Genomic DNA, 72,089 nt, shown 5'->3' with positions numbered 1-72,089 from the left:
TGGTCAGTTCTAAGAGTAAATGTCACACCCCACAATAAAACCCTAAAATGTCTAGTAGCCCATGCAGCCGCCAATGCCTCATGCTCAATAACCGGATAGTTTCTCTCTGTCTCGGTTAAGGAGCGAGACGCAAAGGCAACAGTTCTTTCTTGTGCAGCATGTTTTTGAGTTAAAACAGCTCCAATGCCTACAGCACTGGTACCCACAGTCAAAAAGGTAGGTAGATGTGTGACAAAACTAGTTAAAATGTTGGCATTGACTATGTTTTCCTTGATTAAATTAAACACCTTTTTTTGTTCAGTGCCCCACAAAAATGTCTTGCCTTTCCTCAAAAGCTTTCTTAATGGTTAAATGTGTGCAAAGTTTTTCACAAATTGTGCATAGTATTCCACCATCCCCATGAACGATCTCAATTTTTCTCTGTTATCTGGTTCTGTTACACTTAGTATGGTGCTGACTAAGTCATGTTTAGGTTGAATACCCTCTTTGCTGACATGATAACCGAGATAATACACCTCTTGAACTGCAAAAACACATTTGTCTTTATGTAAAGTCAAACCAGCAGTAGACAAACGAGAAAGAATTTTATCCAAAATGGAATTATGATCACCAACACCGAGACCATAAATCAAAATATTGTCTTGGAAAAATACCACACAATCAATGCCCTTCAAGATCTCCGTAATTATCAGTTGGAAGGGACTAGCGGCAGATCATAATCTAAACGGAAGTCTATTGAACTGGAATGTGCCTTCAGATGTTATGAAGGATGTATAATCTTTGGAGTTGGGGTGAAGTTTGATTTGGTGGTACGTGCTGCGTAGGTCTAATTTTGAGAAGATTTTACCACTAGCCTGGCTTAACATAATCTCTTTGATGTTGGGGATTGGAAAGTTGTCCATTATAACAGCTTTGTTTAAACTCCTCATGTCCACACAGAAGCGGAAGGAACCATCTTGTTTTTGAGTGATAACTACCGGAAATAACCACTCGGCAGCTTCCACAGTTTCAATAATGCCATCATCGAGCATTTGTTTGATGATGTCCTTGACCTAACTCTAGCAGGCATAGGTATTTTCCTTGCTACATGTTTTACAGTTACAACATATTTTTTTAGATTTATTGCATGTTGAAAGCCGACAGCTTCTCCTAATACAGCATTAAACACCTTTTCATGAGTAGATAAAATGCTTTGGAGGTCACGATTATCATTGTCAATACACATTACTGGTAGGTCAGCTCTAGGATCAACTATATTATTCAGATCGTATTGATGAAGCCACCCTAAAATGGTAGGACCAGCAGGGGATACATAAATCTTGCCATCAGAAAATCTCTTCCGAAAGGTAATGCGGGCCTCAAAATATCCTAAAACCCCAATGTTAGCACCCTGGTAACCCTTTAAAATAACATCAGTAGGTATTAAATTAGCACTTTTGCAGGAAGTATCACACAAAACTTTTGGGATTATAGTATACAACGAAACAGTGTCTTCCATAAGTGACACTGTTTGTCCATTGATATCAAAATCCGCCCTTGAACGTGTCAAACACTTGTCTATACCAATGTCGGGGGTTTGGTCTGATCTGGTAATCATAATTGACGCCTCGTCATCCTACTCATCCTCTATCATTGCAATATGTTTTACTGGGTGTTGTCTTACACATACGAGCATAGTGACCCTTTTTCCCACACTTCAAACATTCTTTGCCTAATGCAAAACTATTTTTAGAGTCATCCAAGTGGACGGTACTACCACATCTATGACATAAACATGTGTTACTTCTTTGCCAATGTGAGGTAGGAGGTCTAGCCATAGTGTTTTCCCACTGGTTGCCATGCTTTTGAATTGTTTTCCACAAATGGGATTCACAACCTCACTACTAGTAGCTTGTAACACAGCTACATCTGTATTCTTATCTTGTTGTATCATTTTTAACTCTCTCATGCACTTGTCACTTTCTTCGCTACTTTAGCAATGGTGATAGCCTCTTTCAGGGATGGATTGCTGGCAGCCCACAGTCTTTGTTTGGTTTTTTACTATAACATTGCACAATTAATTGGTCCCTGATCATATCATCCTGCAATGATACCAAAGTGACATTTAATAGATAATTCTCTCAGTCTAGACACAAATTCATCAATAGTTTCATTAGGTTTTTGTGGTTGGGTATAGAATGTATGTCTTCGCATGACTACATTTTCTTGTTAAGCAAATCTAGTACGCAATCTAATCAAAGCTTCTTTATAAACATCATCTACTTCCTGGGGTGAGACAGGAAGGTACTTGAAAATTCTTTGTGCCTCCTTTCCTAAAGCACCTAACAATAAAGCTTTCTTACGAACCGCAGAAAACTTTGAGCCATCCAAAGCTACAAGGTAATTTTCAAAAGAATCACAACAATCATCCCAATCCATGGAAGGTTCACCTGGAGACATTAAAAATGGAGGTGGTGCAGGAATAGAATTGTTAACATTCATTATGGATATGAGTGAATGAGGCAATTCCGATAATTAAGTGAAAAGAGAGGTGTTTGTATCACCAGTGACGCTCTTGCACAGGTAGACAAACGGATTGATGAGAAGAGTATCACCTGTGGAGACAAAGTGGGATGAATAATATGACAAAGGATGTATTAATGTGTGTGTGTCACAGTTGTAGCAACGACGCACATATTTAAGCAATATGACACACGATGAACTAATGTTTGTGTGTCACAGTTGTAGCAATGATGCACACATTTAAACACTATGACACACGATGAATTAATGTGTGTGTGTCACAGTTGTAGCAACGATGCATACATTTAAATGGAAAAGCGTGTTCTTCACATTCAGTCTCAGTGTGTCACAGTAAATTAGAGCTTCTCGCTTGAGTACTCTCACAGCAGGCTTTATTTAAGGGGGGATTGCAGGCTCACGCTAAACTTCCCTTATTGCGCACAGCAGGATATGTTTACTCTTGAAAGTGACAGCTTTGCCTTAAGTCTCACGGTATTGCAGAGCCTAGCGCTTCGCTTTACGTGCATTCACAGCAGGTTTCAATTGAAAATCTTTAATGGTCAATTACAGCATCACGTTAGGCTTTAATTATATGTATCTGGTTTAAATTCCTGCCTCGTGCTCCAATAATTCCACACACAGAGAGCAGGATTTATATATTTTAATAGTTTGCTTCAATGTTGATTTCTGTTGAACGCTGGGTGTGACACGCACGTAAATTCCTTCTCAACAGATGATTTATAAAAGTAACGGGCGTAAGTGGAGCCTACAACTGTTGCTGCGTATATTCTTTAACACTATCAATGCTAAAGCAATTACCTCTTGGTGCTGCCCTTTTTTGAATCCCATTGTTCATGACGAGCTCAGCTCGTCATGAGCACACAAGCAGTGCACTGCATGACGAGCTGAGCTCGTCATGAGCATGGAAGGGGTTAACTTGCACGTTAATATTAGCCACTGGAGGTTAAATTTTGATCACCGCTGAAAGGACAAGTCTCTAATGGATATGCGCTGTTGCCCTTTTAAATTAACTGATTTTGTTGCTCGCTAACTAAAAAACAACTAGGAAAGCACAGGTCTTGACAAACACACACTAGGGTAGGGTTGAAAACATACTGTTCACTGTGAACCGGAGTAAAAAAAAAAAAATTGACAATAAACTAAAACACACTTCTGGTTCATACTGCGATCAAATTCACTCACATGCCCACTCACAGACCTGCTCAGACACTCAGACACCTACTCAACACCCTTTCTTGTTGCATGTTTGACATGTACACGGTTGAGCTGCTCTTTTATGATTGATACCGTGCAGGGAACACGGCTGTCAGTGTCTCATTGTCTTTGTCAATGTGTTTTACCATGACGTACAGCTCCGCAGCAGCTGTGCAGCATTGCTGTGTTTGCACATGGCATGAAGCTGCACAGCGGCTGTGCAGCATTGCTGTTTGAACATGGCATAAACTGCAAAGCTGCTGTGCAGCATTGCTGTGTTTGAACATTGCATAAAGCTGCACAGCTGTTGTGCAACATTGCGGTGTTTGAAGATGGTATTAAGCTGCCCAGCCGTTGTGTAGCATTGCTGTGTTTGAACATTTTATTTATTTTAGAGGTTTTATATAGCGCTGGCTGGACCCAGGGGTATCAGAGCGTTTTACAATTTTTTAGACGAAAAGGTCAATAGGACAGGGAAAATACATAGCATCAAAGTATATAAACAACATATAAGTCTCCGCCTGACAGATTTCAAAATGATAAATATGGGAAATAAGCACACCAAACTGTGGAAGAAGTGATAATCAAACGTATCATAAGGCACCAATTGAAAAAGAAAAAGGAGCCGGGAAAATTGCATTGTCAGGATAGGGAGGTTAGTGGTCAGTTAGGTTGGTAAAGGAAGAGAGAGGGGGGGCAGAAGGAGGGGGTTGGAGGGGATGAGGGCTGAGGGTGGACAGGGGAAGGGGGGTGCAAGGAAAAGTAAAGGTGGTAAACAAGGAGGGGGAAGTGACAAGGAGAAAGGGCGAGTAGGGCTGATAAAGAGAGGGCAGATGTGTCTAGGGTCGGACAGATGTGGCCAGTGGAAGAGAACAGATAGGGATTAGGGTCCCCAGTATTTATTGAGGAGATGCAGTTTGAGTTCTTTTTTGAAGCTAGAGTAGGAAGGGTTGCAGCGAAGGTCAGTTGGAAGGGCATTCCAAATGCAAGGAGCGTTGCCAGAAAAGGATCGTGACTGGGTGGTTTTCTTTTTTTGAAGGGGGGAGATAAGAAGGAGGGTGTTAGTGCTTCTCAAGGCACGGGAGCAGCCGGCTTTAGTGAGTTTGTTAGCGAGGTAGGTCGGTGTGTTCTGATGGAGAATTTTGTGTGTAATGCAGGCTGTTTTGTAAGTGGACCTACCTTCAATGGGGAGCCATTTAAGGGTTTTAAGGGCAGGGGAGATGTGGTCGAATCGCTTGCAGTTTGAGGTAAGCCTAGCTGCAAGGTAAAGCACCGATTTAAGAGGTGCTAGGTGGGTCTTGGGAATTCCGGTGAGAATGAAATTGCCATAGTCGATGCGAGAAAGAACAAGGGATTGGACTGTTAGTTTGAAATCATCGATAGGGATGAAGGGCTTGATTTTCTTAAGGTGGCGGAGAGTGAAGAGGGCTCCTTTGGCAGAATTATTGATGTGAACCTTGAGGGTTAGGAGGTTGTCATAGGAGATCCCTAGTGATTTGACTGAGGAGGACAAAGATAAGGGGCAGTTGAGGGCATTAAGGTCAGAGATCCAATTCTGAATGGGGAGCTGTTTATTTTTAGGGGAAAAAAGAATAATTTCAGTTTTTTTAGGGTTGAGTTTGAGGTGGTTAATGTGGATCCAGTCTTGAATCTTGATGAGAGTGTTGTTGAGATGAAGGATGTCAGCATAAGTTTTAATCTTATAATAGAGTTGGGTGTCGTCAGCGTAGAGATGGTAGTTGATCCCGGCTTGTTTAAGAATGAGTGTGAGGGGTTCCATGAAAAGGTTAAAGAGAGAGGGAGAGAAGATGGACCCTTGCGGAACTCCTAAGGAGATGGAGGTAGGGTTAGATAGGCAATTTTGGATTTTGATTTGTTGAGAACGGTGTTGTAGGTATTAGACGAACCATTTATGTGTCTTACCATTCAGGCCGAATCGATGTTTAAGTACATTGAGTAGAGCAGAGTGGTTAACAGTATCAAACGCTGCAGAGAGATGAAGGAGGATCAGAAGGCTAGATTCGCCATTGTCAAGTGAGTGGTGGATGTCGTCAACAATGTTTAGCATGGCGGTTTCAGTGCTGCAACCTTTCCTAAAGCCAAATTGGAATGGGTCTAGTAAGTTGAAGTGTTCAATGTGTCTATCAAGTTGGAGAAGGACACATTTTTCCAGGTCTTTAGAAAAAAGGGGAAGGTTGGAGATGGGACGAAGGTTATTGAGGTCGTTTGGGTCTGCCAAAGGATTTTTGATAATGGGGGTGATTTGGCCTAGTTGCAATGAAGTGGGGACACAGCCGGTGGCAAGGGAGCTCTTGATAATACAGGTCCAGGAAGGGGTGATGATGTGTTTAAGGTTTTGGACAAGTTTGGAGGGGAGAGGGTCGTTGGTGTGGGAGGAAGGCTTGAGTTTGGTGATGATGGTAAAGACATCTCTTTCAGTGACTGGCTGGAAGTTAAGCCATGCGGCATTGTTTTTAGGATGAGAATTAGGATGATTGGAGTCCAGGAAATATGAGGGCAAGGGGGGGGGGTGAGGGAGATCAGAGTTATGATGGGTAGTAGTGGGTGTAGGGGGAGTTATGATGGGGGATGGGATATTAATAGAAATGTTCGGATTGGCGGTAGGGATCGCAGTAGAGAGGAAGGATTGCTCAATTTGTTTAATTTTGTCTGAAAACAAGAGAGCTATTTCTTCACATCTAGTCGACGAGGCCAGTGGGACAGGGGGAGCGGAAGCGGTTTGATTGCGCACAATGTTGAATAGTTCTCTTGGCCTATTCTGAGCTTGATCTAGTTGTGTCCTGAAGAAGGAAGTTTTTTGTCTAAAGATGTGTTTTTTGTAGGACGATCTAGCAAGTCTGAGGCGGGCCAGGTTAGAAGGAGAGGGGTGCTGTCTCCATAATCTTTCCGTCAGTCTGAGACTGTGTCTTTCATTATTTAGCTTCATGTTAAACCATGATTTGGAGGGGATATTTCTTTGTTTTTTGAGTTTGAGAGGGGCTGGAAGGTCAAGGGTAACCATGACTACTTTGTTATATTGTTCGGTTAGTTCATTCGTGTTAAGGGAGGGAGGGATAGCGAGAAGTTGGGCATGAAGTTTGGATTCAAGTAAGTCGGGAGGGATATGACTGAGATTTCTTATCAGTTTCATGGGTTTAATAGTTTTGGTAGGAGGGGGGAGACAGAGCTAGTTATGGAGAACAGGATAAGGTGATGGTCGGACCAGTCAATGGGAATGATGCTAGATAGGAGGGCTAGATCCTTGCTGGTAATGATAGCGTCAAGGGTGGCTCTTTTGGAATGGGTTGGTGACTGACAGATTTGTTTGAGGTCATTAATTTCGAGAAGGTCAGAGAGGAGGGAGATTGAGGGATCTTTGGTATCATTCCAATGGAGGTTAAAATCTCCCAGAAAGATGTTTTTAGATTTGGTAATTGAGGATTGGGTAAGAAGGTTAGATAGCTCGTCAATGAATGGGTAGTGATTTCCGGGCGGATTATATATATTGTGAAGGCGGATAAAGCTGTACAGATGCTGTGCAGCATTGCTGAAACTAACCAAGGAAAAGCTCAGATGCGCAGACCCAGCCGTTCAGAGATGCGTGAAAGCAGCAGTGCAGCCGTAACACATGATTAAATAAAACTATGATAAAGCAAAACTTTATTTGATTCATCCAAAACTCCACATTTTAAATCTTATTTGCTTCGTCCAAAACTCCACATTTCTGTCCTTTCTTTTTCACTACCCAGATTTCAGACATTTCTTTTATTTCATTTTTTTACTTGCTCTCTCTGTCTTTTTTCTTAAATCCTTACTTATCTTCTTTCTTCCTTCCTGAGTCCCTCCTCTCTCCTGCACTGCTAAGATGCCACGTTTTGTAGAACAGACAAGCCGTGCCTCACCAGGAGCAGGGCGAGGTGAGCAGTACCTAGTCAGCTGTATCCAGCAAGGTTTGAGCTAATTTTGCAACTCTGCACAACACTTACATACCTTTCATCTACCCTCAGACCCTGCTCACCCTGCACACTTACCTACCATGTACTCTGCACAGTCACCCTGACATTCGCTGGCAGTCCGATACTGCTCACCCACCACCCACACAGAGCTGACTGCACTCACACCACATTCTCATGCCTTTCACCCTCCACTCACAACTCTCACCCTGAACTCAAACCTCCCTTCCTGCACTTATACTATTGACGTACAGTCCACCTCATTCGCACACATCTCTTACCTTGTACACCCAGCACACTCACACAATTGTCATTTTGCACTGAACACACATGAATCACCATACATATAGGCACTTTCACTGAGTACTCAGACACTTATCAACCTTCATTCATGCACCCTTCAACCTGCAAAGAGAGCACTCACACCATTTTCCCTGCACTCATACACTTAACATATTATTAATACCATAGACACAACCTAATGCATTTACCAATGCTTGTTCTTTAACTCACTTAATTTGTGTTCGAATGAAAATATGAAACAAGGCGAGAGCGTAAGACAAGAAACCCAGAGTCAGTGGTAAATGATTCCTCCCACTGTTAGAATAAATGTGCATCTTCCTACACATCAATATTCCTCATGTGGTCTATTTCTTGTTAACATATTTTCCCAGAGCTGGAAGCATAAATGAAGCCAGAGTCCCAGTAGATCCAGTCTCCCTGGACAGTGTGATTCTGAAAAAATATAAATACTTCCACTGCAGCCAAGGCAGGTCAGCGCCTGCTTCTTTCCTTCTCTTTCCCCTCTCTTCCAGTTCATTCACAGTGGTAGGTACTGCAGAGAGGGAGTGGACGTGTGAGCAAGTGTGTCTCCTGTAATGTTCTGATTGGAATGTATGTCTTAACAATGTTTATGAATGGGTTCTTGGGAGTACTGTTTTGCAGGAGAAAATCTAAGCACATTTTGTGGCATCCTTTTTTGTGGCACAATAGCAAGTCTAATGCAATATTAAATAGAAGAGCATGAAAGGAAGCATTTTGGTCCCAATTCATAAAGTTCAACTTAGATGTTTAGTCTAAACTTAGACCAAATCACTAAGTTTATGACTTTGGGAATCACGAAGAGTATTTACAAGTACTATCTTCATGTCCGCACTCGAGCCGGATCTTCACCCTCAGTGCGGACTTAAAGATAGTACTCATAAAGGCCCTTTGGGAATTCCCAAAGTCTTAGTTTATTCCAAAGGTCTAAATGTACCTATGTGAATGAGGCCCTTTGTTTTTATGCCACATGCATTGCTTTCCAGTATGGATTCTTCCATAACAGATGGGAAGTCTCCTATTAAATGTATATGGATGCATGCTTTCCAAAACAATCAGGGCTTTTGAGGAAGCCCTACTGCCACCCAATTTTAACGTGGCAGTCTTCATTGTTGTCAAGCTGCAGTACTGAAGGACTTAGATCCTATCCTTATGCCTTTAGAAACATAACCCATCCCAGGCAGACTTGGTCTTGTTAAGCCTGAACCACAAGACTAACATTATAGCCAATCATAATCTTGGACCTTCTAACTTTATACTAACATTATAGCCAATCATAATCTTGGACCTTCTAACTTTAACCAATCGGAGCTTATGGGCGGGACTTAGCTCATGTCACTCACACACAGCTCTTCTTTGTTTCAGAGCGGTGATATAGCAGCACATCCCTTGCTGCAGTATTATTTCTTGATGTTCAAAGTAACTGAGCAGTCCATTTGATGAAGCCATACACATCGAGAGACACTTGTGGTACTTTCATTCATAGCTTCAATCTAGCTTAGCGGTGTTAACGCCTAGTGATAGTGCGCCAAGCAGAATGCGGCAAGGGGCACCTGACTCTCCAGTTTTTTACAGATATTCATAGGTTTTGGATTGACTGTAGGCCCCTTAAAGAGTGCCCCCCGCAAAATAGGGCTAAAGGGTTCTGTGATATGCACCAGATCTAACTATGCCATAATTTTGTGGTAGGGCAGTTGTTTTTTCTGCTACAATGTGCTTTCGGAAAGTAATAATATTTTACATACTTGCTTGCTTACCAGTTTCAAAGTTAAATAGGACAGCGATTACTGCATGTCAAGCTTAATTCTATAACCGATTTGTGGGTCGAGGTCCTGACCCCTCTTTACTATCAGATTCTATCAATTAATTTTGTTCCCAGGTCCTGGCAAGGAAGTATCCTGCAGCCAATTCACGAAAGTGGCTCTCTATATAACCATGTAAACTATTGGTTAATTACTGTAACTTATGTTGATGCAAAGGTGTTTGCCTCTCGTTTATTGGTAGACTTGCAAGACTGAGCAAAAGCACATGAATGCATTCCAATTAATATATCAGGACTTTGTAAGAGCCAAACTACATTTACTAACTTATTGACCCTCACTTTGCAAAATGTATACATCTGCTTTATATACCTAAAAGCTGCCTTTGACTCTGTCCCACGAGCTATACTATTGAGAAAACTTGCAGGATGGGGAATCCCTCAGAAAAGTGTTGGATGCTATTATTCTTTTGTACACAAATATTCGGTACAGGTTAAGTTAGGTGATGGCTTCAGCCTGACTCCGAGAATTAAAAGCTGCAATGGCCTCAAACAAGGCTGTGTTCTGGCCCATGTAGTTTAAATCTTTTAAGTCTGACTTGCTACATACAGCATCTACAAACAATCAATGCACACTCTCCTAAACTTGCCCATAGGCATCTAAAATATCATCAGTATGCTAAAAACACGATAAAACTTGTCGAATTGAACATCAAGAAAACTAAGATAATGCTAATAGGTCCATCAATTTCCAACCCTCAAACCTGGCGAGCGAGAGGATGGTCAATTGAGATCGCAAGACATAAACATATTTGGGAATCCCATTTGATAATAAAGTCTTGTTTACAACGCCATCCTTAATATTTGCTTTTAGGTCACTATCAGGCATATGCATCAAAGTAAATACCGGTCACAAATGAGCAGATTCGCAGAATCTGCCCCTTTGCGACCGGTATTTTTGCATTTGGGATGCATCATCCCAAATGCAAAAATCGCAATTTAAGGAATCTCTAAATTGAGATTCCTTAAATTGCGATTGCATTTAAGGAATCCCAAATTGAGATTCCTTAAATGCAATGCATGAAAGTAAAAAAAATAGCGAATTCGCTAATAGGAGTAGCAAATTACCATGAAGTTGAACTTCATGGTAATTTGCTAAAACTTTGAAAAAAGCACTTTTGTGCATTTTTCAAAGTTTCATGTTGCGCACACACATGCCCTTAGGGCATGTGTGTGTGCAACATATGTGCAGAGATCAATTTCAGGGGTCCAACAGGGTGTCATTTTCACACCCTTGGACCCTTGAAATTGCATGAGCAATTTACGAGTACCTGCTGGTACTCGCAAATTGCTCATGCAATCTCCAATTCATTCCTATGGTCCTGTCGGTCCATAGGAATGAATGGTACAGCATTCCTTAATTGCGACTAGCAATTTGCGAGTAGCAATTAAGGAATGTTTAGGAATCGCTATTTTAATAACGATTCCTACATGTATAGGCTTTTGCTATTCCTAAATAGCAATTCCTTAAAAATCGCTATTTAGGAATAGCAAAAGGCTACGTTGATGCATCTGCCAGTATGAGATTTGCTATTGTGACAATCTTATGAACATCTTCTTAAAGTCATGGGAGCCAAGCAGCTTCAGTTTGTTATTCGATTTATTGATAATCAAGGCCTGTAGGTCCATTTTTAGAATCCCAAAAGACAGCCGAGCTCAAATACTTTTGGAATTCGGACTCCAAAGCCAGGTTTTAGTGAGTCAGAAATCGTTTTTAAAATGTGTGCATGTTATGATATTAGGAGCCTTGGGGCACATGCATCATTCTTACATTTTGCATTTCTTAATTTGCGAAAATTACCGATTCGCAAATTAAGAATTGCAAAATGCTATGCATCAATTTTTTCGGTATTTATTTGTGATTCGGTAAAAATCGCAATTTTTACCGAATTGCAAATAAATACCGAATTCCTAACTGCTTTTTCGCAAATCCCATTGATTCCTATGGGCCGAAAGGCCCATAGGAATCAATGGGAAGGCATTTACGAATTCGCAATTTGTTGATGCATTCCAAGGGTGCAGGGGGGGGTCCAAAGGACCCCCCCCTGCACCCCTGAAATGTATTTGAAAGTGCATGTTTCAAACACACATGTCCTAAGGACATGTGTGTCTGTAATATGACAGTGTAAAAAATGCATTTTTTTGCATTTTGAAAGATTTTCGCAAATTAACACGAGGGTCAACCTCGTGTTAATTTGCACTTCCAATTTCAAAATTCGCATTTTTTTTTAAATTGATGCATTGCATTTAAGGAATCGCATAAATGCGATTCCTTAAATGCATTTGCATTTTTAAGAAATGCAAAAAAATGCGAATATTGAAATAGAGTTTGATGCATTCCAAAAACGTATTTAGGAAGTGCAAACGGCCGAATTTACCGATTCGCACCGTTTGCACTTCCTAAATAGGTTCATGCATGTGGGCCCTTAATTGCATTGAGCAGCTGTTTCGCAAAGTTTAACCATAGTGAAAGAATGTTTACATTTCTAAAACAATTTTCATATCTTTCTGTTTAATAGGGATGACTTAAATTTGCGGAAGAATGCACTTGGCACTTTTCCAAAACATATATGTCGTTGTGTGAATAGGTTGTTCGTTTTGACAATTACAGACATATATTTTATACAAGCGCCTGGCACTTTGAAGTAACCTGCATGGTTTTCTGCGGCTTAGGGTAAACGCAGCTCTATTTTTAACCTTGATGAATTTTCATGCATATAGGTTTTGATCGAATAGCAGTATGCTTTTATAATGTTATACGCCCCAAGTAAGAATATTCAATTGTTGGATATGTAGTGTAATGTAGCATTTTGTGATGATTTTTTAATTAATCAGACAATAGACTTGCAGCCTGATTCATCATTCTCCCGTTTTGCGAGCCCCTAATAGCGATTCATAACGAATCGCTATTAAGGACTTGCAAAACGGGATTCATGTAGGAATTGCAATAAATATTGCGATTCCTACATGTTCCTTATTTGCGAGTAGCAAATTGCTAATCGCAAATAAGGAATAACTCCCCATTCATTCCTATGGGCCAAAAGGCCCATAGGAATGAATGGGGAGTATTCCTCATTTGCGATTAGCAATTAGCTAATCGCAAATAAGATAGCGATTTAAAGGGTGCCAGGGGTGTCCAAAGGACACCCTGTAGCACCCCTTAAATGCAAATTGAAACAGGTGTTGCGCACACACATGTCCAAAGGACATGTGTGTGTGCAACATGCAACTTGCTTTTAAAAGCATTTTTCTAAGTTTTCGCTATTTACCACGAGGTTTGACCTCACGGTAAATAGCGGGCCGAAATTGCGAATTCGCAATTTTTAAATGGATGATCAATTGCATTTAAGGAATCTCAAATAGAGATCCCTTAAATGTAATTCCTCGCAAAATAGCGAAATCGCTATTACCGATTTTTGCATTTGGGATGATGAATCCCAAATGCAAAAATAGCGCTCGCAAAGGGCCAGATTCTCAGAATCTGGCCCTTTGCGAGCCGATTTCGGCTTGATGAATCAGGCTGTAGGTTACTTACAAAACTCTGTAACCGGCGAGCATACAAATCATCAAATTATTGGAATGCTCAAGTTCAAGATTTCACCCTCTCAGTTCCGAGTAGTTCATCTAGTCCAGATTTTTGATCAGCATTCTGACAGATGGAGTCTTCTTTACTCCATTATAAATACATGGAGGCTTGTAATCCCTGTAAAAGAGCCTGTTTCGAATTTCCTTGCTGAATAGAAATCCCTTTATATCTAAGTTAGAGAACATGGTTCCTGTGAACCTTCGTGTCGCCTGAAAGTTTTCAGAACCCCAGGTAACAATTAAATCCCATTTTAAACACAATGGAACAACAATATGTTGATGGTATGCTCTTGAATAATCATGCTGGAATGAATGATTGAATGTTTGAAGTGTAGAGCCATGATTTCTTTGTCTTCACCCAGGCCTCGAATTGTGTTTGGCCGTAACTCTCCGACAGTGGGGAGATGTATCCTGGGAACCTCTATATGATATCAGAGTCCTAATATTTAAAATCTACAATATATATCATAATACCATAAGCAATCTTTATTTTCAATAATCATGCAGACCACAAAAATTAAACCATTCAACTGTCTAATACCAGGAAATGTTTTTAATTTTCAGCCTGTTTGTTCCTCTCCATGGCGGTACCTGCTTGCCCTGACGAAGGTGTCTTACACCGAAACGAGCGTCTACGCTTTCTCTAAGAACGGCAGTATTTGAGTCCCTCGGACAACATTTACCATCTAATCTGCCTTCTTATTTCTAAGCCCCCGTCCATGCAACCATTATCTCACCCTTCTGTTGCAGGCATTGTCAGCTACGCTCGGATTAATTGTTTGAGTATATGCTAGACTGAATGACCCCCTAAAAGTAGGAATGTTTGTGTGAGTTGCTAGGATTGCCCTGGAGTGTATGGAACCTTGAATAGTGTGGATATGTCCTTGTCGATATATTATATGAAAAAAACACTTTGACATCATCTGCCGAATCCCTTGTATGTATTTATTGAATGTTTTTTTAGAAATGTCCTATTTTATAAAGACAAATAAATATATATTTTCTATAATATTGATTGACTGATTGATGTATATTTGATGGCTCTGATGCATTGTTGAGACTGCTCCCCCTATAGTCTGCGAGCATCCCATTAGAGGACCTCAGGTATCCATTTTGGCAGGGTGTCGTTCCTTCTATTTACACTGTTCTAAACCCCGTCCCTTCCTGCCTACATCATTCATCGTACTGGGGAACCCCCTTCTTTTGTGTGGGGTCTGGTTCTTGACTGAATGAGAAATCGCCTGGGTATTCCAGGTTCAATGGGCTCAGGAGATTTCAGTGGGTTTCACTTACAGCCCTGGATGTGTCTCTTACCCATGCACTCTTAGGGTGTTTGGGTTGCTGCCAGGAATGTCCTTCTGGTCGCTGCCACAATGTACACTTGGGCCTCTATGTGATGCTGGGATTTGGTTCCGGGGCCTCCTGCTGGCGCTGCTTGTGCCCTGTGACATTGCGCTGGGCTCAGCTGTTCTCCCTAAGGCCTTGCCGTCTGGGTTCCTTGCTTTCTTTGAGGTGCTGTTGGATCCTGTCATCCTCGGGTTTTTCCCGGTGCTGGTTGTTTCCTTTTGGGCTTCTCTCTGCTGGCGTCTGTTCCTGCGTGCTGGCCCTTTGTGCTTTGCTGGTTGCGTGTGGCATGGGTTTGCTTGCTGGTGGAAGAGGTGTGACGCAGCGGCCAGGGTGCTTGACTCTGGACCATAGGGCTCACAGTTCAATGCCCGGCGGCAGGTTAGCCCAGCCCCATGTGACTCTGGGCAATAGCTTGCTTGATCTTCCTGACGGCCCCCAGCACTAGGACACCTCTAAGGAGGTTACTGTGCGCATTACAAAGGCTTGCATTTACTGCAATATTAAATCTCGGTCCTGGGCCCTTGGTGTCTCCGCCTGGTTCTCTGCCTCCGCTGCCCCCTGTTTCTGGGGTCCTAGCGGCCCTTCGGGGTCTTCGAGGCCTGTAGCGTGGGCTCCCGTGCCTTCTCTGTCCTGTCATGGGCCGTGGTTTCCCCTGTGTCGCTGCCCTTTTTCTTTTTTGGGGGGATTGGGCCTGGGGTGGGTCCTTCAGGGCTTCCTCATTGGGTGGTGTGTTCCCCAGCCTTCTTGCTTTCGCTTGCTTGGCACTTGTTGTTTGTTGGTGTCTGGGCTGGGGGTCGGTCCCTGTGGGACTGCTAATGGTCTGTCCCCTTGGGGCATGCCGTCTGACGGTTTCTTGCTTGCTGTGCTCTCCTGCTGTGCTGGCCTGAGGCCTTGGCTTCTGTTCCTCCTGTTGCCCGCCCTGTGGTTTGGCAGGGTTAGTCCTGGTTAATCCCTGGTGTGGTGTCTGCTTGTTGGGCGTTGGCTCGCTTTTGAGCGATCTCTCCCGGGGCTTGTTGGCTTCTTCTTGTGGCCTCTTTGCTCTGTCCTCTGGGCCTCTGGACATCCTGCCCTGCGGGCTTCTGTTCTCCCTGGTTAGCCCTTGTTGATGCCTGGTTTGGGGTCCACCTGGTTTGCCTGTTGCTGTGGCCTGTTCTGGTCGTCCCGGACTGCTTGTAGGGCGTTTGTGCCTTTTTTTCCGGGTCCTGGTGCTTTGTGGTACTTGGGCTTCCTTCAGCTGCCTGCTGCCCTTCCGCCCATTGGTTCCTGCCCTTTCTGAGGGTTCGGACCTGGTGCGTGCCTGTCTGGGTGCCTGCCTGAGGTTTTGCTGTTGGGTGCTTCTTGATTCCTTCCGGGTGCTTCTGCTTGCCCCGTACTCAGGAGGTCTGGTTTCTTTTTGCCCTTGCACGGTTTTGCTGGATCCCCCCCATTGTTTTCGTGGGGGAGGGGGTGTTGTGCCCTCTGTTAGATATGGGGGTCTCTAGTTGGCCCAGGTAGGTACTTGTGACAAATAGGTACCCTTGCCTCTAGGCAGGGTAAAGGGGTACACTCCTAAAATAACCCCTGCTCACCCCCTTGGTAGCTAGGCATGAGCAGACAGGCTTATCTCAGAGGCAGTGTGTAAAGCATTTGTGAACACATACAGTAATTAAGTGACAACACTACAGATAGACACCACACAAGTTTTATATAAAAAATTAGTAAATTTTATATAGACTTAACACAAGACCACAAACAACAAAAATCCACAATACTGTACTTAAAATTGTAGAATTAGCTTAGTTCTCTTTAGATCTTAAAATGCGACACTTTGAGTCAGTGTACCTCAAGATGCGACACCCAGGGCAACAAAAGTGTTGTAGGAAAGGTGATGCGGTAGTCCCTTACACGCAAGGATGATGATGCGGCGGCGTCTGCTGCGACGTTGATCCTCTTCTCTGGCGATGCAAGATGCTTTACATGATGCGATCCGTGACATGCCCTGCGACATGCTTCCCAGTGATGCGGCGGCATCTGCTGCTATGTCGATCCCCTCTCCTGGCGATGCGAGTTGCTTCCACAACAATGCGAGCCGCGACGGGCACTGCAACACTCTTCCCAGTGATGCAGCAGCGTTTGTGGCAATGTCGATCCTCTTCTCCAGCGATGAGCTGCGACAGGCCCTGTGACCCGCTACTCGGAGATGCGGCGGCGGCGTCTAATGCGACATCGATCCTCTTCTCTTGCGACATGCTTCCCGGTGATGTGGCGGAATCTGCGGCGACGTCGAACCTCTTCTCCGGCAATGCGAGGCGCTTTTTGTTGTGAAGTGGCAGCGGCAGTTCGGCGACAGGCTTCCTGTTCATGAGTCGCGCTTCCAGCTTCTTGCGACACGCAAGTCTTCAAAAAGTCCAGCACAACTGCAGGCACTTCAAGAAAACTCTTGGGGAGATGGTGGGAGAAGTCCCTGAGACTTCGGCAGGAGGCAAGCTCTCTTCCAAGCCCTTGAAGATCCTTCACAAGTTGATGAAAAGTACACAAAGTTCCTCTCTCCTTTCTTTGGCAGTCAGGCAACCACTGTAGGCCAATCCCCCAAGCAGCACTTCAGCTTAGGGATAGTCTCTCCTCAGTTTCTTCAGGTTCCTCTCCTCAGCAAAGGTGTCCTCTTGTTGTCCAAAAGTAATCTAATTTCCTGGGATCAGGGTCCCAATTATACCCCCAAATCCTTTGCCCTCTGAGGGCAGAGGAGCCTTTGCCTAGTCCAAACCAGTTCTGGTCAGTCCGGGAGCACTCTGTTCACATGACTCCTTCTTTCCTTTCACAGTGCAGGGCAGAGACATCAGACGTCGCACAGAAGGTGGAGCCAGCATTGAGGAGGGAAGGCACAGCCCTGGAGCACTCTGTTAACTTGACTTCTTTTCTCCTTTCACAGTGCAGGGCAGAGACATCAGATGCACCAAAGGAGGTGGAGCCAGCATTGTGGAGGGAAGTCCCTGGTGCATCTCTTCCCTCCCATCTAGTTGCAGATCTCTCTATTCACCACTGGGCTGACTCACCCTGTCACCTGGAATCCCCCAGCACTGTCACTCAAAGTCCAGACAAGGAATACACATCCTAACAGAGGCAGGCTTGGATAGTTAAACAAGAAAATACCTTCTTTCTAAAAGTGGTATTTTCAAACACAGAATGTTAAAATCAACTTCACTAAAAGATGTATTTTAATATTTTGAGTTCACTAAACTCGAATTTCCACCGTGTTCCCTGAGTCAGTTAGGATTATAAGATGTAATAATCTAACTGCCCATTCTGGCCTATGGGGAATAGGTAGCCTTGCAATAGTGAAAAACGAAAATGGCTGTAATTCACTATTAGGACATGCTACACACATCAGGGCTTGTCCTACCTTATACTTACAATGCACCATGCCCTTAGGCCTACCATAGGGGTGTCTGATATGAAGAAAAGAGATTCATTGTTTTCATAAGCAGCTGTTGCTGGTATAGAATATTACTGAATCCAAAAACATGTCAAACAATAATTATGGTGTGCTACTCAAACACTTACATATGAGTAACTGAATGCACTATGATATTTGTATGAAAATGCACCACAAAAAATCCAAAGCAATTTATAAAGCCTGCCCATTAGTATAGTGTTTTACATACTTAAATCGAAGATGCTACAAGTCAGCATTTTGAAACAGATGACAAAAAGAGGGGAAGAAAAAGAAAGATAAAAGGAAAGAATTACACAAGTAATATAAAATAAGATATATCAAAACATGCAGTGATTGTTTTTCTTGGTGCACTACAGACACAATACCCACATTGTTTGATAGGTGCACTTTAATCACTACGTGTTGGTTGACCATATACTTTCTTTCACATTACTTGTGTAACTCTTTCTTTTCATCTTTCTTTTTCGTCCCCTCTTTCCGTTTCTCTTTTTTTCAGCAGGCATTCTCCCAGGCATAACTTGTTGAGACCTGATAATGATCCCCCTATCCTGTTAGGGATTGAAACTTTGTTGACTTGAGTAACTTGACTTGATTTGTTCACTTGTTCTTTTTAATTTGAGCAAAGATGCTATGTTACTGTGGCTTACCCATTGTTTGTCCTCTAGCCACATGCTGTTCAAATGACTTCTTCCGTTGTTATATATTGTCCCACTTCTATGTTCTTTTTTTTTCAAATCAATAAATTAATGTATACCATTGTGAATTTTAGACATAAAGATCATTGTATGTCTTTGCAGTATTACTTTAAATGCCTTCTTGTAAGGGGTCACTGTTCCAGTAGAAATTACTTGAACCCTAAGTCCTTTCGGACTTCCAGAGTTCTCTTGTGCTTTTTCTAAATGGTCCACTAGTAGCATTTGATTTACAGGCCCTGGGCCCATCTGGTGCTCTTTACTAGCAACTTACTATTAAATCAATTATGCCAATCAGGCATGAACCAATAACCAATACAATTTACATGGGGAGCACTTACATTTCAGCACTGGTCAGCAGTAGAAAAGTGCCCAGAGTCCTAAAACCAGCAAACACAAAATCAAAAAAATACAGGAGGAATGCAAAAGTTTTGGGGATAACTCTGCAAAAAAGGCCATGTGCATCTCACTGGTCCATCTCTGGGATCAGTTTGAAGTGGCTCCCAATAGTCTATCTGCCCCCTCCCACCCAGAGTGGTCAAGCCACATGTTTGTCATGGTAATTAAGCAGGAAGGGCATTTACTGCTGTGAATTTCTTGTCATAAACACCCAAAAGAAAGACACAAAAGAAGGAAAGAATTCCTGTAAAAAATTGGGTTGGTGTTTGAGTGAAGTGAAAGCCTAACCAAGCAGCAAGCACAATCTTTCTCAGTGTGAAGCTACAGGCAAACCCCAAATTAATCTGTGCTCAACCATCTGGTAGCTTGGCACAGAGCAGTCGGGTCTAACCTTGAGGCAATGTGTAAAGTCTTGGCACGCCACTTCAACCAGTAACATAGTGAAAACACACAAAAGGATCCCAAACCAGCTTAGAACATAAAGTAAATATTTATAAATACAAGTCAAAAATGACAAAAATCCAATCAGTAGAACCAGAGTAATGAATGTAAAAATATTTAAGTGTAAAGTAGCACCAAAAAGCAGAACGCGCCAGCTGTGGTTATCTTGCCGTTTGAGACCAGGAGAAAGTCACAACTCCAGGCCGACCACGATGGATCTCTGGTCAGATACAGGGACCAAGTTAATCCAGGTGAAATGCTACCTTCTTAGTCCAGAGTCAAGAGTACTGTTTGCGATGGAGGGGGCTGCAAGAAGCAAGTAAGCGTCACAGATGTTCGACGATGTAGCGTGAAGAGCAGGTCGGGCCTCGTGAATGGTTGTCACTTTAGCGTGAAGATACTGTAGATGTCGCGAACGGTTAGTGTGGTGCTACACAGTGACGCTCCACATGAGTGGTCGAGACTTTAGCACAAAGGGAGGGGCTGATGGAGCTTCATGTTGCCAGGCTGTGAGATTGACAAGGTTATGGTGCCAACTGGCCCATTTGCAGTCGTGAGGAGTCCAGAAACTTCAATTAACCCTCTCTTATGCCATACACACCAGGGCACGGGCCTGAGGGGCACCACTTGGGGGACAGAGGCATGCCCCAGCTGGACCCAGGCGCTGGCGCAGGTGCTGGGTAGCCTTTTATGTCCCTGAGGCTCATGTCAGGAGGCTGGAAGACCAGCCGTTGCAGTCTTTCTTGGAGTACTGGGTTCAAGAGGTGCCGCTCCAGTTTTTCTCACCCAGGCAGAAGGCAGAAGTCATTCAGAGGAGCAGTCCAGCAGAGTGTCAGTCTTTTCAGCAGCACAGCAGGTCTTCCTGAGTATCCACAGGTCCAGAAGTGTACTGAAGAGGCGGTGTCTGGGGTCCAATACTTATACACAGTTCTGCCTCTGAAGTGAGGGAAGCTATTAGAAGCTTTCCTTTGAATTGCACAGGTGCCCTGACTTCCCTGCCCTGGCGCCAGATTAAATACAGGGGGTATGCAGCCCATTATGTGGAGGCAGAACACAGCTTATTCAAGTGAAAGTAGGCCTGTGCCCAGTTCCTCCTTCTTATGTTACCAGTAATGGCCAATCCAGGTACACCTAAGCTGTCTATTATGTGTGTGGATGACTATAAGGAATACAAAAAGCTCAACTATTAACTATACGCAGTCACATGACCCAGAGACAAGCTGCAGGCAGCAAATGGCTAAGGCAGGAAAATGCCAATTTGCTAAAAGTACCTTTTTCAAAATTTAAATTTAAAATTCAGCTTGATCGTGAGTTCAGATGTATCATTACAACCAGTAGTAACATTGACTATACAGTCCCTGGGCGCAGGTACTGTCACTTTACTAAGGTCTTACAAGTAAATGTAAAATGCCATTTGGGTATAAGCCAATTCTACCATGTAGCACTGGTTAGCGGTGGTAAAGTGTGGAGAGTCATAAGGCCTGCAATAAAGAAGTCAAGAACACAGTCAGTCTGAAGTTAAATGTTATGGGGAAGACCACAGCAAGGATGCCAGGTCTATCATGTGTTCTCTTCAGCTGAAAGTTGGGTGAACTACCCAACCCCTTGGGAGTTCTCTTCTCTAAGGTGGAAGAAACTGAAGAGACCATCAGCAATGGTATGTTTGTTCCAGGATGGTGTCCAACTGTAAAGTCCATTCCCTGTAGGGAGATGGAGTATTTCAACAGTTTGGGATTCTAACACGTCATCGGCTTTAGCCATCTGATGGGTCTGTGTTCCGTTTAACGTGGAAGTGAGCATCAAACAGGTATGGTCTCAATTTCTTCAATGCCCAGATCGCTATGAAGGCCTCCCATACTATTGCGCCCTACCTCTGTTCTAGGGGAAGTAAATTCCTGCTGATGGATGCAACAGGTTGAACCAGGCCATCTTTGTTCAGCTGAGAGAGCACAGACCCTATGTCATGCTCTGAGGTGTCTCTTTGGACAATTTAGGTATGCAACGTTTACAACAAAATTTTTACAACGCACTACCATTACAACGCAGGTATTACCACGCATACCATTACAACACATTGCGCTGGGGGGCGCTCTAGGGTAAGTAATAAGTTTAATTTTCTATCCAACACCTTCCCTAGTGTCCACGGGGACTGGAGTTGGAATAGAAAATTATACTTACCACTATCCAGCACCTCTAAGCGCTATGCGTTGTAACGGTATTCGTTGTAAATACCGCGTTGTAAAGGTATGCGTGGTAAAAGTATGCGTTGTAACGTCATACATCCGACAATTTATTATTTGGTGAAGTCTGGGGCCTTGAGCATGGGTGATGTGTACATGGCCTCCTTCACGGTGTCAAAAACACTCTGGCAGGCTTCTATTGAGATCACCTTTTCGATGCTGATCCACAACAACAACTGCGCCTGTAATTGAAAGCAAAGAAAGACTTTTTAATGTTTTCAGGAAATGGAAGAGGCTTGAGAAGGAGAGGAAGGACAGGAAAGGCTTCAAAAGTTGACAGCAAAAGAGAGGATGGACTGGCAGAAAACAGAAAGGGAGGAATTCAGAAACCGAACAGAGGAAAAAGGTGACCAGACTCCATCAAAATAGGTGGAGGGGCACAAGGAGAAATCCTTTAGCATGTATTTTTAACCCTGGCCTAAAGACCAACCCCAACCAGTGGAACAAATCATCTGACTCCAGGCAACCCTGTACGGCACAAGCAAGGCCCAAGAGGACACCAACACAGGGCTCTAAGAAAACAATTTCAGTAGTGCTGAGGTACCCAGAGGACCTTGCCGCCTTCGCTCAGTTACCCAACAAGCTTCTGGCGGAACATGGCTTTTTAAAGTGTGTTGAGGGGCTGCATTTAGGAAAGGGAGTAAGGGAGAAAGGCAAGGGACTCAGCAGGACATTTTGGGAAAAGTTCCCTAAGTTACATGTAAACTGCACAACTCTGCAGTGAGAAAGGTTGTGAAAAGCGGGGTTAAATACGTTCTGTCACACTTAAAGTAAATTTCTAGAGCAAGACTAACAAATAATTATTGTGTTACCCTAGACTTAATCCTTTCTTATTTAGGTTGTCATAGTCTTTACTTTATATGATTCCAGGAGAAACCCTTTTGTTTTATGAATGTAAAGTTGCATAGCATGTCCTAAAAGTAGAAACAGTTATTCAAAGTTCAAGACAGATGATGAAGCCCACAAGTGAGAAAAGTCTAAGAGAAAGACAGAAGAGATTGAAAGATTAAACAGAAGAAAGAGGGTAAGATCAAAAAAGATCAAAGAAAATAGCAAAGAAAGTACAGGCAAAAATGCAGATCAAAGAGGACTATAGAAGTGATCAAATTTAGGAGTGGAAGCATACCTCTGCTTTCTTCTCTCTGAGAGTACCGGGGGTGGGGGGGAGTCGGAGACCACAGCAACAGAAAGAAGAAAAGTAACCTTTAAAGAATATAACATAATCTTCACAGGCTCTAAAAGACTAAACTCTCATAGAACCATACAGCTATATCAAATTCTATTGAAACTAATCTCTCAACTCCACCTCTAGATCATGAATTAAAATAAAAGAAAAAATACTTACTGTCCATACAATATGTTGTGAAGTCATTATTCCACCAGACATTAAGTGACACTGTCAATATCATGGGTGCACTTTTAGTGTGTCCTGGGATCAGGGAAAAGAGTGAGACAAACTGGCCCAACAACTGGCATCAGTCTCTTTGTTGTTCTAGGGTCAGAATAGGGGAGAGGCTGGCACCCTCCAATGACCCATCTTGCTCCTTGGAAGAAAGGAGGTCAGAAAGAGAGGTTCACTTTCTTCCTCCACCCCATTGTCTGTGACCAGAAGCATGGTTACTTCGGACCTCTTGAAGTAGGTCTTGAGGCGATTGAATTGTAAAACCCTTAAAGGGTACTTGGAAGTCTTGAAGTCCACCATATAGGTTACCTTACTCTTGCATGTTTTCCCCTCAGAGGGCCCGACCAGTAGTATTCCAGGGCCCTAGGGTCCACAGGCTTTATAAGTCACACTTTTTGGCCAGGTTGAACCTCCAGTGGAGTGGCCTGCTGGTCATACCAATGTTTCATGACCACCTGGCTGGCTTCTAGGTTTTATTGGTTCTCTTCTAGAAGTGTTTCATTTAGAGTACCGAGTGCCAGCATGTAGCTGACCACATCCTTGGGGCCATCCTGGGAGCTTGCCCTCCTTCACCAGACTGAAAGGTCCTCTCACAGGCGGCCCACACATAAGCTAAATCGAGTTGATGTCTCTGTATGCAAACATAAGGTATGCAGGAGGACATCCTACTTCCGACTCAAGTGTTCTAATAGGCCCAGGATAAAGCACTTTAGGTTCTTGTTAAACCTTTCAACAAACCCATTAGTTTTAAGATAGTAAGGAGCTGATATCTTATAGGTTACCCCACACTCCTTCCACATGGACTTCATGTAAGCCAATATGAAGTTTGTACCATGGGCAGTCACCACCTCCTTGGGGACCCCACATGTGGAAACATCCGCATTGGAGCCATAGCAACCGCGGATGCAGACACTGACTTCAGAGGGATGGTCTCTAGGTAGACCAGGATAAACCTAAGTGCTATCTTGGTCCTGAGGACAAACAATGTTGGTGCTCACCCATTCAAATTGAGTGCCAATGACAAGGAATGGCTGCAGGGGAGCCTTGCGCCTCCCTCCTGAGTTTCCACTAGCATGGCAAGTAGGGCATGGTGTGCAGAATGCATCTGAGGCCATTCCTCATCCAGGACAAGTGCAAGTGGTTGACAAGTGTTGGACTTGGCCCTTTTTGCAGGGTCATCCCTGAAATTTTTGCCTTCCTCTTCTATTTTCTCTGACCTGTTGTTGGCTGTTTTATGACTCTGGGCACTTTACCACTGCTGATCAATGCTAAAGTGCATATGCTCTCCCTATTGTAAATGGATGTATGGATTAGTGATTCCATGATTGGCTGGTTTGGTTTACTTGCCAGACCCTAGTACAGTGCACTGAGTGTGCCCAGGGCTTGTAAACCAAATGCTGCTAGTGGGTTTGCAGCACTGGTTGTGCCACCCACAGAAGGTAGGACATGCCCTGGTGTGTGTGGCATGTCCTAATAGTGAATTACAGACATTTTCGTTTTTCACTATTGCAAGGCTACCTGTTCTCCATAGGCCAGAATGGGCAGTTAGATTATTACATTTTATAATCCTAACTGACTCAAGAAACATGGTCATAATGATAAAATACATCTTTTAGTGAAGTTGGTTTTAACATTCTGTGTTTGAAAATAACACTTTTAGAAAAGTAGGTATTTTCTTGCCTAACTATCCAGGCTTGCTTTTGCTAGGTTGTGTATTCCTTGTCTGGAGTTTGAGTGACAGGGCTGGGGGATTCCAGGAGACAGGGTGAGTCCACCCAGTGGTGAATAGAGAGATCTGCATCTAGATGGGAGGGAGGAGTTGCACCTGGGACATGAATAGGACTGTGCCTTTCCTCCACAATGCTGGCTCCACCTCCTGTGGGGAGTCTGATATGTCTGCCCTGCACTGTGATAGGAAAGAATGAGTCATGTAAAGAGAGTGCTCCAGAACTAGTTTGGACTAGGCAAAGGCCCCTCCGCCACAGAGGACAAAGGATTTTGGGGTATAAATATTGGGACCCTGATCCCAAGAAATTAGATCACTTTTGTTTGGACTACAACAAGAAACCTTTGCTGAGAAGAGGAAACTGAAGAAACTGAGGAGAGACTATTCCCAAGCTAAGGTGTTGCTTGGGGGATTGGCCTGCAGTGGTTGCCTGACTGACTAAGAAAGGAGAAAGAATGTTGTGTACTTTGCTTTCAACTTGTGAAGGATCTCCAAGGGCTTGGAAGAGAGCTTGCCTCCTGCTGAAGTCTCAGGGACAACAGACTTCAAACCCCAGCTCCCCAGAGTTCTTTGGAAGTGACTGCTGCTGTTTTGGGGCCTCCTGAGGAACTGCGTGTCGGAAGGAGCTGGAAGCGCGACTCAAGAGGAAGAAGCGTGTTGCCATCGCAGCCTCTGCCTTCGCAACTCCAAACGAGGGGGTCGCGCTGTAGCTGAAGCATTGCATCGCATTGAGAGAAGCTTCTCACAACAAAGAGGAACCGTGTCGCCATCGCAACTGCTGCCGTCGCAACTCCGAAGGAGGGTGTCTCTGCTGTAGTTGACGCATTACATCGAGAGAAGTGTCTCGTAACGAGAAAGAAGCGTGTCGCCATCGCTGCTGCTGATGTCGCAAATTGGATGTCGCCGCTGTAGTTGCCGCATTGCACAGAAACCGCCTCGCAAACTTCGGAGAAGAGTGCCACAGCCAAGGCTGTTGCCATCATATCGCTGAATAGGGGTGTCGCCGCTGCAGTTGACGCATCGAACCGAGACTTCTCGCATCATCAGAGAAGTGTGCCACACTTTTGTTGTGGAAGCGTCACGCATCGCAAGGTACATTGATTTAAAGTTTTGCATCTTAAGCACTGAACTGAACTAAGCAAAAACTACAATTTTTAAGTATAGTTTTGTGGTTTTTTGTAGTTTGTGGTCTTGTGTTAAGTCTATATAAAGAATACTTATTTCTGATATAAACCTTGTGTGGTGTCCATTTGTAGTGTTGTCACTGGGTTACTGTATGTGATCACAAATGCGGTAGTCAGACAAAATATCGAAATTAAAATATCGATATACAATAATATCGATGTTTTAATATCGATGGTATAGTATATCGATGTGCCATAATATCGACAGACAGAATATCGAGATTAAGGTATGTATGTTAGTAATATCGAAATTTAGTTGTTTAGTATTATGTATTTTATTTTGTTGTTTATATGTTTGCTAAATATGTTTAGAAATGTATGTTTGAAAATTAGTAATTTTGTTAACATTTTGCGTTTTAGTATTAGAGCGGGTTGTGGGTGGGAATAGGGTGGGAAGTAATTTAATAATAATTAATTAATTAATATATGTTTGTAAATATTTTTAATTAATAATTAATTGGTAATTAATTGATATTAATTAGTTAATTAATTAATATATGTTTGTAAATATTTTTCATTAATAATTAATTGGTAATTGTTTAATATTAATTAGTTAATTAATTAATATAATGTTGTACATATTTGTAATTAATAATTAATTGGTAATTAATTAATATTAATTAGTTAATTAATTAATATAATTTTGTACATATTTTTAATTAATAATTAATTGGTAATTAATTAATATTAATTAGTTAATTACATTAATTAGAGTAATTTTTTAATATATATAATTTTTTGTTATTGTTAATTAATTATTTGGGAAAAATTAATATTAATTAGTAAATTAAATTAATTATAGCTAATGTGCTAATATATTTACTTTATTGTTATTGTTAATTAATAATTAATTGGTAATTAAATAATGTTAATTAATTTTGGGTAAATGAATATTTTTAGGGTTCAGGGTCAGTTTTCAGTTCTTGGGTAAAGGGATATTTTTAGGGTTCAGGGTCAGTTTTCAGTTTTTGGGTAAAGGGGTATTTTTAGGGTTCAGGGTCAGTTTTCAGTTTTTGGGTAAAGGGGTATTTTTAGGGTTCAGGGTCAATTTTCAGTTTTTGGGTAAAGGGGTATTTTTAGGGTTCAGGGTCAGTTTTCAGTTTTTGGGTAAACGGGTATTTTTAGGGTTCAGGGTCAGTTTTCAGTTTTTGGGTAAAGGGGTATTTTAGGGTTCAGGGTCAGTTTTCAGTTCTTGGGTAAAGGGGTATTTTTAGGGTTCAGGGTCAGTTTTCAGTTTTTGGGTAAAGGGGTATTTTTAGGGTTCAGGGTCATATTTGGGTTTTTGGGGTACAGGGGTATTTTTAGTTTTCAGGGTCAGTTTTGGGTTTTTGGGGTACAGGCGTACAGGGTAAAAATAAAATAAATTTAAATTTAATTTAAATCAATGAAATGAAATTAAAAAAAATAAAATTACATTAAATTATTAAGTTTTTAATTTATTTTAAATGTATATGTATTAGTTTTAATTTTTTAATTATGTTTTAATGTTTTTATTTAATATTTGTTAAATTATATGTATTTTAAAATTATTTTTACATTATTATTAATACATTTAAAAAAACGATATTTTTAATCTCGATTTTTTTGTACTACGATATTAATTTTTCGATATTTTTGTACTTACCTTTATGAAGATATGACTCCGATATTTTTGATTTCGCTATTTTTGTGTCGATATTTTTGTATGTAGATATTCTGTCTGTCGATATTATGTCATACATTCCACAAATGCTTTACACCCTGCCTCTGAGATAAGGCTGTCTGCTCGTGCTAAGCTACCAAGGGGGTGAGCAGGGGTTATTTTAGGAGTGTACCCCTTTACTCTGACTAGAGGCAAGGGTCCCTCTTTGTCACAAGTACCTACCTGTGCCAACAAGAGATCTCCAAATCTAACAAAAAGCCTTTCAACGGTCTTGTCCTGCCTTAAATGACCTGTCAGGGAGACATCATGAGCCTGTTTCAGTAAGAAAGCCCAATAACACTGGGGGACCACAAACACACAGGTTGCACCATGCTTAGGAACCTTAGGCTCACTATACAAGAGACCATTCTTCCAGTAAATCAGGTGCTGCTCACCAGAGGTGTTGCCTGCTGCCAGGGCCTCGGCCTGCCTCGTAGGCCCTCAAGAGCAGGGCATTCCATCTCTGCCTAACAAAACTTCTCTCTACTGAGGACCCCTGCCTCTGCCAGATGGTCAACTCAGGTAGGTTCCCTGGGATGGCAATTTATTTCCCTGTAGGGTCCAGGATATCACCCTCAGGCTCATCCTCCTCCCACACTGTGGGAGTTTCAGGAACAGGTTTCCCGTACCCCTTGCCATTCCTCCTTTTGGCAGGGACCTAAGCCATATTTCCAGACCCCAGGGTCTCCTGACTACCCTCTCGGGCAGCTATGGACTCTTTGGTCAGCCAAACCCACTCAGGCAAACCTACATCTCTATGTGTGACCTGAGCTCCACCTCTTTCCAGATGGTAAGCTCAAGGTCATTGCCAAGCTGACAGTCCACAAGCATGGACAGACTCAGACCTACCCTCATGGAACCTTAGACCCCCACACTCAAAGGGAATCAAAGCCTTTGGATAGTGACTCTTGTGGTTGTTGTCTGCCCTGAGGTCAGCAGATGACATCTGACAGTTGCCATGCTGGCTTCAGTGTCTCTCAGAGCATCTGTCCATTAATGGTTACCCGCTGTCTGCATTAATATTACTAGGCTTGTGAGTTCACTGCACCATCTATCTATCAACCGGGGACACAAGGGTAACCTATACATAATCCCCCACACACTATCTGGTTCAATCCCCCCCCCCAAGCACGGTACCAACCAACCCCATTGTCCACCAGTGGGGGACTGTGCCTGTTTAGGATATTTTGCATCCTGCTTGTAGAACCCACTCTGTTGACCCAGAGGATATTTTTTTGATTGAATTATGTGCTCCTGATTATGTCACCATCTGTAGCTGGATTCTGTATGGAACTAAATGTGTGCAAAAGAATAATGGTTGTACAGGATTGGATTGTGCTTTAAATATTACATCTTGTGTATTCAATGGGTCATACCCCCTATTGGAGACGGAGATAGTCCTGTATGAGATATGGAGTTTGAGTCTTTCGGTGCTGTGATATTGTTGGTTGTGATGGATAACTCCTTACCTTGACATACCCATTGAGACAATATAGTGTTTGACAGCTTGATGATAATTCTAATTAGAATATATTACCCCTCGATTACAAGTTGGCAAGAGAGGTTTGCGGTTTGCTGAAAACAAAATTGGCTCAGAGTTCCTAGTACAGGCTTTCATTGATTATAGAATAGAATAGAATAGAATAGAATAGAATAGAAGCCATTTATAAAGCGCCTGGTTACTCAGGAACAGAGTGTCCCCGCGCTGAAAACCGCAAAGAAGCTAAGAGGAATGAACACAGGAAAAACAGACAAGGCAAGGGGGAATGGGAAAATCAGATGCGGGGAAAGAGGAAGGTTTTTAATTTTCCTCGAAATCTCATTTCAGAGGGTTCCATCCGCATCTCAAGAGGGAGTTCATTCCAGCCCTTGGCAGCCAAGTATCTGAAAGAGGAGCCACCCACCTTCGCTCTAGTTATCTTAGGGATGTTGAACAACATCGTACCAGCAGATCTAAGGTTCCTGGTAGGGCGATGTATAGTGAGTAAACCTTGCAGATATCCTGGGCCGGTGCCGTGGGCTATGCGGTGGGCAAAGCATAAGGCCTTGAATTTAATTCGATCCTTGATGGGGAGCCAATGGAGTCTGGACAAGGCCAGTCTCCCTGAGGCTCTTCGAGGAAGCTTAAGCACAAGGCGTGCTGCGGCATTTTGAGCGGACTGGAGTTGGTAAGTGCCCTTTTTGCTAAACCTTGCCTGCTTGCCTGTTATTTTGTGTTAATCACTCGCCTTGAGGCGGAAAGCCGGGGCTCTTAGCGCTCTCTTGCGCTGCTATCTTTCTGTGCCATTTTTGAATGAGAAGAATTGCACAGATACTTTTGCTACCACGAACGCTGCCTTCAGCTTCTAAATTGTAAGAACTGATTCTTTTTAAAATATTGTATATATTTTAAATAGCCCGTTTTTAGCATTGTTCTTACCTGGGGTGAGATTACTTCCCTCCAGGCAGCAGTCAAACAGGACAGCGCAGCTCAGCTGCGAGTGACGCTGGGCACTCCCCCCCACCCACCGGAGCCGCCATCTTGGGAAGGGAAGGGAGACGGTGCAGTCCATCTTCCCTCCCGCCCTCCCATAGTACTTAAGAGACGCCCAACCACAAACCGGCATTGCCTGTTATTTTGTGTTAATCACTCGCCTTGAGGCGGAAAGCCGGGGCTCTTAGCGCTCTCTTGCGCTGCTATCTTTCTGTGCCATTTTTGAATGAGAAGAATTGCACAGATACTTTTGCTACCACGAACGCTGCCTTCAGCTTCTAAATTGTAAGAACTGATTCTTTTTAAAATATTGTATATATTTTAAATAGCCCGTTTTTAGCATTGTTCTTACCTGGGGTGAGATTACTTCCCTCCAGGCAGCAGTCAAACAGGACAGCGCAGCTCAGCTGCGAGTGACGCTGGGCACTCCCCCCCACCCACCGGAGCCGCCATCTTGGGAAGGGAAGGGAGACGGTGCAGTCCATCGTCCCTCCCACCCTCCTCACTCACCAATGGATAAAAACATCCGCTCTGCACGTCCGCGCAGCGGCCCGTCTGCGCCCGTCCGCGCCGGGACCGGGCCCAGGGCCACAACCCCTGACTCACAAAGGGCAGAAGCTGTCATAAAATACTCTAACCAAAGGCTACTTGCTCTTAGGCCACCCGTCAGTGCTAGTTGTTCAGATTTTAATCTTTCAGAGATCCATAAGAATCTCGCCATCTCATGTCCCCATTGTAACTTTACGATTCCTCCTCTTTCTAACTTCGGCTCTATAACTAATACCCAGGAGGAAGGAGTTAGTATATTCATAGCGCTCATTAATGCACGCTCTCTTGGAAAGCATAGGCAGGAAGTTTTCGATCTCATTACTGATTTCAAACTAGATGCACTATTTCTTACAGAAACCTGGACTGACGGTACCTCACAACCCGATCTGGCTATCGCAGTGCCAGACGGATATAAAGCCTATTGTCAGGATAGGCCCAATCAAAGAGGAGGTGGACTGGCCATAATAACCAGAGACTCCTACCCTGTTAGAATAACTTCCATTCCAGTTAACTCATGTGAAGCCATGCAATTCGCCATTAATTTTTCCCCCCAGTTTAATTTCAAGGGGATTTTGATATATCGACCCCCGGGATCTAAAACGGCATTTCTATCCAGTATAAATTCCATGATGGAATCTGTAGTCACAGAAAGTGCTTTTACAATCCTAGGCGATCTAAATTTTCACCTAGATCTTACTCACTTAACGGACTCTTCCACCCTCATATCTGATCTGGAAACTTTAGGGCTGAAACAACGTGTCATGTCCCCCACCCACCAAGCGGGCCACATTTTGGACCCAATTTTCTCTAACCTTGAAGGCATGCAAATAACAAACATCTTGCCCATGCCCTGGACGGACCACTACGTCGTTTTCGCAAAAATAATCACGCACAATCAGTGCAGTAACAGACCACTTTCTATGCCTAAACAGTCCTTCAAAGATTGGAAAAATATGAACCACGACCAATTAAAACTAACACTTGAACTCACCTGTCCTACACTGTCCCCAGAGCCTAATTCAGCTCTTCAGCAGTTTTACACCTGGGTGAGTCAGGCTACGAACCAATCAGCCCCTACTAAAGAACGGTCCAGTAACAGATCTAAACCTACCGCCCCTTGGTATAATGACAAATTAAGGGCACAAAAACAAACAAATCGCAATAAGGAACGACAATGGAGAAAGGATTATGATGCTGATAGTAAAATCATTTATAAAGAAGCATTGGCTCTTTATAAAGCCATGATAACAAAAGCAAAGAAGGACTATTACAGCGACCAAATCAAGAACGCCAAAAACTCCAGTAGACAACTGTTTCAAATTACCAAGGTATTATCAGGTAACGTTCCTGATCTTACCCCCCCTCCATCGCAATCGCTATGTGATGCCCTTGCCTCGTTTTTCTACACTAAAGTAGATGATATTTACCAGGCTTTCGCTTCTAACCCACCCTCACGCGTAGGCAGTCTCCCTACCTCGTCCCCAGCTAACATTTTCTCTAGCTTTCAACCTGTAACTCCAGATCACATAAAAATTATATTGTCCTCCATCAAATCTGGATCACCCTTGGATCCCTGTCCACTCTCAGTACTCCGGCCGGTAATGGAGGACATCATTCCAGTGGTCACCCAAGTCTGTAACGCCATTCTTCTATCAGGTGACTATCCAGACCCCCTTAAAAATACCCTATTAAAACCCCTGTTAAAAAAACCATCCCTTGATAAAACTGAGTTAAAAAATTACCGTCCCATTGCAAGCCTCCCTTTCATGGCGAAAGTGCTCGAAAAAACTATGAATTCCCAGATTTCTGACTTTATAGAAAAACATCAGCTCCTAGATAACACTCAGTTCGGATTTAGGAAATTCCATGGGACTGAGACAGCCCTGATCAAAGCGGCTGACGATATCAGGGTAATCAGGGACCAGGGGGGCACAGCCATTTTGGTCTTGTTAGACCTATCCGCGGCCTTCGACACGGTCGACCACACCATCTTGGTCGACCGGGTCGAGGGTGTTGGAATTTGTCACACTGCCAAAAACCTAATTGCGTCCTTTCTTGCCAAAAGAACGCAGGCTGTCATCCTAGGACCCTATCAATCGGCCCAACTCTCAGCCCCATGCGGCGTCCCTCAAGGCTCATCCCTGAGTCCGACACTGTTTAATATCTACGTGTCGGACCTTGCTAAAACCATCAAAGCACATGGGATGAGCCTAACCTCCTACGCCGATGATACCCAACTAGTGTTGGCAATCAAAGGGGACGGAGACCAAGTGGCCGAGCAATTCAAGAAAGGACTCCTAGCTATAGGAGACTGGATGTCAACCAATTGTTTAAAGTTGAATTCTGGAAAAACAGAGGTACTCATTTTTGGAACCCTTCTGCCAGCATGGCCTTCAAGCTGGTGGCCCGAGACCTGTGGTATGCCTCCTATTCCTGCTACCAAAGTTAGGAACCTGGGCATCATCTTTGATGATGCCTTAAATTTCATGGACCATGCCAATAAAACGGTGTCTTCGGCACATCTAAAGCTTAAGATGATCAGGAAAATACACTCTTTTCTACCTGAATCAGCTATCAAGACACTGGTCACCTCACTTGTCTTGTCCTCCCTGGACTACTGTAATGGTCTCTTTTTAAATGCTCAATCCAGAGTCATTACCAAACTGCAGACCATTCAAAACGCCGCAGCACGTCTGCTTGCAGGCAAAACCAAATTTGAATCTATTTCGAACAGCATTAAAGACTTTCACTGGCTCACTGTGCACAAAAGAATCCAATTTAAATCTTTATGTATTGTGTTCAAGGCACTCAACAACCAAGGCCCCCAGTTTCTAAGAGACCAATTACAACTGCACAAACCTTCCAGAGTCCTAAGATCAGCCACACTCAACCAATTAGTTACCCCCGTACCAAAACTGTTACCTGGGGCGATCGCCGCTTTCTGGTGGCCGCCCCCAAGCTATGGAATACTCTGCCTCTCAACATCAAGCGAAGTCCCACCCTCCTTCAATTCCGTAAGCTTCTGAAGACCTGGTTGTTTACCCAATAGTCATTCATGCTCAGAGTCATTTACAAATAATAGGCATACAGCGCCAAGACGCCTACGGGTATAAGCAGCGCTTTAGAAATGTTAAAAATAAATAAATAAATAAATAAACCCCAGTAGCAAGGCGTTCCCATAGTCCAGATGAGGGGTGATTAGGGCATGGACTATGGTCTTTCTTGAGTCCAAGGGGAGAAGGTCTAGTACCTTTCGAAGGACTCTCAGTATGCTGAAGCATCTTGCTGCAACCTTGTTCACATGAGGATTATAAGACAAGTTAGAATCCAATGTTATGCCCAGGTTCCGCACCGATGCCACAGGGCAGGGCAGGCTGCCCAGTTCCGCCGACCACCACATGTGGGACCAAGCGGAAGAAGATTTGCCTACCACCAACAGCTCAGTTTTGTCGCCATTAAGGCGAAGACAGTTGTTATTCATCCAAGCTGCCACGGAAGAGAGGCAGTTGGAGAAATTGGTGGCGTCTTCTCTGTGGTCGGGCGTAAGTTTGAACACCAATTGGGTGTCGTCAGCGTAGCTGACAATGCCCACCCCATAAGTCTCCACTATGCGAGCCAGGGGTTCCATATAGATATTAAACAAGGTGGGGCTCAGACTGGAGCCCTGAGGAACGCCATGGCTTGCTTTTCTGGGAGAAGACTTAAAGGGGGGGCAATGCAACTGAAAGTTTCTGTTGGCCAGGAAGGACTCCAGCCACGCAAGGGCCGACCCCTTAACTCCCATTCCAGATAGCCGAGACAGCAGCGTTGAGTGCAGCACGGTGTCAAAGGCTGCACTTAGATCTAATAGTACCAACGCTGCTGTCTCTCCTTTATGTTTATGTTGTGTTATCTTATGCAGATCTGTAGAGCACACTATCACAAAAGCTGATGTGGGTGTAGAGAAACCTATAGCCTAGTGGGACTACTCAAAAAGCCTCGTCTACAGATTGTTATGGAATTCAAGAAGTGAAGAGGAGGCTCTGATGTTTATTGGCAGGTCATGCTATGCTTTAGAGGTGATGACGGGGAAGGTTCCTTGGCTTAACTGATTTTCTGTATTCATGGCATGTTTGAAAGTAGGATTCTGTATAAGCGGATGTGCCTAGAATGTTTGTGAAAGTAGATGCAATTGATGAGGTGTGCTGGGCCAGTGTTATGTAGTGCCTTGAAAGTGTAGGTGAAAAGTTAGAATTTTACTTTTTTGTGATCAGTGGAGCTCCTTCAGGTAGGGTGTCATATGGCAGGTTGTGATGACTCGTGACTGCTGAGTTCTGAATGGCCTGCAGCCTTTGGATGAATTTGTTATTGATTCCAGAACAGAGGGTGTCCTGGTAATCCAGCTTGCTTGTAACGAGGGTGTGCATGATGTTTTCTAGGTGCTGATTTGAAGCTATTTGAAAATCTACCGCAGTATCTTCAGGGTATGGAAGCATTGGGCAGCCACAGCATTGACTAGAGTAGTCATGCCGAGTTTGCTGTCAATGGCTGCAGGAACATTGAGTCCAGTCTTAGGGGACTGCAAATTTATCCAGCAGCGTAGTTTGAGGAGAAAATCATGTGCCTCACCCTCTCCATAGACCGGGGCAGCACAGCATCTTGTTCTTGTCTCACACCAACCATATCTTCTGCAGGCCCCTCATTCCCTTGAAACCTCAGCCCATCACACTGCTCCTCACAGCCTAGTTGCTTCTATTTATCACCTGTCCAAAACATGCAGTAATGAGAACATTATACTGACCACTTTAATTGTTTCCCTACTGTTTTCTGTCTGTTGTAGTACAAGTTTGGAATTTTGGCTGCTTTCATCGAACAAAAAATTCTGATGGAAAACAAAACGTACAACTCTAATGGGCCCATAACTTCAGTTACCTGACCTTACTGAATCTATGTGCCATTTCTACGAAGGAGCTTGTCTGTAATAGGTGGAGGCAGATGACTCCTATATGTCACACTACAGGGGGATAAATTCAGCTTGTCATCATGGGTGTTAGATAATTTCTTGTGTCTTTTCTCACAATTCCCATCAGTGTCTTAAATATCTTGGCTGAAACCTTTTTTTTTACTTGTATTATTCTGGGTACTTGCTGAGTGTATATTATTGTATGTGATTAGTATAACTGAATGGCATCTCAAATTTGATGGATTGGTGTGAATTGCTGATGCTGTCCTGTATAGTGGCTTTTTAGGTGTACAGCTGAACATTTGTATGATTTGCATTATACGCTTGCAATATTTTTGTCCTTTATAAGTGATTCCTGTGGTTAATTTCTGACAAGATGTGGGCACGATGGAGTGTCAACACCCATGTAATGGGCGATGTGGATGTGCATGTTTCTTAGCTCATCTATTCTAAGTGGTGTCTCTATATTTTGTTTCATGGATTAAGAATCATATTTTTCTTTCTTATATTTACTTTAACTTTTCATCGAGTTTGTCTTCCATTTCTTCGATCGATTTTCCAATGCAAGATTTTACACTTGGAGTTCTCTTTGGTGAAGATAATCTTTGCAATTACCAGGTCATCTCCAAAACAATTCTTCTTTTTGCTTGATTGGGCCCTAAGTGTTTTAGCATTTAAGCTGTTGTCAAATGGTATATGATTAAATCAGACTTTGACATTATCTTCATTCATATCTATTTCTCTAGGTGTTTAGTTGAATATGTAGCCCCTCACTGAACTCACATTTTGTTTTATCGAGTGTCCCAAAGAACCGTCTTGTCACAGGGCCTTATTAAGAGTTTGGCGGTAAGGAAGCGGGACTGCCTTACTCCTGCACTGCCAAACCCATGTACAAACTGCCTGTCAAATATGGAGTTTTCTCCTGCCTGGCAGGCGATTCTTTTGCGTTCCTAGATTGTTGCCTATAAAATAGGCACCGCAATCAGAACATCAAAGGCAGTACTTGCACTGCATGGACTGCTGCAGTCCATGCAGTGCAGTTACTGGTGTGCATGCACACATGGGGACGCATGTTAAGCCTCCTGTGTGCATCCACATGGCATGAGACACAAGGGGCCCCTGTAGGGACCTCTTTGTATCCCCACTGCCACTCTTTCATGGCGGTCATGACGCCATGAAAAGTGTGGTGTGAGGAAACTCATAATATGCTTGATCGGCAACAGGAGCCCCGGTAATCATATTGCGGCCTCAATACCACCGCGCCACCGGCAAGGATCTCAGATCCCTGGCTGTTGTGGTGGTCCCAGGGTGGCCCGAACGACCTGGTCCTAATGGGGTGGTTGGAAGTGTGCCATAACTGTGCCCCAGTGAGTCTGGCACTCCGTGCACCACCAACCTCGTAATAAACCCCAGAGTCAAAATGTACCTGTTATCATTTTAAATGCAACACATTTTTAAACCTAAAATGTTCTGTCTTCTTTTAGGACACATGTTTGTAAACAACAGCAATTTCCATCATTCAACTTTCATCCTAACTGGATTGGCAGATGATGAGCCTGATCGCCTCTGGATCTCCACCCTGATTTGCTTCCTCTATGTCTTAATGATTCTTGGAAATGCTTCTATTTTGTACATTATCAAAACTAATCAAAGTCTCCATGCACCAATGTATTATCTCCTTTCTGTATTGGCAGCTGCTGATCTTGCCTTATCTTTTAGTACACTGCCTACAATGATCAAAGTATTTCTCTTGAAATCCAGAGAAATTCACATTGATGCCTGTCTGTGCCAGATCTACTTTATGAACATGTTTACCTTCGTGGAATCTGGAGCGCTTTTGGCTATGGCATTAGACCGCGTCATTGCAATCTGTGATCCATTGAGATATACCAATATCTTTTCAAATTCTACGGTGTGGAGAATTGGGTGGTCAATTGCACTTCGAGCCATAGTACTAATTTTCCCAGAACCACTTCTTGACAGGGGTCTACCATTCTGCCACACCAATGTCCTCACTCATCCCTGGTGTCTACATCAAGAAATCATCAAGCTTGCCTGTGCAGATGTTACTGTACATAGTTCGTATGGATTATTTGTTGTGTCCACTTTGACAACTGATTCAGTTCTAATTGTGCTATCATATATCCTGATTCTTAGGGTAGTGTTGAGTATCGCATCACAGAAAGAACGCGATAAGAGCCTGAGCACCTGCATGTCCCACATCTGGGCAGTCTTCCTCTTCTACACGCCTACAGTCAGTCTGTCTGTGCTCCATAGGCTTGGAACTGTAATCCCACCTCTTATTTACAAAGTTTTGGCTTACATCTTCTATCTTGCTCCCCCACTGATGAATCCATTGATTTATTGCATCAACACAAAACAGATTCGCAAGGGGTATGAACGATGCTTGAGAAAAGCAAACAACTCATGCATTGTTTCATTCAAACTTCCCAAAATTATAACTGGGTAAACATGCAACAGGACAGTGTGCAACATTAACACCAAGGGAATTACCAATATGTTCTCTTACAGCCTACATTGGGAAGAGTCCATGCAAGTTTATTGACCAAAGAACACTCGGAGGAAAGCTTGAGGCATCCATCACAAATCAAGCTGGAATTCTCTTAAGCCAGACTCTAACCAGAATAATGGGAATATTTTTTACAGCATCAGTGTATTTATTGTTTTTCTTCCAATGCACATCGGCTGTTAACATTACTGCTCAATGCTCATTTGTTGTTAAAATGTAGGCATTTTTTACAGTTTTCTGTAGAAAACATAGCATTATTATCTAAGAATGAAGTGTGAGTCCTAATGGAGGAATACAAGAGGGTAGGGCAGGCCAGGACTGAGGTGAAATGGCACACTGGCAATGGACAGAAACAACCTACATTTATCAAACAATCTTGTAAAAAAAAAACTGATGTGCTACCTTACAATATGTTTTTGAGAGTGAAAAGAATGATGTCAGAGTAAATGGTTATTCATGGACAACAACAGACCTTCTCTAATAAAATCAGTGCAAGAATCTGATTACTAATCATAAAATTACTTATGAAAAGTTAAACAGAAAGATTAAATAGATCATATGTTTGATCATGCAATACTACTTAGTGAGCATTACAATCAAAGGAAGTGTGTTAAGGCCTTTGCAGTGTATTGATTATAGATGCCCAGCTTAAATAATTGGTTCCAAATGAAACTAACTCAGCCTTTGAGTGAGAAAAACATCAAACATGTAAATCATACATGCTGGGAGACCAATGAGAGCTATTAATGAGATACAGCTAACATCATGGCAAATGGGTTAATAGTGTTGAATCGCTTGTACCGCAGTTTACCGCTTGTATACTGACATTGTTGTCGCGCACGCTTGAACTTATGAATTCCAGGCACATTTTAACTTTTAAATCAGCGTCGACGTTCCCCGCATGTTAAAAGTTTATCACATAACGCAAGAAACAAGTGATGACAAATAATCACCATTCCGCAATCTTTGCATGTTAAATTAATAACGAAGACAGTCATTTCAATGGCCAGTGTTTAGCTAAGTGTAACCTTTAATAAATCATTTGTCCCAGGACATCTTTGTCTCGTGCACATGAATGCAAGGCACGTCAGAATTTTAATCTCGGCATCGCCGCGGCATGCATAGGTTGGTTTTCTTGCAGGTTTATTACTCAACGCTGTTATATCGTATTCTATGCGGATATAGTGGGCACGTATTCATTATACAGATTTGAGCACCACGATTGTGGACTGAGTGAGGCTTGCTTAGAAACACGGTGATATGTGAAGGGGATCTACACATTTCCATTAAACATGCCAGAAACGTACTAAGTTACAGTTCAAACACATCACAAAGAATCAGCTTCTTTGTAAACTTGGCCTTTTTTAAGTCATTTACGGAGAAGCAGGGCTGCATCTGATTTTTTCAACTGAAACACAGCACATGGGTTACCTTTAAAAAAACTTTTTTGCATGTTTTTTCTACCAGCTGGGCACTTTTTTGTTTAAAGTGCATCACAATAATCATTGGTTTTCTATTTCCCGTCCATTGATTATTGCTTTGATGATACTTTACTGAATACGATCCCCTGATGAAGGGCCTAGTCCCGAAATGCATTAGGATTTACATAGAAGAATGGGATTGAATATTGAATCGTGTGATGTCTAACACGAAAATGATAATCAGTGAAAAACAATTTATTTATTTCGTGTTTTCTATAGATCGAACATAACCCTGTGTAGGGTATCAGAGTGCTTTACAGATGCATTTCAACAAACAAAACCTTATAAGTTACCAAGTCATCAGTTAATTTACCATGACTAGCTCAAAACATTAAGCTTCGAGGCGCGCGAGCAAAGATGTCCGCCCCGCTCCTACTTTAGCGCGTTTTGCTCCCATTTTTACCTTTAAAAGTGACGATTCCCGTCATAATTCGAGTCAAAAGTGAATTGAGAGCCTTGGGATTGCCTACCTGCAGTAGCCAGCGATTTTCATCGATTTTGGAGCACTGGAAGTTCTTATTTCGGCAGTGTGGCTCCTGGACCCAGCCCAGCTTCCAAGGTACTGCAGGGTTTCCAGTCAGAGGGGCGGAGTGCAGTTCTAGGAAAGGGCCTGGCTTGGGCCTAGCCACGCCCATAGCTCATTTTAGCTGCTGCACCAGTGGTTTTTATTGCATTTTCACAACTTTTACAGCTTTTTGGACTAATTTCTCGTATTTTTACTGTTTCCACCTTATTTTTTGACAACATGGAGAATAAAGCTGTTGTTAATAATAAAAGGAGGCAGCAAGTTTTCCCTTCTCCTAATAAATCTGAAGTTGTGGAATCTTCGGAGCCTTCCTTATCTTTAATATTAGAGGAGATTCAAGCTTTGAGAGTCAATACTGATTCCATTGCGTCAGAAATTAAAAATGTTCGCAAGGAGATGGCTAGTCTATCCATGAAAAGCTCAGATAATTGAATTAAAATTCAGGATAATAAGGCTAGAATTTTTTCTTTCACTCCTCTGGTGGCCAAAATTTCACCTTTGTGTTCTCAGTTACTGGATTTGGAAAATTGCAATAGGCAATACAATCTTCGCATTTTTAATTTAGCTGAAGATGTTGAAGGGGCTAACTGCAGATTATACTTGGAAAATTTGCTTCCTGGTCTTTTGCAACTCAAATTTCCTGAAAAATTTTAAATAGATAAGGCTCAAAGAATTCCTTCCCATCAAAATCCTCATCACTCCAAACCACGACAAATGATCTTTAAGGTTGTTCGTCACCATCACTTGGTCTTAATTAGAAAGGCAGCTAGAGAAATTCCTTCGCTGATGGATAATGGAAATAAGATCTTTATTCGTGAAGATTTTGCCAAGGAAACTGTCGCAGTATGCAAATAATTTTCTACTTTTCGTCCTCATCTTCGAAATCTTGGCTTCAAGGATGGACTTTTTGATCCACCGACAATGCGTATATGGAAAGATAATTTCTCCAAATCTTTTCAATGTCCTGAAGACTTGAGACATTTTATTGATCAGCAGTCTCAACATTCAATGGATACTCATGATTCCAATACTTGATTTATAACAGTTCTGCCTTTTCTGACAGGATACTGAGACCTTCTTCTGTAGGGCTCCAGCTATTCTTGTAACCGTGTGTGCGTTTCACATTTCACAATTATGTCTTTTGTTTGTTGTTTTTTCCTTGTTTTTTCTTTTCTTCTATCCTTTGGTCTGTTTTGGAGCTACTTTTTTCTCCTTTTTATTTTCGTCCGATTTCTTCTATGCTTCTCTTTCTCTTATGCCTGTCTCCTGGATCTCATTTCTTACCCTTTTCTACTATGGCTAATGCTCATAAGTTGAATGTAGTGTCATTAAATGTTAAATCATTGCGTCATCCAGTTAAGCGTACGAAAATATTAGATTATTTAGGAAGGTTCAATGTTGATATTTGTTTTATTTAAGAGAATCATATTGATGACAACATTTTAGAATATATGAAAAAGAAATGGGTTGATAGCATTGTCTCTTCTCCTACTTCTGGCAAGAAAAATGGTGTGGCTATTCTGTTTGCTAAAATATTACATTGTCAGATTTTAAGCAAACACCCTGATGCTGATGGTAGATATATATTTGCAAAAATTCAAGTTCATGATACATTCTTATTTTTATTGAATGTTTATGGTCCTACTGCTGACGATCCTACATTCTGGTCTACTTTTGCTACAGAGGTCTTAAAGGTTAGAAATGTCCCTTTAATTGTTGGTGGGGATTTTAATATAATTTATGACCCCGACCCCTTATTAGATAGAATTTCTCGTACTAAATTCTACCCTTCTAAAGTGTATTTTGCATTCAAAGCTTTTCTTCGAACCACTAAATTAGTTGATATATGGAGATTACACTTCCCCACAGAAAAAAGTTTCACTTTTTTCTCCAATCCTCATAACTCCCATTCCCGAATTGATTGTTTATTAATTTCCAGACACTTAATTAATTCTGTTTCAGATCCTCGAATCGGTAATATCGATATCTCTGACAATGCCTTGGTTTCATTATCATTATTTTAAAATTTTCAATCAACATACACTAAACAATCTAGCTGGCGAATGAACACTGATATTGTATTGAATGAGAAAAATAAACCAAAACCTTTATCGGCCATAAAAGAGTATTTTTCATTTAATCACAAAAGTTCTGCCTCTTTAATTAACAGATGGGATTCATTTAACGCGTATATTAGGGGGACTACAATTTCCATTATGGCACATGAAAACAAAACCTTCCATGCATCCATTACAGATCTACAAAAACAAATTGCGAAAAATTAAAGACTCTTTATAACCTCTAATGATCCCCAATATAGGTTTTCTCTTAAAAAATGATGATATGAATTTAACTCCATTCTTAGCAAGAGAGCAGGCATTCACATTTCTAATGCTAAAGGCAGATTTAGTTTTAATACCAATCGATCTGGATGACTTTTAGCTAATTACTTAGGCATAAAAAAGGACAAGACTCAAATCAATTCTGTTCAAAGTTCTCATGGGAAAATTGATTTTTCTCAAAATGATATTGTCAAGGAATTTTTGAAGTTTTGTTCTACATTATATAACATGCCTGATTTTCATGATGAATCTTTAATTGACTCCTTTTTATCTTTCTGTGACTTACCCAAGATTTCCCAATCAGATAAAAAATGGTCTTGACTCTCCCATTACTAAAGATGAAATTTTGCTAGCCATTAAATCCCTTAAGAAAAATAAATCTCCTGGTCCAGATGGGATACCAGCAGAGTTTAATAAACAATTTCACTTACACTTGTTACCCTTTTTATATCAACGTTTTACTTTTTAGGGGTCCAATGGTACAATTTCTGGTTCATTCACAGAAGCTTTAATAATTGTACTTCCAAAGCCTGATAAAGATCCCACTCTTGTTTCAAATTACCGCCCTATTTCTTTGATTAATCAAGATTGTAAATTATATGCAAAGATACTCGCTTCTAGATTAGGACCTATTTTGGATTCAGTTATCTCTCCCGACCAATCTGGTTTAAGAAAAATAGAGTTTCTGCTAATAACACCAGAATTTTACTTCACGTTATTGAACAAAGTTCTACTCTATCATCCCTCTCAGGTATCCTAGCCTTAGACGCTGAGAAAGCTTTTGATAAGATTCATTGGCAATTTTTATTTCATACATTATCCTGTTTAATTTTGGAGAATCTTTTATACGTATGGTTTCTGCTTTATATTCTGGCCCTACTGCTCGTTTATTCATAAATGGACACATTTCTCCTCAGTTTTCTCTTTTTAGAGGTACAGGGCAAGGATGTCCGCTTTCTCCTCTTTTATTTTTAATTGGCAACAAGCCTTTCCTCTCTTCAATTTTGGAAATGTGATAAGATTAAAGGTATCGGAATTAAGGGTGTTCCTGTTAAATCCCTTGCATATGCTGATGACGTGCTTTTATTTCTAAGTGATCCTGTGTCCTCTTTCCCACCTTTACTTCATATTATAACAAATTACTCTACAATTTTTGGTTATACTTTAAATACAAATAAAACATAATTTTTCCCTTTGAATATATATTGTACTCCTGATATGCTTCCTATGAATGGTATTATTTGGCAAAAAAATTAACTGAAATATCTTGGGATTTTATTTTCTACATCCATAAAGTCAACAGTTACTTTATATTGTGATTTTCTGTTAACTTATATTAAAGACAACATTTCTAAATGGTCATCATTACATCTTTCATGGTGGGGCAGATTGGATTCTATCAAAATGACTTTAGCGCCTAAAAATGTTTATACCCTTGCAATGCTTCCAATTCAATTTCCTTCGAAGTTTAATAAAGATGTTGATAAAGTTTTGTCTAAGTTCTTATGGAACAACAAATCACCTCGTATCAGGTATAAATTGCTAAAAATTCCCAAATGTAATGCTGGTTTTGGCATTCCTGATTTTTTTCTTTATCATAAAGCCTTTATTTTGAAACAAAGTTCACTTTGGTTTAATCATTCTTCATTAAATACTCCGCCTGCTTGGTTATCTATAGAGAAATCATTAGTAAATCCTCACCCACTCCCATCTCTATTAACAATGTCTAATACCACAGCATTTTTCCATAAATCAGCCATTATTAAATCTACTAAAATTATGTTTAATGATTTAGACTTAATTTTTCTTTACCCCATGAATACTACTGGAGATATCTCCCTTTGGTATAGCAATGTTATCAAATTGAATAGGAATGTTACTTTTTGGTCCTCAAGGATTAAAGCAGGTATTTTTTATCTTAAAGATGTGTATGCCACTAATAATTTCATTTTGTTTGAACATTTGCAATCCGGATATGGTTTATCTTGATCCCATGTTATCAAATACCACTACTTATGTAATTCAATTTTGGATTCTTTTCCAGATGCTATTCCCTCTAATATTACTGTTGATTTATCAATCTACATTAAAACGGTTTCTTCTTCTTCTCGTGGTGTTTCTATTTTATATAAAAAGTTATCGGACACTCTTGGTAACAATATAGATACTCTGTCGACTTTCTGGAATAATGAGTTATCACTTTCTCTATCTACTGACACATGGAAAGATATATGGTGTAATGGTATATCTGGCTGGCTACCTGTTTCCCTCTTTCAAACTAACTCTTATATTTTACTTGATAGATTATGGACCCCTTACCATTTATTTCATGCTAAACTTCTCCCTTCTCCTGACTGTTGGCATTGTAAAGTAGAATCCGGTACATTGCAACATATGTTATTTGATTGCCCTTTCATTTCAAAGTTTTGGTCAGATGTTTGGGTTATTATAACTAAAATTTTAAATATTCAAGAAGATATTTCTTATAAATTGTTGATTTGTAAATCGCTTATCTTATCACATGATTTAAATGTTTTAGAATGTAAACTTTTTACATTTCTAATTTCAGCAGCATTGAAATCCATTACTTATTGTTGGAAAGATTGTTCTTCTTTAACTGTTCATATAGTAAGAGAGAGTACTCCCGGTTGATTTAAGGTCCAGAGGGTGGAGAGACAAAACAAGCAAAAAATACAAAAACCTCAGGTTGGACCTATATTCCTTTTAGCATTGAATAAATCTCCAAACTACTTGGAAGCGGATGCCAAAGAGAAAAACTTCACAGTGTTATCAAAACATATATATTTATTAGATTGTTTTTAGAAGGTTATTTCTTTAAAAAGAACATTTAATACATCTGTGCATATCAAATCATTTTATCGTCAATAAGAAATTCATAACTTTTACAAACATAGTTTTTTCTCAAAATCTGTGAGGTATGATACTAAAAATGTGCCCTCTAATAACAACTATTCTTACCAATCATACATGCATACTTATATGTCAGTCATACCAATCCTATTTGTGAGAAAACAACCTATCAACATAAGCACAAAGACTAAATATAACAAGACATAAAGCTAACATACATGGCAGCTCTAAGGTGTACTCAGTGGGAAACTCAGAGAGACTGGATGATAACGTTCTGCTGGTGTAGGTGGAATTAACCAGTTTATATCCACAACAGGTAGATGTTAGGCCGACGTACGTTTCGGTGAATATCACCTTCCTCAGGGCCAAGGACAACGTGTGCAAAGATATTACATACATACAATATTTAAAAGAATTGGGAGGGCATAATACAATTTTCTGCAAAATAGACAAAGAAGACATTTGTAAATATCATTGTTACTTTTTCTTTTTCGTTTTTGACATTTTTAGCTCAATGGCATCGGCTATGTACTAAGATTCTATAATAACATTGTATTGGTGCTCATAGCTATAGGTGGAACCTTATGCCAGTTTTAATCATGAAAGGTCATAGGGTTCTAGTCGAGAAAAAGAGGAAAGAACAGTGAGAGTAGTATGACACCGAGCAAATTATTCCCAAAAAGGTGGATCACCTAATGTGCTCAAGAAGTATATGTAAAAATTAGAAAATTATTCTCAAGTTCAGATGTTTCATGCTTATATGAAGAGAGTGGGTTTACCTATGGTGTAGGTGCTACAAGTATGAGTAGAAATGAAGGGCAGACGTTGGACGTTCCTCTAGGGTGTGAACTGAAAAAAGACACAGAAATATATTTATGGTTGCATGGTCACATAGCAACTGGAGTAGTATGATGGCAGTGAAAATCAACTATATTACCTCAGTTTCAAGGTTAGACATGCTTATGAAACTATTAGGTATAGGTCCTATCGGATGTGAGATTCAGGAGACTACTGCGTATCGGAGGTGATTTCTGTATGGGCAAAAGGTATAAACCGTTTGATAAATATCTGTGTGATCCAAGGGTTAAAAGAAAATTTTACAATACATGAAGGAAAATTACCTTAATCGTTTGTTTGTTTGGGGGGTTATACACTATGATATTGTTATTCTGCCAGCTTGTTTATCTATGATAAGAAGAAAATAAATTTATAGCAAGCCCAAGTATTACTATAAGATGTAGAAGCAAGGGACGTTTAAAAAAATGAAAAGAATCGCGCATACACTGCTGAATCGAGTGCACTGTTAGTTTCATTGGGGAGCGTCCGCAAACAGGATCGAATGTTGGCAGGAATTTCAGAGACATATCACTACGGGGTTTGTTAGTGCCCTGGTCTAGTTTAGCGCGCCGCCAAAAGAGTTGCCTGGTATGAGGTATTTTGAGACTATTAAATGCTAGCGTGAAAGCAGCAGGGTTTTATTTCTTGTCTCACCTGTTTCAAAAGTGCTGGCGCCGCGTCTATGGGTTCCGGAAATTCAGCCAAACGCGAAGATTCTTAAGAGCGATGCCGAGTGTTTAAAAAGTGCCTTAGGAATGAAAGTGACAGCGTGATCAGTGCACCTAGCTGATAGTTGTAACATCTGACTAAGGTTCAACTAAGGGGCACTGGTGAGAAAGTTTGGGGTACATGGTATATTTCATATGACTAAGACGTAAGGCTGCATAGTTTTTGAAAATTCTTAGTGCGCCCTGCTAGTAGAAGTACGGGTTAGCGCGAGCAGAGCACGATTTAGTTAAATAAATGCCGAAGGGTAAACTGGAAAAAACTTAGTGCGTCCTGCTAGTAGGAGTACGGGTTAGCACGAGCAGAGCACGTTTAGTTAAATAAATGCCGAAGGATAAACTGGAAAAAACTAAGAGGAAATATCCGGAGGGTTTTAAACATGTCTAAAGCTAAGATTTAAAGCGGTGATAATTTTAAACAAACATGCACTTTCATGGAGCTTGAAATGACGCTGCATGATGCTAGCACATGTATACAACGATCTGGTCGTTAGAGTCGAACAAAAACGCGAGCAGGGCAAAATTCCATAGTGGTCTTACCTGATTCTCACTACGTTGTAATCGCGACCGGGGGTTCTAGGGACGTGGCCCAAATGCAGAGATTATACAGATAACGGAACGAAATTTAAATACAACCCACAAACTCGAGGCAGGTGAGGCGTAAGTGATATAGAGGTGGGACTCATACTCTAATTCACTAGAGATGACGGACTAGGGCTGAAAGGCGCCTAACATGGCGGCCATATTGGAATGTACGTAGTACAAAGTTCCTTATGAGAAAGGAAACAGGCAGAGAGATGAAATGCGATATAAACTATTATTCTCAGGAGTTGCTGGGTTTGTTGTAAAAAAAAAAAGGGGTAATGATGCGACCTAGTTTTGTGGAAGTTTGCAGTATAATGTTTTAGACGAAAAAAACACAACAACTAGTACTGGAAGGTGTTTTTTTTTCTTTTTTTTCTTTTTTTCCCTTTCCCCCACATTGCTTAGGAGGAGGATTGGAGTATATTAACGTTCTTATAGCGTTACTATCCAAGAAATTTCCTCGTTGTGGCCAAATCGGACTGTTTCTAGGAGGTGTATCCAAAAGGTTTCACGCTTTTTTCGGAAAATTGTGGGATCCTTTCCAGGGGGTGTGTGAACATGCTCCAGAATCTGCCATCGTAGGTCTTTTTCATTGTGGCCATACTGAACAAAATGGGATACCATAGGGGCATTTGTTTTTTGCGTTCTAATAGCAGACTTGTGTTCAGAGAGTCTAGTACGGACTTCTCTGGACGTCTCACCTACATATCCAATGTCACACGGGCACTTGATAAGGTATATGACATTTGTGGTTCTGCAGTTGGTCATTTCTTTTAAATTTCCTTGTTTTTGGCCATAAGTCCATTTCTCTCCAGGGATAATCTGGTCACAAGCATGGCAGCCACCACATTTATGGTTGCCCTTTGGTAGAGGTTTACCATCAATGGTTTTCTGTTTGTATCTTTCTTTGTTATTCCACCTGCTGTGTACCAACTTGTCTCGAAGATTTTGGTTCCTTCTCAAAGCTAGAATTGGTTTGTCTAGTTTGCTTTCATGGTCATTAGTGTTTAGGATCTTCCAGTTGTTATGGATCACTTTCCTTATCTTGTTGTTGATAGTGGAGTGATTTAACACACATACAAGTTTCTGTTCCTGGGGTTTTGGTGTTGGATTTAGCAGTGCATCTCTGTCATAATATTTCGCTCTCTTCATAGAGTTGCGAATGAGACGTCTAGGGTATCCTCTAGCTAGTAGGCGTTCTGTTAGTAGGTAGCATGTGTCATAAAATCTTTCATAGATGTACAGTTTCTTTTTATTCTTAAAAATTCTCCAAATGGGATCGAATCCTTTTGGCAGTTGGGGTGGTAGCTGCCATGTGCCAGGATGGTATTTTTGGCTGTGGGTTTGCGATATAGGTCGACTGTCAGTTCTCCTTCAGTGTGTCGTATCCATATATCCAGGAATTCCACCTTGTTTGAAGAGAAATTATGCGTGAATTTCAAGTTTTTATCTGCCAGATTAAGCCATTCGATGAATTCTTGTAAAAGATCTTCCGTTCCCGTCCAGATAAAAAAGACATCGTCTATAAATCTGTGCCATCTAGAGATATTTTCAAAAAAAGGCGCAATTTCATTGAAAATGTTTTTACGTTCAAATTCTCCCATATATATGTTGGCTATGCTGGGGGCACAAGAGGCCCCCATACTTACACCTTTGACTTGATGGTAAATGTCATCTCTGAATTCAAAAAAGTTGTTCTGTAAGACTATTCTTAGACATTCCAGAATGAAGGTGTCAGGTCTGGATCCAGGTGTTCTTGCTAAGAGCGTGGCTACAGATTCTATGGCTTTGTCTTGGGGGATATTCGTGTATAACGATTCAATATCGCAGGTGACAAGAAACTGAGTGGTATTGTTGAATGGAGAGTGTTCAAGGACTTTGATCATGTGTCCGGTGTCTTTGATGTAAGAGGCATACGTAGTGGTAAGAGGACACAAAAAAGAATCAAGGTATTTTGAAAGGGGTTCCGTGCTGGAATTTATGGAGGCAACTATTGGCCTCAATGGTGGATCTAGTATGTTCTTATGTGTTTTTGGAACACCATAAATTGCAGGGACCACTGGATTCATGTTAATAAGATAATCCATTTCTTTTTGGCAGATGTGCCCGTCAATGAAAGCGTTGGATACTGTTTCTTTTATCTCTTCTGCTAGGGTGATAAGAGAACGTTTGCTTGCTTTTTTGTAATGCTCTTCCACTTGCAGCATCTGGTTGATTTTATCTGCATATTGGTTTGTATTCATAACCACAATTCCTCCTGCTTTGTCACATGGCTTTATTGTGATGTCGTTGTTGTTTTGCAGTGTTTTCAGCGCTTCCCTTTCTTCTTTTTCCAGGTTTGTGTGGGGCAAAGGGATGTATTTCAAAACTCTCTCCAATTCATTAAGTACACTTTTTTCAAAAATTGCCACTTCTGGTCCAAGCATATCCAAACTAGGAGTAAATGTGGACGGGGGTTTGCAGCCAGAAAGGTTTTCCTCTTCTTCTCTTGTTTCCATATTGTCAAAATATTTCTTTAGTCTGATTTTCCTAAAGAAGGAGAAGATGTCTTGATGGATTTGGAATCTATTTGCTCCAGTGCTGGGGACATATGACAGGCCTTTGCTGAGTATTTTCACTTCTTCTGATGAAAGATTGTGCGAAGAGAGATTAAATATAGGTATGGACGTGTTGTTTCGGTTTCTTATTGTTTCCAATATTGTTGTCGTCTCGTCTGAACATATGGTTGAGGATGTGGAGGGTTCGGTTGTTGGTATTGGTTCGGTTGCTGGTATTGGTTTTGGTTCGCTGTTGGATATCGAGATCTTCCTCGTCCTCTGCCCCTCGATAAAAAAGGTTGGCGTGGGCCTCGATTTGGTCTTCCCGAAAATTGGCCTCTTTGGTTGTGGTTGGGGTAACCATAGTCATAGTCTTCTTCTGTCATCATTCCCTCTTGTTCTGAGTCTGAGGAGTTGGTATTGGAGAAGGTTTGAAATCTTACTCTTTTGTTAAATCTGGAGTTGTGGTAGGTTTGATCATATGATCTATTGTCTCCTGTAGGATCTTCTTGATGCTGAGTAAAGAAATCTTTTTTGAGATAGGGGTAAATTTTCTCTTGTGCAAACCAGCGGACATCTTTTCTCAGTTTGTCTGCTTTCTTTTTGGTGAGGTATGTGTCGAATTCTTCTATTTCTTCGTTTATTTCCTGGAGTGTTTTCTTTGCTTCTTCTAATGATGGGTTTGCTTTTAGTTTCTCTTCTAATTCAAGGATCTCCTTTTGTAGTGCCCCTAGCATTTCTTTCACTGTGTTGATGATAAGAAGCATCCAATCGCGTGAACAGCGATTTGCTATAAGGGACCAGCGTTCTAAAAAACTGCGAACTTCCACAAAAAGGGCCGGCATATTTCTGACTCTGAGCCCTATGGGGATTGCCCCTGCTTTTAAGTATTCCCCCATAAAGAAGGCGTGTGATTCCATTCGTTTAGCTTTCTTTTTTAGATTTACAAGTTTTAGCCAGTCTGTGTTCGTAGTAGGGGTGCTGGTACTATTAGTCCTATTGCCTCCTGTAATTTGATCCATCATAGTCAAGAAATCCTCATCGGAAAACCCGAAAGTTTTCAAATTATCCATGATTTATGGTTAAAAAGAAAAAAGTTAAAAGTTGTGGTGCCAAGAAGGTGGTAAAGATTTAGAGAGCTAAGTGCTTAAAAGTAAGTGTGTGAAATAGATGTGTCTCGACCAAACAGATATATACTATGAGTCGTGTGAATCTAGAGGAGAAAAGACTCTACAGTAAAAACTGTTGAGAAATATAGTAAGAGAGAGTACTCCCGGTTGATTTAAGGTCCAGAGGGTGGAGAGACAAAACAAGCAAAAAATACAAAAACCTCAGGTTGGACCTATATTCCTTTTAGCATTGAATAAATCTCCAAACTACTTGGAAGCGGATGCCAAAGAGAAAAACTTCACAGTGTTATCAAAACATATATATTTATTAGATTTTTTTTAGAAGGTTATTTCTTTAAAAAGAACATTTAATACATCTGTGCATATCAAATCATTTTATCGTCAATAAGAAATTCATAACTTTTACAAACATAGTTTTTCTCAAAATCTGTGAGGTATGATACTAAAAATGTGCCCTCTAATAACAACTATTCTTACCAATCATACATGCATACTTATATGTCAGTCATACCAATCCTATTTGTGAGAAAACAACCTATCAACATAAGCACAAAGACTAAATATAACAAGACATAAAGCTAATATACATGGCAGCTCTAAGGTGTACTCAGTGGGAAACTCAGAGAGACTGGATGATAACGTTCTGCTGGTGTAGGTGGAATTAACCAGTTTATATCCACAACAGGTAGATGTTAGGCCGACGTACGTTTCGGTGAATATCACCTTCCTCAGGGCCAAGGACAACGTGTGCAAAGATATTACATACATACAATATTTAAAAGAATTGGGAGGGCATAATACAATTTTCTGAAAAATAGACAAAGAAGACATTTATAAATATCATTGTTACTTTTTCTTTTTCGTTTTTGACATTTTTAGCTCAATGGCATCGGCTATGTACTAAGATTCTATAATAACATTGTATTGGTGCTCATAGCTATAGGTGGAACCTTATGCCAGTTTTAATCATGAAAGGTCATAGGGTTCTAGTCGAGAAAAAGAGGAAAGAACAGTGAGAGTAGTATGACACCGAGCAAATTATTCCCAAAAAGGTGGATCACCTAATGTGCTCAAGAAGTATATGTAAAAATTAGAAAATTATTCTCAAGTTCAGATGTTTCATGCTTATATGAAGAGAGTGGGTTTACCTATGGTGTAGGTGCTACAAGTATGAGTAGAAATGAAGGGCAGATGTTGGACGTTCCTCTAGGGTGTGAACTGAAAAAAGACACAGAAATATATTTATGGTTGCATGGTCACATAGCAACTGGAGTAGTATGATGGCAGTGAAAATCAACTATATTACCTCAGTTTCAAGGTTAGACATGCTTATGAAACTATTAGGTATAGGTCCTATCGGATGTGAGATTCAGGAGACTACTGCGTATCGGAGGTGATTTCTGTATGGGCAAAAGGTATAAACCGTTTGATAAATATCTGTGTGATCCAAGGGTTAAAAGAAAATTTTACAATACATGAACAAACAAACCCAGCAACTCCTGAGAATAATAGTTTATATCGCATTTCATCTCTCTGCCTGTTTCCTTTCTCATAAGGAACTTTGTACTACGTACATTCCAATATGGCCGCCATGTTAGGCGCCTTTCAGCCCTAGTCCGTCATCTCTAGTGAATTAGAGTATGAGTCCCACCTCTATATCACTTACGCCTCACCTGCCTCGAGTTTGTGGGTTGTATTTAAATTTCGTTCCGTTATCTGTATAATCTCTGCATTTGGGCCACGTCCCTAGAACCCCCGGTCGCGATTACAACGTAGTGAGAATCAGGTAAGACCACTATGGAATTTTGCCCTGCTCGCGTTTTTGTTCGACTCTAACGACCAGATCGTTGTATACATGTGCTAGCATCATGCAGCGTCATTTCAAGCTCCATGAAAGTGCATGTTTGTTTAAAATTATCACCGCTTTAAATCTTAGCTTTAGACATGTTTAAAACCCTCCGGATATTTCCTCTTAGTTTTTTCCAGTTTATCCTTCGGCATTTATTTAACTAAACGTGCTCTGCTCGTGCTAACCCGTACTCCTACTAGCAGGACGCACTAAGTTTTTTCCAGTTTACCCTTCGGCATTTATTTAACTAAATCGTGCTCTGCTCGCGCTAACCCGTACTTCTACTAGCAGGGCGCACTAAGAATTTTCAAAAACTATGCAGCCTTACGTCTTAGTCATATGAAATATACCATGTACCCCAAACTTTCTCACCAGTGCCCCTTAGTTGAACCTTAGTCAGATGTTACAACTATCAGCTAGGTGCACTGATCACGCTGTCACTTTCATTCCTAAGGCACTTTTTAAACACTCGGCATCGCTCTTAAGAATCTTCGCGTTTGGCTGAATTTCCGGAACCCATAGACGCGGCGCCAGCACTTTTGAAACAGGTGAGACAAGAAATAAAACCCTGCTGCTTTCACGCTAGCATTTAATAGTCTCAAAATACCTCATACCAGGCAACTCTTTTGGCGGCGCGCTAAACTAGACCAGGGCACTAACAAACCCCGTAGTGATATGTCTCTGAAATTCCTGCCAACATTCGATCCTGTTTGCGGACGCTCCCCAATGAAACTAACAGTGCACTCGATTCAGCAGTGTATGCGCGATTCTTTTCATTTTTTTAAACGTCCCTTGCTTCTACATCTTATAGTAATACTTGGGCTTGCTATAAATTTATTTTCTTCTTATCATAGATAAACAAGCTGGCAGAATAACAATATCATAGTGTATAACCCCCCAAACAAACAAACGATTAAGGTAATTTTCCTTCATGTATTGTAAAATTTTCTTTTAACCCTTGGATCACACAGATATTTATCAAACGGTTTATACCTTTTGCCCATACAGAAATCACCTCCGATACGCAGTAGTCTCCTGAATCTCACATCCGATAGGACCTATACCTAATAGTTTCATAAGCATGTCTAACCTTGAAACTGAGGTAATATAGTTGATTTTCACTGCCATCATACTACTCCAGTTGCTATGTGACCATGCAACCATAAATATATTTCTGTGTCTTTTTTCAGTTCACACCCTAGAGGAACGTCCAACATCTGCCCTTCATTTCTACTCATACTTGTAGCACCTACACCATAGGTAAACCCACTCTCTTCATATAAGCATGAAACATCTGAACTTGAGAATAATTTTCTAATTTTTACATATACTTCTTGAGCACATTAGGTGATCCACCTTTTTGGGAATAATTTGCTCGGTGTCATACTACTCTCACTGTTCTTTCCTCTTTTTCTCGACTAGAACCCTATGACCTTTCATGATTAAAACTGGCATAAGGTTCCACCTATAGCTATGAGCACCAATACAATGTTATTATAGAATCTTAGTACATAGCCGATGCCATTGAGCTAAAAATGTCAAAAACGAAAAAGAAAAAGTAACAATGATATTTATAAATGTCTTCTTTGTCTATTTTTCAGAAAATTGTATTATGCTCTCCCAATTCTTTTAAATATTGTATGTATGTAATATCTTTGCACACGTTGTCCTTGGCCCTGAGGAAGGTGATATTCACCGAAACGTACGTCGGCCTAACATCTACCTGTTGTGGATATAAACTGGTTAATTCCACCTACACCAGCAGAACGTTATCATCCAGTCTCTCTGAGTTTCCCACTGAGTACACCTTAGAGCTGCCATGTATGTTAGCTTTATGTCTTGTTATATTTAGTCTTTGTGCTTATGTTGATAGGTTGTTTTCTCACAAATAGGATTGGTATGACTGACATATAAGTATGCATGTATGATTGGTAAGAATAGTTGTTATTAGAGGGCACATTTTTAGTATCATACCTCACAGATTTTGAGAAAAAACTATGTTTGTAAAAGTTATGAATTTCTTATTGACGATAAAATGATTTGATATGCACAGATGTATTAAATGTTCTTTTTAAAGAAATAACCTTCTAAAAAAAATCTAATAAATATATATGTTTTGATAACACTGTGAAGTTTTTCTCTTTGGCATCCACTTCTTTAACTGTTCATGCATGGTGGTCTTGGGTTCTTTTTACAAGAAGAGGTACTCAATTATCTTTGAAGAGGCTCGTTCATACTTCAATTTCTTTTCAATCATTCTGGTTACCTGTTGATGTATATTTAGATATTAAGTAATGTATTACTATTTTTCCTATCTAAATTGCTTCATTTTCCATTAATATTGTTCTCTCTTTATTAAAGTAGCTCCTTTCAATTATTCTTATTCTAATTATATATTTTCCCTTTCCTTCCCCCTTTTTATTTTCCTTTAAATAATGTTGTTATCTTTACCTAATGCAATCTTGTTATGTATTGATTGTTGGTTTGGATAGTGTTTTAGGTATTGTCGCCCTATGGTAATATTTTTTGTATTGTCTTTATGTTTCACCTGCTTATGAATTTCAATAAAATATTTTGAAATCAAAAACATTAAGCTTCAAGGAAAATATATAAAAAAAAGTCATCAGTTAAATTACCATGACTAGAATAAAACATTAAGCTACAAGGAAAACATAAATACAGGCCCATATTGGGTTAATGAGCGGCTAGAGGAAGCAAGGAACAGTCATGAGAAGTTTGTAGACATTAGCTCAGCTATATGGACTTAAGGGAGAAATTTCCTCATATAGAACGATTTTGCTTCTTTTTTTAATGCCCCGATGGATGGGATTCTTCTAATGTTAGGAAGGAGTGCGTTCCAGATTCTCAGAGCTACCCCGGAGAATGCACGGTCATAAGTTCTTTTCTTACAAAAACGAGCCGGTTTCAGTAGTAGGTCTGTGTGGCTACTGGAGACCCGGCACCCTCCTGATAGCGTGAGTTTTTGTGCTAGGTAACCTGGTGTTTTGTGGTGTAACGCTTTGTGAGTGATGCATTCCAACTTGAATTGGATTCTTGCTTCGAATGTCAACTAGTTGAACCAAATATAAGTCTTGTGGCTGCATTAAGACATGCTTTCAGTGGGGCTGTTGAGATCTTGGGGAGCCCGGCCAAAGTTGTGCAACCATACTCTATCCTTGATTTGACCAGTGCCTGACTGGTGTTTTGAGATCTGTTTTATTTAGGAATTGGTTTAGTTTTCTCATGTAGCTTAAATGGAAACGGGCATTATTTGACATTGTGTTGATATGTGCTAAAATGTTCAAGTTTTTGTCCAGAGTAATTCCCAGAGATTTAGTAGAGTCAACAATCTTCGGAGTACACTTTAGAGCCGTGATAAGGTTGGTCCATTCTACTATATTTGATTTGCTTTTCTGGGGTGTAATCAGTAAGAATTCGGTTTTCTGTGGGTTTAGCTTCAGGTGGTTCATGGTTAGCCATTGGAGGGTTCTCGTTAGTGCCTGATTCATGGTCTTTATCTCTTCTGTCGATGCGACCTTGATGTACAGCTGAGTGTCCTCTGAGTATATGTGGAAAGAAATGTTCGCTTTTTGTAATATGTCCGTGAGTGGTTCTATGTATAGATTAAATAGTGCCGGAGATAGTGTTGACCCTTGCGGAACTGCCATTGTGTTTCTGGTTGGGCCTGAAATGGTTTGGTTGACAATTAATTTTTGCAATCTATTCTCAAGAAAGGAACTAAACAATTTTAGGACTGTTCCCTCTAGCCCCATTCTGTTTTTCATCCGATCTAATATTTTGGCATTGTTTACTGCGTCGAAAGCCGACAACCGGTCCAACAGGATTAGGAGACATGTTTCATTGTGTTCGAGAGCCAGTAAAGCGTCATCTACGATGTGCAGAATTGCTGTTTCTGTATTATGGTTTGGTCTGAAACCAGATTGGAAATCATTTAAAAGATTGAATTCCGAAATATGAAGACTCAGTTGTTGTTGGACACATTTTTCCAGTACTTTGGCTAGCATGGACATGTGTGTTACTGGTCTGAAGTTGTTAGGATCAGAGGTGTTCTCTGTTGGTGTTTTTTAAGAGTGGAATGCCTTGATCTTGATTTTTAGGCAGGCTGGTATTTGGCCTTGTGTCAATGAGGCATTTATGACCTTTGTCCATGACGGGATTAGCAGGTGGTTTATAGAAGACCGGCACTTTGCTGATAAAGGATCGTTATAGTGATTGTTAGGTTTAGTGGTCGACATGATCTTTGCAATGTCTAGTTCACTGACCGGCTTAAATCCTGATCATCGAGCATTGTTTTTTGATTAATTGAATATATATCATGGAATTATAAAGATTTCTTAAAGGATTGCAATGTGGGGACGCTGATGTCATTAAAGACAATGCATCCTCAGTCTATATTGTCTAACACCCTGGATTAGAGGGCGATAACCACACGCACCCGACACCTGGAGAAACTAGCTTACCACTGTGATGTATTCCTATAGGTTCTGAATCGATCCCCCTATTCCTGACCCTATTCTGGTTAACAAACCAACAAGTTAACTATCAGTCAGCCCATGAGGCAGCAAACCCCCATGATGCAGATACCGTTATCTGACGAAGCCACACTACGGCACAGGAACGTGTTATCTGATTAGGTCATAACGCTTGCGATCTAATTAGACAAGCGATATTCCTCCAGCCCCTGATAAGGCATACGGAGTTCTCATAACAAATCAAACCTATGACAACCTGGAAAAACCCTGCGGCCATTGTTTTGATTTCACCGAGAACTTCAGCAAAGGAATGTGCTAACGACCAAGTCGTATGACATCCTTATTGACGTATCTATGTCCATCCTTACGTCAATCTCGGCACCTTAAAGGTATAAATATTACCGATATTGCCCTATGCCATCACACGCGGTGGTGACGAGACGGAGCAGCCATACTTGCCGAAGCCCAGAGCAGAGCAGACCCCGCTGGCGCAGCCCCGCCTTCCTGACGCGCTGAGAACGAGACGCGCTGCTTTCTCCTGCCGAGAAATCCAGCACCGGCGCTTCCGGGTAGCCCTCGCAGGCAGCCTGGAATATCGAGACCAGAGAGAGAGATACCATCCCTCATTCATCCTAACTTCCAGGTACAGAACTGAATAACCCCTCACAGAGAATTCTTTAGTCAGTCACTTGGCAAAACAAACTTAACTTAAACTGTAACTTTCTATTCCCGCCCACGCATTAGACTTAGGTCAGGTACACGGGGTAGGCGTATTTAGAAACACCAGTTGAGTACGTTTAGTCAAATGTATATATGTATGTAATCTATTTTAATCATTTTAAACCTTCATATGGCTTAGAAACCATATCAATGTTTTTACAGTATTATTTTATACTTCTGCTTTTAATGTATGCACTTTACTTAATCATAAATATTGCAATAATATCGATCCATTTTTCTTGTATGAGAAAAGAGACTGATCAATAAATAACATCTTTTATTGAACACGCCCGTCTCTTCCTTTTCTCTACAATCTGATGAGACTAAGAATGCACGTACTGACTGAGTAAAATAAATTGCCTTTTGTTCACACGACTCTCGAGATACACTCTTGATTAGGGGAGAGCAAAGTTGTCATGTTCTATGGTTGTCAGAAACTAAATCCCTTCTTGTCTAATCAGGGGAGTTAATTCTTTCCTGAACATTCAAGAAAGTTTCTAGTGAACTCTGAGCTAAGCTGGCAAACCCAAAACTTTAAGTCTAATATCGACAGTAGTAGACCTAGTTAACGTCTGGTCTAGGCCTATACTATTGAAGGTATTATTCCAATGCGCAGAGCCTATTGGGATGATAGGAACTACACTACATGGCGCCCAACGCGTTTGGAAAGGGCGATAAAACTAACGTAAGACATTTAGAGTAACTCAGTCGTGATTTCTCACTCAGACCCCTTTTTTCCCATTATACTCCAAAGACGTCTGGAGTGGGTGAAAGGTAATATCCTCCAAAACCTCGCAGGAGGGAACTCCTATGTATGGTTCTTGGTTTAGTCAACGTTGAAGGATACACCGTTCCAAAATATTGTGCATCTAATCTTTGTTTCCATAAGAAACCTGATCTGCAAACAAAAGAAATAACCTTCCTGTCGGTAAAATGGACAGTGAAGATGAAAGAGAGGCAGTTAGAATAGCAACTGAACTCGCAGCAGCTGATGCTACTATGCAAGAAGCAGACCAGGATATAATACTCATCCCGGTCATTAAAAGGAAATCTATAACCTTAAAACTTATAGAAAATGGACTGACACCTAGAGGTGGCACAGTCATATTCGTGATTGAGGCACACGAATATCGGCAGACAGAGGTATACTATTCATGGATAAACTTTCCAGCAGCAAATCCTGTAACAAAGTACTTCCACTATTACAAAATAGAGGAACCTCCTGAAATGTACACTCCTTTTGAGGAGGTGGAAGTACCACTCAAATTTCAAGAGCACCTGCTCTTATTTGATGGCGCCCTAAAACATAACAATCACATCACCAGGCTCGGTCCCTTAGGTAGACCAGGAGCAACGTGGCCGGTCCTAGCTGGATACACACCACATCCAGACATCGACGGGATGTCTGCAGCAGAGCTTTTAACACAGCTAAAACAATTAATAAAAGTACATAGACAATTAGTCCAGTATGTGATGCGGACTTCAACAATTCAACCAGCAATTAAAATTCCACAGCTGACCCCTCACCAGGGGAACACAAATAAAATTACACCACAGAATATACAATCCTGCCTAGGTAAAGTACCGGCTAAACGGGAACAAATACCATTCTGGTTGGCACAAAAAATCACCCAAATAGAGGCGGTGTTTCCAGACACCACCCCGCTAGAAAAACACAGGATTCTGACTATCTGTCTTCCAATGGGAATCGCACCACACATTGAGGACTGTGACACTTGGGGTACAGTCTTTGCTTCCATCTACACAAAAACGCACGGTGTTCCATCCATTTCGGTAATACCAGATGTGCTAAAACAAATTCAAGACGAATACGGTCCAGAACCCGCTTTAACTCTTGGTATGAAATTACTGAAAGACTTCAAGCAGGTCTCGGCTATATTATTAGCCAACATAAAGGGTGAAGCAGCAAACGTGGCGATCCGCCAGAGGTTAAAAGAGACAGATATAGCAGACCAACCAGCTGAAATTGCCAGAATCATAGAAAAATCCTATGAAGAACTAGGTAGAGATAGTCTAGGTGGAATACCAGTAAAACCACAACTGATTTAAAGTCCGGAAAAAATATTTTTTAATAATAATTCAACATCACCAAAAAAGAACTGGGATGGAAACAAACAATCCAATCCTAAAGAAAAGAAATTCCAGTCCAAAGGAAGGTCTCCTAGGCGAAGGGAGAAATCTTCGAACCAAAGACACAGGTCACCCCAGAGTGACCCCTCTGGGAAAAGATATAACCTTAGAAATAGGGATAATCTAAAGAAGCCTGATAGATATCAAGACATTGATACACGTCCCTCTCAATCTTTTCAGACTTCCTCGCAGAAATCGGAAAGAAGAGGACGATCAGAACAAAGAGAAGAGCACGCCAAGTCCAAAGACAAGGAACCTGCTCATCTAAAAAAGAAATTACAATTTCCAAAAAAGAAGGTAGCCAGTATCAAGGTAGTTAACAATGCCGAGAATACTGAGGACACAACTGAAAAACGGAGAATGGGCTCAGACAATGCTAGACAGTGCAGCAGAAGTGAGCATAGCTCGCAAAGTCCTTATGAATCATCTGGAGACAGTGGACACGAATGAATATCTTCAAGTGGAAACTGCAGACACCAGAGTTAGCAAACCTCACAAAATATACGAAATAACATTACGTATAGAGGGGGATAAGACTAGAAAAATAAGGGGACTATTTTGGGATAATCTCTCCAAGGGCTATGACATCCTTCTAGCTGAAAAAGACTGGCCACCAGAGTTTGTCAGGGACTGCCCTCATGGCGAAGAAATAATTATGCCTGCCTTCTCAAATCATATCCCAATTCATAAAAAATACACACTTGCTAGAAAGTGGGCAGTAGCTCAAGCTCCTGCTTTATATAAAAATCATGTAGGATGGGATGAGGACTCTCCTCCTCACAAAATCCAGTTAAAATCACAACCTACTGCACAAAGACAGTACCCAATTAAACAAGAAGCTAAAAAACAAGTAAAAGAAATACTAGATCAGCTAGAATACCAAGGGGTGATTGAAACTTGCACCTCACAAATGAACAACCCTTTGTTTCCGGTCTCCAAACCAGACAATTCATACCGTCTAGTTTTGGATTACCGACACCTTAACTCATGTTGCAAAACCTTTGCAGTGCAAAATTCGCATAGTGCTGCACTAATGAATAACATAGTGCGCAAAAAATACAAAACAACATTAGACATCTCTAATGGATTCTTTTGTCAAAACATAGCACCAGAGAGCAGATATTTGTCTGCGTTCTCAATAAATGGCACTCAAAAACAATTCTGTCGGTTAGCCCAGGGTTACAAGAACAGCCCGGGAGTATTCTCAGCGAGAGTAACAGAATTACTACAAATATATGATGATGAAGCATTATCTTATGTCGACGACATTTACTTAACAGATGATGACTTGGATACTCACTTGAAGAGAGTGAACACCATAATACTTGGGTTCGCAGCAGAGGGTTACAAATTCAACTTTAAGAAATCCAGAATTGCCCATCTGAAAGTCCTGTTCTTAGGATATGAATTATCAAGTGAAGGCAAAAGCCTGGCTGACAATTTCCTAGAGAAATGTGCCGTACTCCAAGCACCTAGAACACTAAAAAACCTACAGTCAATTCTAGGCTTCCTAAATTTCGGAAGAACATACATTGCAAATTACGCAGAAAGGGTGAAACCCCTTTATGATCTGATAAAACCAGATTTTAAAAGAACAAATTGGACTCAAATACACACAGAAATTATGAGATCCTTACAAACAGACATGCTAATTAAAACAAAATTAGAAACACGTGATAACACACGCAATCTTGTGATTCGAGTCATCCCAGAGAGATGCGGAGTCACATACCTGACCTCTAATGAGGGAGAAAAGGTACCAATTGCATTCAAATCACACTTGTACACAGAGGCTGAAAAGAAGTTCAGTATTAAAGAAAAAATTGTTCATGCAGTTCAAACCGCAATAGCTAGAGAAAAAGATCAAGCGGACGGTAGACACATCACAGTCAGAACAGCAGAATCAGCCTTTGAGGCACTAACAACACCGTGTAATTTACCAACAACAACATTGAATCCGGAATGGATACAATGGGTGAATTCAATCACAACGGACAAAGTATACTACTACTTTGATCCAGAACTAGAGGAATTAAAAAATCTAGAATATGAAAAAACATTCCCTCTGCCAATCGACATTCTGCCTTTACGACATTACGCCTGTGTAATTTATACAGACGGACATGCTCAACCCCCCGTTTGGGGAGAACAAGCATACAACCCCACATGTGGGATTACAAAAGAAGTGTGGCGCGGAGGTAAACTATGACCTCTTTTAACAAAAACACACTCAGTAGAAACTAATTCAGGACAACAGACTGAAATAATAGCATTGAAAATGGCGCTAGATAATGCGGATCGCGAATTCCCGACACTTATAGTGTCAGATTCATATTACTGCGTCAAATCATATAACAAGGATTTGCAGACATGGATTCAAAACGGTTACAAAGATGACAATGATGCACCAATAAAGCAGAAATTGCTCTGGGAACAAATAGCTCTTTTACAAAAAGTACTACCAAAGACTCACGTGACACACTCACTGAGTCATCAACGTGATGGCGTTCACGTTGCAGGGAATTCATTGGCTGAAACAGCCACAGCGGCAGCCACTAAATCGGCTCCCGTAGTTCGAAAAAAGCGTACATTAAAATACATTGACGGTGAAACAGTGCTGGCGGTGAAAACGTCATCAAAAGGCGACTGCTCAGCGCTACCGATCAACTATCCACTCAATTATACATACATAATCGATGCAAACTCCGTCCCTTTTGCTCGAATCCCTGGAGTGGGGGATAGAGTGATTCCAAACATGGACAGGAGAAACTTGTTAATCGCAGACGCACATATGGGCGAGGGTCTCAGACACCTCAAACTAAAAGATTCTCTGGAAGAATTACAATCAAGGTACTGGTGGCCAGGCATGAGCCTGCACCACACCATGTTTGTAAAAAACTGCCCAAACTGCAACAGAAATCGCAGTGGGGAGAGAAACAGTGTAATACCTTGTCGTTTCACTCCAGAAGAAATCACCAGTAAAAAGCAAGGCTTGCGATTAACATATACAGGCTAGTTTCCACTTATAATGTCGATCACCAGCACTCGGCTGACGTCTGGACTGTTATACAGAGATTTGCGAGTCTAAATGGCATATACGCTAAGAGCATGCTACGTCTGACCATTGTTTTCAATCTAGCCCACCAGCCTGATGGGAAACATGGCCAAATGAGCATAGCACAGCGGGAATCTTCTCACTTCCTTCCTGAGGGATACGGGATGGTGTAAAGAAAAAACCAAGGCATAAAGCAATCTATAACGGAAAGGATATTAGGTGCGGGAGCTGGGTGGGTCAAACATCTAATAAGTGTCCAACGTAGTCTAAATAACCTGCCAAGAAATTCTCTGAAGGGATTCAGTCCGTACGAATTATTATTTGGAACTAGGATGTTGATCTCTGACCTTGATAGTCAGACTTCATTGGTGAAAGAAAAAAGCTTTGATATCAAAGACCGTTTGGCTATTTTACAGGACTTAAACAAAACAAGAAAAGACCTGAGCAACATAAAGTTGAAACAGCAGCCAACAACCACTGAAGAACCACCACCTGTCCCAGCAAGACCTGTCTGGATTCCAAAAGTCGGGGATCTAGTCAGAGAAAAGATCGCGATAAAGAAGGAATTTGGGCCTTCTTACAGAAAAGCAGTTCCTGTCTTGTCTGTCAACGGGACAAGATCAGTTGTACTACCGCCGCTTGCTGGTAAAAAGGAGAACCGAGTTGTATCCATCGACCTGGTAAAACCACAATCATGTGGCCGATAACAAATAGTAGGCCAAGTGGACTCCCAATAAGTAGCAGAACACCAAGATTTGCTACCAGTACAGAGGTCCTAACAAAGAGGCTAATCACATTCGAAACGCCTACAGAAGAACAACAAGGACTATGCAACAATGCAATGGAACTTAGACCTCTGGAAACCCAAATAAAAACATTTAGCAGAGACACACCAATCTATAATGAAGTACCAAGTGCAAATGCAAGAAACAGTAATCCTGAAGCAATTGGAACAATTGACAGAACTGCATCCGGCTACTTCATAAACTTCGATGATTCCTCTGAAGGCTTCAGTGAATCAAAGACACAGCCATCATCAAAAACCTTTAAAGATAAAGCTAAAGAACTTTTGAAACAACTGAAAGAAACATATCTGATTTCTCCATGGATTGAATTTTGGGTGGGTTTTGGTGCATTTATCCTCATACTTTGGATCATCATGGTACTAACTTTGGGACGCTTCATTGAGGGAAAATATGCTAAAATGGACACAGCAAGTCAGAAAATCAACTTGATCCTCAAACCACACACATCTTCACACATCGAGAAAAGAGAACTTTCTTCAGTCAACTTCACAGCCAATCCTATACCGGGTGGGGTAGCATGGGACAACACTGACTACGAAATCTATGGTCCGGTTGAAATCCTGAAATATCCACACCAAATTAAGATCTCATTGAGTGACTTTGTAAAAACAAACTCATTTGCTGATGATTGGGACTTCGAAAGCATTAATAATATGATGTCTGACTTAGTAATGTCTGCTAAATTTACCAAACATGATTATTTGCAGGGTTCTACAAATTATGATAGTATGTATTGCTACAACCACTATGGTAACCATTTTTTACATAAATCTGCACAACCTAGAAATGTTTTAAATTATAATCAATGGGAACATTGTGCAACCCCTCCAAAAGGAAGCTCAAGAACAGTTTATGACAAATATTCATACTTTTCAGGTTTTAACACAAGTAATGCTGAAACATTTTATTTCAAATTGTCAAACAAGACAGGGACAAAGACCATGATAACAAACACGAAATTGATATATTCAGACTCATTCTTTGAAAAAATGAATACTTTTGGTTTTGATTATTGGGACAAAAATGTTGAATTGAAAAGTGTTTGGGGCACAAAATAATGGCAAGTACAGGGTATAGAATCTTTGTTTAGAGCCTGCATGATCCCAGAACAAATTATATTTTTAAATGACACTGTTCAACAAACCACCTGTCTTGGCCTAGCCAAAATCAAAGACTTAAATAAACCGTCTATTCCAAAACCAACAATGAACAGCAATAGCTCTACAGATGAGGAGATAGACGTAAACTATGTATTAAACCAAAACAGAACACATCCAGATTGGAAACAGTGGTTGATCTGGCCCACAGATACTGATAACTGTCAAGACAGATTCCTGAACAAAACACAGGGGTTCAAAATGACCAGGCCAGACCCTAGATATCCTCAAAGACAACACCCAGGGATAATAACCACCTACAGTGTGGGCAAATTATGCCTTCAATGGCTACAAACTTCCACACTGGCAGAAATTAAGCAACACCTAACTTTACTTACTGATGGTGCTGACTTGCGTGATTTCATTATGGGACCACGCAAACAGCGTCAAAAACGTTTCATAGCAGCCTCTGTATATGCAGCATACAATGAGGCCTGGAAGGTTACTCAAATTGAAACAGCAGAGAGAATACGGGAAATTGACCGTATTAATTTGGAAAAATCACTTTCTGTAGTGGACAATGGGTTAATGACTCTGTCCTCCAGAATTTTTTCTTTGGACAGCATTGTGTCTTCAGCAATCGACATATTATCGCAGGACTTACTGTTGTTACAACACGGTCAGTCTCAATTGCGTTCTATTGTACAGCTTGGCTGGACGTTACAAAATTTGCGTTCAGGCTATGTGCCTTGGCGTTTAATCAACACAACGTCACTATTCCATATCTTTAACCTTACTGATAGACAAATCAGTATGGCACAAAAGGGTGCTGATTATACAATCCTGAGCATTGAGAAACTTGAGAGATTACCAGTGACAATGTCAGAACGACCTGTCAGTGAATGGATAATACACGGGATAATTAATATTCCAATATCAACCTTCAGGTTTCAATACTGCCAAAAATATATACAGGCTGGCATGTACGAGGAATTGGGAAAGGGGTACATTAAAACAACATGGAACCTGCCCTATTCACATGCATGTGTCAGTAATAAAGGACAGAAAGTGTTTCTTAGTGGCAATAATCGTGCGATGTCACTAAGCGGCACACTTCTGTGTAACGGAATTAGTTTGCATGGAGCCTGTGCAGGAAACTCAAATAACCTTTCATGTCACCAGCTAGGCGCACCTGCAACAGAGATAGAACCATTCTTTCAAAGACTCGATAATGGGAGTTACGTTCTAATTGTAGACCGCAGATGTTGTAGTCTTATGCCCGGGACTCCTTATCTCGTAACTACGACTGCGAAGGTCAAGTGCTGTGGACACTCATTGTTCCCCAGCTCCTTTCCAGACAGGGAGGCAAGGGCATGGCCCAACTTGAAAATTACTTCTATTCGAATAGATACTTTAAGCAGAATGAAAACAGTGCTTCTTCAGACGCCAACCAGGCTCACGTCATCAAAGGAAATGTATGATCTACAAGTCGCAAGGACGACTGCAGAGATACATTCTTTATTATCGACTAATTCCCCCATACATTTCGCAGAAATCCTGAACGAAATCTTAAATATTTCTGATACCACTGGGGTCTCAAAGGTATTTAAGACAGTATTTTCGATGGCATTAACACCATTCAAAGCCATACTGGGTATTTTTCCAGACTTCGTCCATTCGATTTTTGGCGGACTTCCCCTCATTTTAGGACTGATTGCAGGAATCCTATTCCTAGTCCTTATTTTTCGTTATGGCAAACCATGTCACAGACAAAACACCTGCGACAAGGGAAGAAACAATCCTAGCCATTGGATACCGGGACCGGATAACAAAAATTCTGGGACTATCCCGGCTTAGAGACCTGAACATGACTTGGTTTCTATCATTTCGACCAATGTGGCAACGATGTGTTTTACCTGTATTAAGGTGCCTGCTATGCGGAGAAGAATGCGTGTTAGACATCTGTCTGACGCTACAATCGGATGCGCCAATGGATGCAGAAACATTGTTGAGTCCAACAAAGGCTCATGCTTTGTGCTGCCCTCAACGGCTACCAATCCTGATGACGGCATTCGTGGAAGCTTCACCACTACGATTAAGGGGTAGTGAAGTTCAAGATGAAAGCAGCATCGATCAGGTACGACCTTCTGTCAGCAATCCAAATCAGAACGTCAATGGAGACAATCATGCGCACGAATGCATGGTTACACCTTTTTCCGAGTTAGTGGAACTTTCCCAGGAAGCTGTTGACAGCTTTTTCGAAAGCCTAAATGATATGATGTTCTCACCAGAGCAGAAATAGAGACTTTTGAGCAAGCTCGCACACGGCGTTCCCGACACCCTGAATTTGGCCTTCAACTTTAATAACAGAATCTCATGAACAGTTTTCCCTCCAGTTCACGGACAGCAATTTTTTTAGCAGCCCCAAAATATTTTTGCATATTTTTTCGGGACACTTGTCTTCTGCTTAAAGTAAGAAACTATTCTTAAAGAACTAAGATTTCTATTTTTAGATAGATTTCTATTTTTAGTTAGCTTAGATAGCTTAGTTAGCTGCCCGCTGGTATATTCATAATTATCCTTATTCTGTGATGAAATGGTCTCGAACCTTTTTTCTGTATTAAGAGCCATTTCATGTGTAAATTCTCATATACCAAATAGCAATAATGTATACAAATGCGTAATTACTTTAGCATTATTCTACAGCTTGAGTGCATACAATACATGTGACTGCTTTTTTCCGTATATTTGATAATTTGAAAATGCATTTATGTATTTTGGGGTGGTAAGGTATACACAATACCCTATAGTATGTTGTACTATGTTTTACTATGCCTAGATTAGTAAATATGTCCATAGTTAGCGTGGAGTGGGTGTGATGTATTCCTATAGGTTCTGAATCGATCCCCCTATTCCTGACCCTATTCTGGTTAACAAACCAACAAGTTAACTAGCAGTCAGCCCATGAGGCAGCAAACCCCCATGATGCAGATACCGTTATCTGACGAAGCCACACTACGGCACAGGAACGTGTTATCTGATTAGGTCATAACGCTTGCGATCTAATTAGACAAGCGATATTCCTCCAGCCCCTGATAAGGCATACAGAGTTCTCATAACAAATCAAACCTATGACAACCTGGAAAAACCCTGCGGCCATTGTTTTGATTTCACCGAGAACTTCAGCAAAAGAATGTGCTAACGACCAAGTCGTATGACATCCTTATTGACGTATCTATGTCCATCCTTACGTCAATCTCGGCACCTTAAAGGTATAAATATTACCGATATTGCCCTATGCAAACACACGCGGTGGTGACGAGACGGAGCAGCCATACTTGCCGAAGCCCAGAGCAGAGCAGACCCCGCTGGCGCAGCCCCGCCTTCCTGATGCGCTGAGAACGAGACGCGCTGCTTTCTCCTGCCGAGAAATCCAGCACCGGCGCTTCCGGGTAGCCCTCGCAGGCAGCCTGGAATATCGAGACCAGAGAGAGAGATACCATCCCTCATTCATCCTAACTTCCAGGTACAGAACTGAATAACCCCTCACAGAGAATTCTTTAGTCAGTCACTTGGCAAAACAAACTTAACTTAAACTGTAACTTTCTATTCCCGCCCACGCATTAGACTTAGGTCAGGTACACGGGGTAGGCATATTTAGAAACACCAGTTGAGTACGTTTAGTCAAATGTATATATGTATGTAATCTATTTTAATCATTTTAAACCTTCATATGGCTTAGAAACCATATCAATGTTTTTACAGTATTATTTTATACTTCTGCTTTTAATGTATGCACTTTACTTAATCATAAGTATTGCAATAATATCGATCCATTTCTCTTGTATGAGAAAAGAGACTGATCAATAAATAACATCTTTTATTGAACACGCCCGTCTCTTCCTTTTCTCTACAATCTGATGAGACTAAGAATGCACGTACTGACTGAGTAAAATAAATTGCCTTTTGTTCACACGACTCTCGAGATACACTCTTGATTAGGGGAGAGCAAAGTTGTCTTGTTCTATGGTTGTCAGAAACTAAATCCCTTCTTGTCTAATCAGGGGAGTTAATTCTTTCCTGAACATTCGAGAAAGTTTCTAGGGAACTCTGAGCTAAGCTGGCAAACCCAAAACTTTAAGTCTAATATCGACAGTAGTAGACCTAGTTAACGTCTGGTCTAGGCCTATACTATTGAAGGTATTATTCCAATGCGCAGAGCCTATTGGGATGATAGGAACTACACTACACCACAGATTAAGTTAATATACCCAGGAGTGCAACATGATGCATAACTTTGCTGAAGGTCATAGTGAAACCTGCCATGATAAATCATTGGAAGAACCTGCAGAGTTAGAACAGACCAAATATTGCAAGGTGGCTGCTGCATTTTCTGGGTCTATACAGTCCATGGTATCGGAGAATTCTCGCAAGAACTTGTGAGTTAAGACACAAGCATGTGCTCTTCTCTGCACACTTTAATTTATAATCCCTGAAGATTTATTTATTTATTTATTTATTTAAGGGTTTTATATAGCGCTAGCCAAAATCATAGCACTTTACAACTTTTTGTCATGTAGCAATCGAATACACAGTAAAATAATAGTAAACACATTGATTCTTGGCAAATCCTGTTTCATGGAGGGGGGACAAAGGATTGATTCCAGAAGTAGGTGATGTAAAAAACTTCTTATCGACATGACTACATACACCAATGGGCAAGATTCTGTACTGGGCGGTAGCTATCCCTTCGGAAGAGTTTGGTTGAGGTAGAGGTCTTTGAGCTGGCTTTTGAATTTTATGAAGGAGGGTTTAGTCCTGATATGGACTTGGATGGCGTTCCAAATTTTGGGTGCATTACCAGAGAAGGATAATGATAAGGCTTTCTGTTTGCGAGTTTTCGGAGGGATGAGAAGTAGAGTGTTAGTACTCCTGAGATTCCTTGTCTGACCAGCCTTGTTGAGTTTGGAGGCCAGGTCGGCAGGTTTGCCAGTTTGTAGAGCTTTGTGTGTGAGACAAGCAGTTTTGAAGCTTGCACGCATATCGATTGTGAGACGTTCTAGCTCCCTGAGAGCGGGAGAGATGTGTTCGTATTTCTTTACTCCAGTGACCATCCTGGCTACTGCATTTAGAGTTGATCCGAGGGGAGCTAGGGGAGATTTTGCCATGACTGTGAGGGTGGCATTCCCGTAATCTAGTCTGGACAGAACTAGGGATTGTGTAGCCTGTTTAAGGTCATTGGGAGGGATGAAGGGTTTTATTTTGTTGAGTAGTTTTAGATTGAGGAAAGCACTCTTTGCGGTGGTCTTGATATGTTTGACCATATGTAAGTTTGGTTCCAGAGTGATTCCCAGTGATTTCAACGGGCCGGGATGAGATTTCAGCTTCGAGCATCAATGGTTTTTAGCCATTCTGGGATTTGGGGGTTCTGCTCTTTGTTGGATATGAGAAGGATTTCCGTCTTATCTTGGCTGAGTTCCGGTGGTTGAGGGATAGCCAGTGTTGGACTTCTCTTGGAGTGTCGTTTAGTCACTGAATGTCACCAATGGAGGAGTAGGTCAGACGTGAAGTTTTTCAATTTTTATTCTTTGGGAGCGATTCTGCAGAAAGGAGTTAAACTACTATATGACCATCCCCTAGGCTCCAACCCTTCTCGGAGTACAATGATGAGCAATGTGTGTGCTATGTGTCGAAGGCTGCCGATAGGTCCAGGAGTATGAGAAGACAGCATCGGGCCGTAATCATCTATGTCATTCAGGATCGCTGTCTCTGTGCTGCAACCTGTTTTGAAACCCGATTGGTGGGGGTCTAGAAGGGTGTTGCTGTCCATGTGTTGGGTAAGTTGAAGTGGAACACATCTTCCTAGGATTTTGGCTAGGAATGGTAGATTGGGTATGGGCCTGAACTTATTGAGATCATTTGGATCAGAGCCTGTTTTTTTTTAGTAGTGGGGCGACTTGGTTGATTTTGAGGCAGTCTGGCATGATTCTGGTTGTCAGGGAGCCATTTATAATCTTGGTCCAGAGCCGAGCTAGGGTGGGTCTGAGCTTTTTAGCCAGTTGGCAGGGATAGGGTCCACAGTGTGTGACGAGGGATTGGATTGGATCTGGTATTCATTTTAATGATTTCTGCTTCATTGATGGGGTTGAACGACTTTCAGCTGTTAGGGGGGTGCCTGGGTGTATTGTTTTTTTCTTTGCCAGGGGGCGGGCTTTCGTTTGGTGGATGGAGGTGGTTGTCCAGGGAGAGCTTAATCTTGGTGATTTTATCGTTAAAGAAATTGGCAAAGTTATCACATAGTACTTTGGAAGCCTGCAATGAGGTTGAGGGCGGTTTGGATGTTTGTTGTCTAGTGAGATTAAGGAGTTATTTGGGAAGGTTTTTGGCATTGTTCAGTGCACCACAGAAGACGGATGTTTTTTAATTGTTTATGTGCTTTTTATATTTCCT

Source organism: Lissotriton helveticus, chromosome 8 (genome assembly GCF_964261635.1).
Source record: "Lissotriton helveticus chromosome 8, aLisHel1.1, whole genome shotgun sequence".
Classification (NCBI taxonomy): domain Eukaryota; kingdom Metazoa; phylum Chordata; class Amphibia; order Caudata; family Salamandridae; genus Lissotriton; species Lissotriton helveticus.
The sequence above is the reverse complement of the archived record's forward strand: the minus strand, read 5'-3'. Positions refer to the sequence as shown.